Source organism: Diplotaxodon limnothrissa, linkage group LG3 (assembly GCF_057381915.1).
Source record: "Diplotaxodon limnothrissa isolate DT_005_m linkage group LG3, D_limnothrissa_male_GT1.1, whole genome shotgun sequence".
Classification (NCBI taxonomy): Eukaryota; Metazoa; Chordata; class Actinopteri; order Cichliformes; family Cichlidae; genus Diplotaxodon; species Diplotaxodon limnothrissa.
In genome coordinates this window covers 35226121-35297546 of record NC_140598.1, presented here as the reverse complement: position 1 = coordinate 35297546, position 71426 = coordinate 35226121, and the positions used below count along the sequence as shown (strand labels likewise).

The window sequence follows — 71426 nt, the reverse complement described above, 5'->3', positions numbered from 1 at the left end:
AATCATATGGTATTCGCTGCTGCTGTGCACAGATACGAGGTTTGCGTCCATGGACAAGCAGTTTCTCTTCAATGGAGATAACTGATGTCCTATACGAGGTTAGTGGTGCTGCCACAACATCTCACTGTCTCGCCACATATATTGCAAACCACGTCTTGGCTGTTTGTGGAGGTAAAATATGTCCACACATGACTCCATTTACGCTCAGCCATTGTTGTGAGTGCGCACGAGGTGCTGCAACACATTTATACAGTTGTATTTTGCATTTGACTATGAAAGGCGTAAGAGGAAGTAGTTCCTTCCAATTTAGACAATCCGAATGATATGGTTTCTTTCCACTCTGTTCCTGTTAATGATAAACTACAAATTTATCGCAAAGTGCTAAAATATCGATATTTTAATATGAGAATCAATTCTAGAACATAAACGACTTGTATCGGAAGAATCGATAATTCAGCATCGATCCGCACATCACTAGTGATTATTAATAATGCCTTTCTAGGTATTAAAATGATAGATTATTTATACAGTACCTTTAAAAAGGATTTGCAAAGTTGACAAACACAATCAAGGAAGAAGGTAAATTCAAACAGAGAGTTAAAATGTGAGTTTAAACCAAACTAAGTACAGTATCAAGAAAATGTGAATTAAATAAAAAAAACCCCACAAAACTTTGACTGTGCTTGTGAAATGCAGAAACTGCTCTGCGTTTCATTTTCTCTCACTCTCTCTCTATCTAACTTTCCCATATTCTCTAGTGCTACACGCTCTTTTATATTCAGCTATTTTTTAGAAATAAAATGTATTCTTTTCTCTTCTTATAGTGTGTCCTTTGTACTATAAACTGAGGTGCACATCTTCCATGAGAAAGGTGCTTTTCTTTTCTTTAGAGATGTGATTACTTTTAGTCAGGAAAATGTCCACTAACCTCTTGGGATGAATCCCTTTGCACCACTGCTGACCTCTTTATCTGGCAGAGCTGAACAAATTAAAACAGCAATTGTTGACTGATTATTGAAATACTTACACACACTTGCATATTGCAACTTGTCCTGCAGTACTCACCAGCAGCAGTGGTCAGAGCAGTCATTACACAAAGAAGTGTAGACACACTGAATAGCTTCATTTTCATCTGTGTAAAAAAACAGAAATGTTAAAATAAGTGATGGTTCAATAAGAAAAGAGAGACGATAATTTATGGGTCTCCTTCTACAGAAAGGTCTGCTCTCTTTTCACCTTTTCAGTCAGTAGCTTCAGCATGGAGGTGATAACAGCTCTAAGATTATTGGTTATATACTGTTTCATATATTTACATAGTTGCAAAACCGGAAACCACCCTCTTTCTCAACAAGAGATGACACAATACCACTTTTTTATGTCCAATACCAATATCATAAATTTGGATATCTGCCGATACCGATACGTTTCCGATATAGTGTAATTTTAAATAAATAAAACTGTTTTTAATATCTTGGTGCACTTTGTATAAGTTCATACTCAAGTTTTAAAAAACAAAACACTAAAGCTATTCTGTTATACTTGTATGAAAAAAATAACTGTCTCTCTGTCTCTCTTCCTTCTCTCACCCCAACCGGTCGCAGCAGATGGCCCCTCCCCTCCCTGAGTCTGGTTCTGCCGGAGGTTTCTTCCTGTAAAAAGCGAGTTTTTCCTTCCCAATGTTGTTAAAATTGAATTGAATTGAAATTGAATTAACTGTTGTTTAAATATCTTGTTTAAAGTTCAAAGAGAGAGATTAGTGATTTCTGGTGCCACCTTCTGACCAAAATGTTTTGTACTCCAAAAATAAAAATGTAAAGTTGTTGCTCTGTCTCAGTTTTTCCAGATGATAAACAAATTGTAATTTCTTTAATTGGAAGTTCATTGCCCAACTTGTCCTGTATTTATAAAACAGAGGTTTCTTTAGACAAATGTTAACAGAAAACTGTTAACATTTCCTAAATTGAACAAAAGTGCTTTAAAAACAGGATATTCCACATTTAGGTTAAGAAATACATCAGGGGGATTTCAGAGGGTGACTGGTTGTAGTAATAGAAGGCATGTGTTAAAAACCAGTTATGATTAAAAGCTTTGTGTTCATTATCAATGCTTTGTGCAGTAGTTGGCACTGTTTCACAGCAAGAAGAATCCAGCAGCCAGCCAGGCCTTGCATGTTCTTCTTCTTCCTCTGCTCTTTTTGGGTTCCTTGCCTTCGTTCTAGAATACAACAACATAAGTGTTAGTTTCATTCTAAATAAATTTCTGAAACATTAATTAAGTTTTATTAATGTCAGCTTGTTTATGCATGAATGCATTTTAGAAAGGACATGCAGGCATTCTGATATTTCCCTCTGCCTTATTACTGTAGATTTCTTTTTCAAAGTTCAAGTAGAGAGTTTATTAAATACCAGCAACAGCAAAATCCATGAATTTGTCCAAAGGATACTGTCCATATTGTCGCACAAGAAGCAACACAAGTGGCTCCGTTAATCACATTAATCACTCAGAGAATCATGAAGACAGAATCTAAACCATATGAACTTTCTTTGTTGGCATCACAGTAAGTTACATCTAATTGAGGTAGGTACTGTATAATAACACAGATTCATACTGCACACAATGTTACGCCCCAGTCTAGGGGTACAGGAACATAACATAAGGGTTAGAAAGGAAGTGACCCTGCCCTGGTCCCCAAAACCATAAACTAATCTTTGAAGGGAACGGTGGTTTATTTGTCTCTACACTGAAAAGCTTAACTCCAGGGTGAACAAAGGCCAAAATAACAAACAAAACAAGCTAAGTTAGGAAAGGAGGTGCTATCTAAAACCCTGTGAAACAAAAATCAAAAAAAAGACACATGCTACACCTAACTCACTAACTGAAACAAACAGGAGAAAACGGTACAAAAAAATAATAAGGCAGCTCACCCCTTCTGTTTCAGTGTCTATTTACAATGTACTATTTACAAGTGAAGACTAATTTACACACTATATACAACGCTCAGTAAATCTCAGGAACCACACACAAATAACACAAGGTTTGGAAGCCAGGGCCAGCTGCTGTGCTGCTGCTGTCACTCGCTGCCACCAACAACTGTTGGTGAGGGATCTTTTAGGGGAGTCTCTCGCAACAATCCAGCATCAAGGAGCGCTCAGCCACACTGTTAAGCTCCCTGACGAGGCATGATCAGCTCCAGGTGTGTGTGATCCTCCTCCACAGGTGCTCTGTCACACCCACACAAACCCACCTACACACAAACACATGGAAAACAAAGGACAGCAGCAACAAAAATACACATGTCCATACTTATTCAAAAACCCTGGGTCCCTCAGACCCAGGCCCGCGACAAATTAATTTTCCCGTCTGAGCCTATTTTGTCTTTACAACTTTCCATTGCGATAGCTTTTCATCATATACTTTCCACCATATTAGATGAAAGTTAGAGATAGAGTTAATGGTTTCAGAAAAAAAGGAGGCCAGCTTCATGTGGATATTCTGTCCATCTTGATTTTACCATGTGCTCTTCACATTATCATACTCATCAACCATTTTTCACTAGAGAGAATATACAAATCGTTGATGAAAGATGTGTATTATATTATGTTTTAATTTACAGACAAAATTACAATATCAAATTAGCCCTGTAGAAATCACAATCAACGAAGGGCTTAAACAACAACCCTCATAAAATTCTTAAAAAGCTTCAACTTTTGAAAATTCTCTTTAAAACTTAAGTTGAAATAAAATTTCATAGCAGTTATTATTCAATCTTTGATATGTTGTATTTGAGGCCAATGTCAAAAAACAAAAGATCTCTATGTGACATTTCAAAAGCATTTTTGTTAAGACCACTTGTAAATATATATATATATATATATATATATATATATATATATATATATATATATATATATTTCTGCCCCGGGGCTTCCTCCGGGTGTGACATGCTTTGAAAATCTCACCCAGGGGGCATCCTTGTCAGATGCCCGAACTACCTCAACTGGCTCTTTTTGATGTGGAGGAGCAGCGGCTCTACTCTGAGTCCCTACCGAATGGCCGAACTTCTCACCCTATCCCTAAGGGAGATGCCAGCCACCCTTCGGAGGAAGCCCATTTCTGCCGCTTGTATTTGCGATCTCGTTCTTTCGGTCACTACCCACAGCTCGTGACCATAGCTGAGGGTAGGGACGTAGATCGATTGGTAAAATGAGGGCTTCGCTTTTACACTCAGCTTTCTCTTCACCACAACAGACCGGTACTGCGTCCGCATTACTGTGGCCGCTTTTTACTGAAATGGTGCACCTCAAACCAGAGAAGTAGTTACAAAGTTACAATAATGCACTGAAATGGGAAATGGAGCATATTCTCCTTGTTTCCAACACAATATATTTTATTCTTGGATTCCTAAGCAGCTTTGGATGGTTCAGAGTTCAAAATACTTTGATTTTAGCCTCAGTTTGACACTTCAGTTCATCTTCTGTCTTTTCTTGGCTTCTCTCCCTATAAGCCAACTTTCATCTGATTGGTTTCCCTCATAGAAAGAAGATTTGAATTGTAAGGGGACCTTTGTGCTCATGGTCAGAACTGCGTGTCTCAGATGAAAATATTGAAGATATAACCGAATAAATGTGAATGTCTAGAGCATTATGAAGCGTTCGGCTTACAAAGTTTACATGATCACATTATCTGAAACTTTCCCATCTATTATAGTGAACATTCACAACTACAATTTATGTGGTTTAAGTTGGGTAAAGATTCCTTTAATACGTACTCCATGGAGGTCAAAGGGCCTTTTTCATCATTGGTTCAATAATAAATACACATTTAAAGTTGTGGAACAGTCATGGACACTACAGATGCTAGAAGCCCTCTAACAAAGTAAGAAATGTAACAACTAATTTGCACAGATGAACTCAGGGCTTGTTTGAGTTATTGCCATTCATAAATGCATGCAGAAGTCCAGACTGAGAGACTAAAGCCACACTGAAGACTGTTTAAGCACAGGTGCTTTGTTCAGGGATATTGACAATGACAGTCACTGTATTCATATAAACTCTTTCTCAAAGCCTGTTTTCCTGTCATTGAAATGTGTAGCTTCTTCAGCTGCTCTCCTGCTTCCTCCAGATATTTCAGAAGCTCCACTTCCTGATCTTACTTGATCTGAAGTTCTCGCCACTCTGGATTTGTGTGTGTGTGTGTGTGTGTGTGTGTGTGTGTTGTTTTTTTTATCAAAGCTGTTCCTTGTGGTGTTTACACATCTGGATTCTTGAGCATCACCTCTTTTTCAGCATGTTCAGTAATCCTAGTAAAAAAATACAATGTTACCTTGTCATTTTGTGTTCTTTGTGATTACATAAAACAATGTATACAATTCACAGAGGAGAGAATTCACTTTTGTTTCTTTAATGGTTCAGTTTATCCCACTTTTTAAAGTATTTTTCTGAAAATTTGGAATTGACTTATTTTGATTCTTCATAATTGAAAAAAAGAAGTTTAGGGACATGTTTGCGATGGTTTCACAGATATCAGTATAGACAATTTCATGTTTATCTAATGACAAAAAACACTATTTTAAAAAGAGAGACATGTTTACCTTAGTCGCTATCTGTGAATGAAAAATCCCTCTACTTCATGGCACTAAAGGATAACTTGATCTGAACTACTTTGTGATGTTTCCATGAGAACAACAAGACAGTGTCTCCATTCTAAAGACAAAAATACAATATGTGACAACAATCATGATCTGTTCAGGCAACAAAAACCAAACGATTTCTTCAAAATGTCATTTTTACTTTTTTTTCTTAGTAATAGTTTAAGCAGGGGAAACACAAAAGGTTGTTTAATAAAACATACAGCACTTAACAATTACGCACTAAAAAAATTAATATGCATCTAATGGCGACATCAAAGGAGCGTTCAGTAGAACAAAGTATACAAAATACTACACAAAGAAATGCTTGATGGGGGTTGTTGTGTGAAGTGCTTTGTGGGTTGGTTGTTTGCTTCTCTAGGAGGAAGTTACTGATCTCATAAAGCCACAACTGTTTAGCACGTAGTTAAGAGGCAGCGTGTGCAATCTGATGTGCAAAGACAACACGTTAATAAAACTATGAACTCACCTCTGGGTATCAGAGAAGGCAGACAATTATGTGCTGTAAAATCATGGTTCTGTAACCTCTAAAGGATTATTGACACCTCCACAGATGCATTTTGGAAATCTTAGAAAAAAGAAAAGACATTAAAGTCAACCTTGAAAATTAATCATGCGAATTATGCAATTTCCCTCCAAGTAAAAGGCATTTACTGTTCATTTTGTCCTCTTTTCTTCATCTTTTACTGTTTAACTTTCTTCTTGTCGTGTGTAATTCTTTTTTTTGAAATTTGCTTTTAAAACATTGAACTCAGCCTCACGGATCTTCTCATACAAACTCGTTAAAGTTTCTGCACAGGCTTCCGGTCAGGTTCAGTTTTCTTGCTGCAGCCATGAGCTTCGTTGCTTTGCTGTTGTGTTAAAGGGCATTAAATATCAAAGTTTAATCAAAATTTAGGATCACAAATAACTGTTGATTAGATATATCTACAGTTATTAAGACACTTCTTCCACCCAGCTCATCAGCTTTTCAGTTTAATGCTTTCAGGCAAGCAGTACAGGTCGATGAGAGACTGCACTATATCTAAGAAAAACTTTTTCAAAAAAGATTTTTCAATAACTGAAAAATATGATCATGAAAAATATAGAGTTATTTATCATCAAGAGCATTTTTCTCATTTTAAGCCAAAAAATAAGTTAACTTTTTTATGGCCAAAAATGCCATCTGTTTATGGGCCTGTGTGTGTGCGAAAATGTGTTAAACCATAGCAGAGTACTTAGTTAAACTTGTGCTTACTTTTTGAAAGCTCTTTGTTTTTCTTTATCTTTTTTAGACTCTGAATTAAGCCAGCTGGGTTCTATCCCCCTTTCTCTCAATGATATTGTTAAGTTTTTTCATTCTTGCTCTCCCGATTAACAGTTAATTGTACACAATAACATTAACCATCTTATATTTTTCAAACTGTTTAGACATCTCAGAATTGGATGATTACCGTTTACAACATGCTCCCGTGGCAGGACAGAAAAATGTTTGCCTCTCAGACACGGAAACACACAAGTTGTTAACAGAGCTAGGCCTGTGGTGCAGCACTCAACGCTCCCTCTGGCAACCAGCGAGACCGGCGCCCTGTCTTGGCAATGCGACACACCCAAGCCCCGCCACGTTAACTGTATATATCCCCGCAGACACGGTGAGTTTCCTGGTGTAACCCATGTGAAATACAGGGCTGCAAAATCCCTTTTTGTTATCTAAGGCTTTAGCCTGTTATTGTCACAAGTGCTGTAATGCAGTCTTGTGTTCTGACAACCTTGCGTCCAGTGCGCAGGAAGCATTACCTGTCTCTTCCTGTGAGATCTTCCCTCTGATGGTGGTCAAGTGTGTGTCGGAGCGCATGGAAAAAATATCTTGGTATGCAATGCTGCAACCCCGTTAATGAGACCAGATTGTGTTACGTATAAATGCTAAAAAGTTACTGTTTTATTAGGCCCCGAACTCTGACCACAAAGGGAATAATGTCTGTCAAGTTATTTGTGTTGGAAAATCCCGGTGAGTCATATGCTTTTGTTAGGTACCTGTTAAGTTAGATAATGTATTTCACTAGCTGATTCAGCTCAGAAACCTTTGAACGAAAAACAATCGGGAGCTTTGAGAATCTGGTGTGTTGTTTTACTTCTCTTGTTGTTCTTTACAGTGTGTTATAAGTGTTGAATGCTTTGAGCTAAAGATGTTTTACTGTCGATGCTCGATGCGATGCTAGCTGCTAATAGCTGTTAGCCACCCCACCCCCCGAAGCCATATTCTGATCGGGGAGGTATTCAGATAGAAGCACTAGCTCTGTTTATATTAGAATGGTTAGGTCTTGATAGAAATGGGCATATTTCAAGTTTAGTTAACCTTAGGGTTAGGGTTAGGGGGTTAGGATAGGGTAACCCAGACCTCTACATCAGAGAGACCAAACAGCCACTTCACAAGCGCATGGCACAACACAGAAGAGCCACCTCCACGGCACAAGACTCAGCAGTCCATCTGCATCTTAAGGATAAAGGACACTCTTTCGAGGATGCCAATGTTCACATTTTGGACAGAGAGGACAGATGGTTTGAAAGAGGAGTGAAAGAAGCCATCTATGTCCACTGTGAGCGACCATCTTTGAACAGAGGCGGTTGTTTACAACACCAACTCTCTGCCATCTATAATCCAGTTTTGAGATCCCTCCCCAGACGCCTTAACGCCCACTCACATCCTGGGCCATCTGACCCCAGGAAATCACATGATAGGGTGGGGCCAGGTTTCACAATGAGCTCACCCGAAACTCTGGCTGATTGTGACCCACACCTGTTTTCACACCTTGGCTCATGTGATTAGGTAGAGGATCATCAGTGGGTCCTTTGTCCCTCTTTGGGGGGAAACTCCCACTGGGTTTAAATCTAGGACTCTCCACCATTTGACCTTAGAACTGAAGAAGCTTCTCGGATGAGAGGTGAAACGTCTTCAAGCAACTCAAAGAAGTCCAGACGCTTTTCTTTGCAAGCTCCTTAGATTACGATGACCTGGATGACTGAGAACCTTCACAGACAATACATTACAAGGAAAATCACCTTAAGAATTAAATAATCATGTATGCACACACACACACACACACACACACACACACACACACACACACACACACACACACACACACACTAAAAACCTACACTGGAGTATTTATACATACTCCTTGTTTTAAGATTTAATAATTAGGATTAATGTGCAACTTTTTACCGTGTTATGACCTGTTGTGATAAGGCAAAACAAAGGGTTAATCAAAGATGGCCCATCTACAGATAACATTTAGTGATGGGGACCTTGGTACTTGACCCTGCACCTTCTGTTTTTGGCACTTCTGCCCCGGTGCCTGTGCAGCCCCCGGTGAGCTGGCTGTGGTGTCTATAATGGCTGGGACCTGTGGAGAAAGCCCAGAATAAAAGGGGTTAGCCGCTTGAAAGACCTCCAGGAAGGCCTTGGGAAGCAGTTTCTGTTATAGAAAATGCTGGGGTCAATCCAGATCACTAAATAAATACAATACATTTGTAAAAGTCTGTCTTACTTGTTCTTCAAGAAGTAGAGGCAACCCCCCTGGATTTCAGAGACATTGGACTCCATCTCCCAAATGTCCTTTCTCCGTAGGGAAAACATGACATCTATATTTTCTCTCAAGAGTTGCATGTTTTGTTCTCTCTTTTTTTTCATTGCATTAGTCCAGATACTTATTTTGGCCATCCCATGCAACATCAACATACGGTCATACCTGTCCAATTGGATAGGGAAAGAACAAAACTAAAAACCCCTGATGTTAAAAATAAATGTGTAATTTGAAATAACAATTTTTGATGTCGCTGATAATGAGAAGCAGGAACCATTTCATTAAACTGGATGAAACTGCTTAAAAAAACAGGAAATTGCATATTTTGGTTCCTAAGTAATTCATTTGAGGGTTATCAGAGAATGACTGGTTTAGTAGTGACACAAGTCATTTTGAAAAAAGGAAGTCATGATTTAATTGGCTGAATTTTTGAGTAAGAAATAGACATTTTTTATCAATACTTTGATCTAAATTAATTTTTAAGAACAGAATTGCATGGCGTTTATAACTGCACAGTACAGTATTGTGTTGGTGGTGAGCATTGTTGCCTCACAGCAGGAAGAATCCAACATATAACTGGGGCATTTCTGTGTGGATTTGGCATGTTCTTTCTTTATCTATGCTCATTCTGGGTACCATGGCTTCTTTCCACAGTTCAAAGACATCCGTGTTAGGATAAATTTAAATTGGCCATAGGGATGGATGTGAGTGCAAATGTTTGTTTGGCTGTCCGTGTTGAACCTGTTACAAAAGGGGTACCATGATGTACTGTACAACTCAAGGCATCACTGATCTCTTTGACCCGGAGCAATCTAGTGGCGTTGGATGGACTGAAACATAATGTCCTAGACATCTTTCATTGTTTTCCAAAAATAATTTGAATTTGTCTGACTACAAAACAGTAATTTTGCAATTTTGCCTGTCATTTTAAATCAGCTTTGGCCCCATGTTTGTATGTTTTCTGTGCTCAGTTATGGATAAAATCTAGGCTTGTCAGTTTGAAACATCAATGAGTTATTTCATTTTCTTATTTATTTATTTACTCATATTTTATTCCGCATTGAAACTTCTTTGGAACTGGTGTTCTACAATTTCTGTCTAGACAATATGGTGTTTTGTAACTTCCGTTTTGGAAGAAAAATTTATTTCATCATCGCTTTTATGTACACAACAGTTCCCCTTTTTACTTGATAGTTTTATTAATTCATTTATAAGACAAAGACTTAAAATTGCCTGAGAAATTTATTTCTCGTATTTATGATATTATTCTAATTGAAATAACAATAAAACTGAAGTAACAAGTAACAGTTGAATCAACTTCAGATATTATGTCTAGTTCATTTGTCATGAAAGAATAAGGGAGTAGGCCTCATCTGGCCATGCTTATCAGTCAACTGTCCCATTGGAAATGGTGAACTGTGTATAAAAATGGTCCTGATTGTTAAGTAGGTCATGCAAAATTTATGGATAACCCCTTTAGTTAAAGTTGAAAGTCTGCACTTCAGTCACATATTGATTGTTTGATTTACAATGCACTGCGGTGATGTACAGTGGCTAAAAATATGTCTTTTACTTAAACATTAGCAGGGTCCTACATAAAGAAAAAATATGCTTAGTTGTAATATTTGTTAGTTTGGCAAATTTGTAAGAGTCAAAAGTCAAGCCTCCCACACAGCACAGTGACTTATTGTCAATGTAAATAAAGTTTTGTGGCTATTGATAGGGAGCTTGTAATGGAAACCATTACCTTGTTGGCACTGTTAGTAATTAATAGATGGATTGAGAATTTAAAATAGTATAAAGAAAACACACATTAGTTCTTATGAATTCTTTATTAGGTTCACTTGACGTATTGACAATTAAATTGACAGCTTGTAAAAGTGAAGAGTAGTGATGTATCCTGTGTGTCGAGTAATCTCGGGGGAGTTTTTGTGAAGCGCGTATCGAGGCTTGCTTTGATTACGTATGCAGTGACGTTCGAGGCCTCGCGGGCAGTCCGTACCACGTGACTGATTCAGGACCTGGCTCACCGGTTCGCACCAGATTCGAAATAAAATGGACAGCTGATTTCCCATCACACTGTGTTGTGGAATTGGATTATGTACGTGCTACATAGTTACTTGAGCATTTCTTCTTCGATGGAACCAGCAAGGAAGAGATTTTTTCATTTCATCTCTCCTATTAAAGTAGCTATGCACACAGTAATAAATATCACAAATGATAAGTAACATAATATAAATAAACACTACAGATGCTATAATCTGATTTCTGTCTTTTAGTTTATTAAAAAGTGAAGCGCCACACACTAGTTTGTGTCATTATCCAGATGTGCATAAGCATGATTACACAGTAACACAATCATACCAAAACTCTGTCTTGATAGTTTCCACTTTCTATTTTGAATCAGACATACTGAGACAATATTTGGGATAAATAACCATGAAAACAATTTATTTATTCAGTTTAGAGGTTTACACGTCACATCATTATAATCACAGAGCCTGTTTCCTTGGAATTGTCCACTTGATGGCGCAGTAGAGCAAACGAATCATCACAATGCTCAGAACCATTAGTCGATCAGTTGGATGGAAAGCTTCAGTTCATCACGAGGCTTCATCTCACCATCACTAGTGAAGAGACAGGGGGACTGGCCATCCTCCCTGTGTCAGAAAAGAGCCCAAGTTAGAGCTGCTTACAGTTAATCATTTGTCAGTAACCTAAATATGTGTAAAATGAGAATTTGTAAAAGTACTCACCTGTCCTGGTTGCTTCTTGCAGGATTTGGAGCAAAAGAGTGAAAGCTGCTCAATCACCCGCTTAAGAGCTCCTGGAGCAGACCAGTGTGCCAAGTTAGGGAGTGTGGTTAAAGAGGGTTTTAATTTAGATAGAAATGGTTGAAGCTTATGTTATTGGTTTGTTTATAGTACGTGTTGGAAATATGTACATGTTTGTTATGTGCTTTAATGTTATTGTATGTTTGTTTCTGTGGAGGGTTATGTTTTCATTTTGATTAGTTAACCCCTATACTTGGGCTAGTCCGGATGCTCACCTGAATAGGTAGAGTATAAAAGGAATACATTTTGTTTTAAAAATTGTTGTTAGTGTGCCTCCTTTAATAAAGTGCCAGTCCATGGATATATTTTATTCCAGTCTCGTGTCATATTATTGGAAAGAACCTATGACCGCCGGCCAAAACTGACAGAGCTATGTAGAAAAAAAAATTATTTTCCTAAGGAGATCTATTTTCTTCGCCATACAGTTTGCCAAGAAAAGCTTATCAGAACCTATGATTTGCTCTTGATCGTTTTTTATCCCACAGGTACATAAGGCAGTAGTTCAAATCACTGTGCCAAGATGCTTCTGGTAGATAACGTTATTATGATATTTTGTTAGACATGCACTTGAGGTATGATAATCAAACTCTTTGACCTTCAGTATACTGCGGGACCAGAGACCTCCTCCACTCAGCAGAGCAACAACTTTGTTCCAATGTGCAGCAGAGGGCCCACTTGGTTTGCTTCCATATCCTCTGGCCATATCACAGGTGATGCTGTACAAATTACACTACAACCTCAGCTTCCTGCCCAGGTACATGCCGTGGCTGACATCCAGGGAAGTTTTGAACCCTGAAAGACTGCAGTGAAAGATTGCAGCAGAGGAAGTCAAGGTTATGTTTAGATGATGGCTCCAAAAGGTGAAGAACACCATGTAGAGCAGGGAATTAGTTGAACATGATGAACTTTCATTTGCCAATTTATATATAAAAGCAACAATATTTTCAGTCACAATGATGACATCAAGGGGTGGCAATACATTTTTGTATGCGTTTTATTCTCCTTCAACAGAGTTTCTCTTTAACACCGTAACTTTTACAAGAAAGTTTTATAAGGTGTTCTGTCGCTGGACTCTTTGGAAACTTTCTATCGACCATAAGTTAATATGATTTTGATTTTGAATGTTTGTAAAAGGACTTTCTAAACTTTATTCAAAATAGGGGTATAAACAGATTAGGTATTACTGTAATAACTAGAATTATATGATTAATAATTATGAAAAAAATTACACTTGCATACATATAATTACACTTTATAACTGTGAAGGAGTAAAAGTGCCCTGTTTTCTTCTTTCATTGTATTTGTCATTATCTAAAATAATGTAGAATAAATATCAGCTGGAGTCACGTATAAAACTATTTTCCCCAGGAAGTAGTTACCAGGTCAACATGTCCTCTAGTTATCCTCGTGGTTGGACTTGGTTCTATCGTCGCTGCTTTGTCTATATTCCAAGAGCCATGAGTTGGGCTCACGGTGATGTAAGTTCCTTCTAATTGTATTGCCTTCAGTACTTGAGAAAAATATCTTAAAACACATTTGCTCTCTCTGTCTCTTGCAAGTGAAGAGAAACAGCTTGTCCATGGGGGGCCACCTTGCATCTGTGCACAGCAGCAGCGAGTACCTTCTGATTCAGAAGCCTCATGGCTTCAAAACTACTTGGATTGGAGGAACTGATGCATCTGGGGTACTTTTATTCAATCGTTACATTTTTTTTCCTGTTTCACAAGACTTTGGTTAGGCAGAATCTTTTGGCCTGCCTGAAATAATGCTATCAACTCCTGTCTTCTAGGAAAATGTTTGGTTGTGGAATGATGGGAGCCATTTCCGCTATACACACTGGCGCCCGGGAGAGCCCAGTAATGGCTATGGCAAGCAGTATTGTCTGCAGATAAATTATAGTTGTAATTCAGAGTACAATATTTAATATGAATGCTTTATATATATGACTTATAAAAAATAAAAATGCATTTACTGATTTCTGCAATTGAACTTTCTTAGGTTAGAAGCAGCCTTGACGTTATAATTTCCATTATAGATTTAGAAACCAGACTGTTCAAGTGCAAGACTTCATACCTTTAAATGTGCATTTGAGACATGACCCATTGCAAATTCCTGACGCTTACTTCTGCTTTTCTGCATACCTCATACACACAGTTTAAGTTCATTGAAAGGTCGTATGTCTATGTATGTATAGCTGGAAACACAAACACACAGACAGGCGTATAAAACTGTCACATGGTTAACTGAATTATGTGTAACCTCTGTTGTCAATAAAAGAGTGAGGTGGACGCAGAGGAGTTCGAGTTGCTTGGACAGGCGAGTGACAACACTGCTCTCCAACGCTCCCCTAGCAAGTAAAAAGTACACTAGTGTCTGTGTGGTTGCTTTCAGTAACAGCTTCTGTTTACCAGCAGGGTTGACTTAATTTTGTCTGGCCGTGCCCAGGAGTGGACAACAGCCCTTTACGATGGCAGGTTTCATGCCTGCAATAATTAAGCCTTGTTTGTGGAGGAGTTAAAGAAAAGCTTTGATCCCCCTTTTCAGGAAGTATAGGTGGAGTCAAAGTTACTTCATTATAGTTGTAATTCAGGGTAATCAGTCCATGTGCCACTTTATCTCAGAGTTCTGTGATCCTGCTACAAAATTGACCTGGGGAGATACGGCGCCCCGGTCATTTTTTATGGAGAGGTTGGCCGATTACATCCAAGATGAAATGGCACTACGTGAGGCGCCCAAGACTCTGGGTGAGACTGTAGATCTTGTTCTGCAGGTAGACCAACAAATTGTGTCATGGTTTCTTCATGCTACAGCTACAGCTCCACCACATCCTCCATCCTCTGAAAGAGCAGCTGCTAATGCCAAAAATATTTCCATCAAGGAGCCTATGCTTCTGGGGAAGCTATCCAAAGAGGAGAGAAAAAGAAGCTGGTGTGAAGGGCTTTGTGCTTACTTTTGGTTGGTTTGACATCTCTGCACCAAACAATCAGGTGACTGAGAGAAATGTCTGTAGTCATTCACTTTGGTAATTGTGAACATTGATGGAGATGTCCTCCACAGTCACACTTAATACTTGTATTTCCTTAACTTGCATCCAACACGACTATGTTCAGTTTAAATCCAGCTTCCCTTTATGGTTTGTGGAAAATTGTGTTAAACCATTGCTCAACGTATGTCTGCATGAGAGGAGATAATTCTGACGTACTTGTAAGAAGACTTGATGAAAAGGAAACCGACCCTGTAACTTATTGAAAGCAGGTCACTGCTGCATTTAGGGCTAATAAAAACAAGACCATGTAGTGTCCATTGTGAATACACATGCACTGGGATATTCCAACTCTGATTGTGTAACTCAGGAGGCAACGAATTTGCATGGTTCAGTCCTTGCTGACAGTAAAACCTGTTGGAAGCAGCAATTCTGAGAGTCGTTGGTCATTTGCTTGAGTGTTTCCCTAAAGTGCAAAATCAACAACCCCAGCATTTGGTTTATTACACATGGGCCAAAAGTGCAAGTCACTCTTTACTGATGTTACAATATGGCTTTATGGAGCAGACGTGACCTCGTGTTCTCAGGTTTCTGCCATAACTTTTATTATTCGCATAACACCTCTCCCCTCTGGCTTCCACATGAACTGCAACAACTATTCATGCACATCATGACATGCCCTCTTTTTTTCCCTATTGATAAATACCACTTCATTACTATTCATACTACAACTAAGTAGTTATTAAATAATATATAAAATATTAAATAATAGAAAAAATTCCTGACCATAAAAAATAAAGCCTTTACAATGGGTTCATAAAAAAAGCTATTTTTTGCCAACATTACTGTAAACAGAAATTTTATAAATAGAGGACAGGTTGGGCAATAAAGTACCAATTAAATAAATTACCATTTCTTTATTATCTGGAAAAACTGAGACAGCCACAACTTTACTTTTTTTTGTCAGAAGGTGGCACCAGAGATCACTAATCTGTCTCTTTGAACTTTAAACAAGATATTTAAACAACAGTTAACCTAAACTGTGATACAGTTAGTGTGGGAAATAACATCTTTGTTCCTACTAACTACTGGTGAGATAAAGCAACAGAAAGAGACATTTCAAAATTGATCATACATACAGCAAAGTACTCGGTTATGAGCTGTGATGACGAAGAAATAAAAATACACAAACATAAAATGAGAAGTTTGTTCACATTAGATTTAAGAGATGCTGGTTGTACTTTATGGTCCTTTTGGAGGTTTGTGTTGATGATTTATATTCATGGCAAGTCACTTATTACCCCCAGAAACAGAGGAGCCTGATGAAACACACAGCAGCTCCAGGCTGTGTTCACACTCTGGGATGTTTGTTAACGGTGCTGTACAGTGCAGCGGCATCCTCCACAGCAGCTTGGTGTTTTGATCTTTGAAGTAAACAATAAAATGATACTACTATTGTATGCAAAGTATTAAAACAATAAACTTGAGGTGCAGTTATCCTGTGTGAAGAGCTGCTCACCTTCTAGCACTTCTGACATTCATGGTGGAGTATGTAACACTCTCTTCCTGGTATCTGTCACGCTGAGCTGAGCTGGAGTTGGAGTTAGCAAAGTCTGGCCGGTTTGTACTAAATTGTACAGCAGCATATTGAATTTCATCCGTCTGTCAAACACATGGATGAACATTTTTTAGGGCTTTTTGACTTTTTGCATACGGAACTAATAAACTAAAACCGTTAATATCATAACACTTTCTTCCTTCCTCCCCTCTTACAGTTAAATATCTGTTACTACCTCAAGGTGTCTTGATTTTGCTAACAAGTTAATGCAGAAAAGCATGAATGTGGAAGGACGAGATGAATAATATGGGTGAACATTGATACAATGGATGTAATCAGTCTGTGTGATGGGTTGAGCTAATTGGTGACTCTGAAGTCTGAACATTATGTTTTAGGATGTTTTCACTGGAATATCTGAAGTCTCATCACTCACCTGTGCTCCGTTGTCTGGCCTCTCTGCAGCCTCTGATTGGTGTTTCAATGATCTTCTGATAAGACAATAATATACACATTTCAGCAAACAGGATGGATTCATGTTTTAATGATACAAATGTCCAGTGGAATAAATTCCCAAACTATGAACAAGATAAATTATCACAGCTAACAGAAGCAGTCTTCAGCCAACCTAACCTGCAGGAAAGTGATGTTATGAGCATAAGTTGTAATGTAAATATATCAGAAAAGTGCAGAAAAGTCTGGATAAACATTCAAAGGAAGTCAAAATTAGATATAAGGCCATATCTCTATGCAGCTCTCTTTTAAAATTGTTGCCAGTATAAAAGGTTTTGGCTCACAATTATTCTGCAATTTTCAAAACGAGTGAAATCCATGGACTGAGATGGTTAGTCATAAGTTTTAATGCTACACAAACCCTTTGCTGTATGTTTTTCCAGCACTTATTGCTTGCTTGCTTGTTTAGCGATGTTCTTATAATCTGTACTAACTGATCAGCTTCACACCATGTACCATAACTTTTAAACTTGTCAATGACATTGTCAACAAAGTCTCAGAGGACTTTAAGTTTCTGGAGTTGACTAATAAAATGATCTCTTAGTTTTTGGTCTTTTCTGTGCTCTCAGTGTGAACCTGTACATTTACAGAATTAATATCTGTCAGATGAAGTCATTTCAATGTTTTGTTCATTCCCAAAAGGTTGCAACAATTGTGATTACATTTTGCAAAACCCCGACAACGCTGAAGGATTACATCACATGTTTTTGTTAAAGATGCCATGAAATCACACAAACCTGAGAAAAACTAGGTTATGAGACTAACATATCAAAGTTGAATATTTCTGATAGAAAATGTATTTCTGACTATTGTCTTAAGATTGACTTGAACAAAAAACACCTTTAAAATCCAAATCAGTTATTAAAACATCCCACCTAATCCAGAGCAGGAGAAAGAGGAGTATGATGACCAGAGCAGTAACAGAGACTGAGAGGATTACAGGAAGTTCCCATGAGCCTGGAAGTAAGTGAAACAAAAACATTGAACTTGATGGGTTAATCAGTGATTGATCATTAAATAATACAATTTTCTCTAAAAATGTTAGAATATCAGGACTTAATGCTGTGAACTAAAACCAAAACTGGATAATCGAGGATTCCAGGATGTTTTTTTTTTTTTTTTTCAGTTTAATTTTATTTGTGAAAAATTACAACAGTCCCCTCACAGTAGTTTTTATTGTGAGGTGAAAACCAAACAATAATATTATCAGTTTCAACATCAGGTGCATCAGTAACTTACCTGTCACAACAGTGAGATGATGGGAGGTGGAGCTGCGACGTCCTCTTGTGTTCTGGGCTTCACAGTAATAACTCCCACTGTGTTCAGGTCTGAAGTCAGTGATGATGAAGTTCTGTCCAGATGCTTTTGCTGAGTTATCATCCTCCTTGTACCAGGTGTAGTTAGCTGCTGGGTTAGCATCACTGCTACAGGTCAGAGTCACTGAACTGCCCTCCACTATCTCACCAGAGGGACTCACTGACACAGAGGGAAGCTTTAAAGGATCTGGAGATAAAAGATTTCTTTATTAAAGTTGGCGTTTAAACTCATGTAACATTACAGCATGATAAACTGTAGCTGGCTTGGAGCTGTGATATGTTGTTGGTGACACAGTGAATAAAACTCACACACTGATGGAGAGCGGTAATCCTCGTATCCAGAGAAAGCACAGGAGATGTTGTCTCCAGGATTAAAGTAGTCTGTATAAGCAGAAGTTTGCTGTGTCGTGTTTTTCTGTCCGTTCTTGAACCAGACGTAAGAAAGACGACCAGCTGGACTGCAGCTGCTTTGACACTTCAGCTCTGCCTCAGTCTGAGTCTGCTGGACTGATATTATTCTGCTCACCTTCACCTGCAGAGCTGAATATGACAGCACGGCAGTGACATCATGTAGAGAGAGGCTTTATGTGTGGATATGTAAGTCTACCTTTGATATCTGAGATCACAAAAACAAAAACCTGCTAACAGTGTGTTTTCTTCAGTACCTGTGACACTCAGAGTTGTTCCAGGTAAACTACTCTTCCATTCAAAGCTTTGTGTTTTGAATTTAAAGTGATACTCGGCTGAATCCCTCTCTGTCAGGTCTCTGATTCTCAGAGTGGAGCTTCCTCTCTCTGTTTCAATGACCTCAACACGACCTGCATAGTGGGAGTCTGTTCTGAGGTCCTCGGGGTGTGAGCGATGCTGCCACTGATGACTACGTTCAGGACTGAACCAGAATTTGGACACAGCAGGATGTGTATGACTGTAGATGCAAGAAATGTCCACTGATGAACCTTTGAGGGCACAGATGCTTCTGCTGGTGTAAGTCACTCTGTTACAGGTTTGATCACCAACACCTAAAATATATGAAACAGATTTGTTAGAGGAAGATTTGACTGCAGCACCACAGAGCAGGAGACTGTTGGGACTTATTGTTGATTTATTGGCTTTACTGAGATCTAAAATAAACATGAAGATGCAGCAACATCTTTTTTATTAGAAACAGAAATTAATGATGTTTTGTCAGTGTAAGACTGAAGTAAACTCACACACTGGATGAGAGGGAAGCTTCTCGTATCCTTTTACAGCACAGGAAATGCTGTCTGTCTGATCAAAGTAATTTTCAAAAGAAGACTCCTTTCTGTCAATATTCACTTCATTCTGGTACCAGACATAGGAAAGAGGATCAGGTAGATGACAGCTGCTCTGACACGTCACCTTTTTCCAAGTAGGATACAAGGTTGGCCAAGTTTTTATCACTTGTGCCTGGAGAACTAATATTAAATAGAGATGTGTAAAAATTATACACAGCAAAATATAAAATATACACAACATTCATAGCTTGTAGTGTCTCAAAGTTCCACCAAAACATTTTATTTTGAAAACATGTTATACATTTAAATATAAAAATCTGACCTGTGACAGACAGAGTGACTCCAGGTGATCCAGTATATTTCCCTCCTGGTTGGTTTGTCACAAATCTGAACTTGTACTCAGCTGAGTCGCTCTCTCTCAGGTCTGTGATTCTCAGAGTGCAGTCTTTGTTATCACAATGATACTGAACACGACCTGCAAACTCTGCCTCTGTCCTCACATCCACAAATTCATCACCTTTCATTTTAGTAAACCACACAGCTTTTTCAACTACAGTCACGTTCCCATTCACTCTGGATGGGTACGTGTAGGTGCAGCGTATGTCCACTGTTGATCCTTTTAAGGCACAAATCTGTGTAGAGGTGTAAGTCACTGACCAACCATCCTCACCCTGAACTGCTGAAACACATCAGAAACAAAACAATGAATTCTTCTGCTTTTAAAGGTGTGTCCACGCTCTCTGCAGTTAACCTGTGTGTGAGCTGAGGCAGGAGGACACACACTCTGAAGGTGCAGCGAAGGAATTTCACCTGTGAGCCACGAGGAGGCTGAACTGAAGAGAAAAGTTTCTGTGAGAAAAGAGATGTGACAGAAATAAATGAGAAAAGCAGAAACTGATGTGTGGAACTTTACATCTGATGGGAAAGTTTCTTAAAACATTGGTCAACCTGCATCTGAGCAGTTATTTATGATGCACTTGCGGGAAGAATTGTCAAACAGGAAAAGTGCTCTCGAAAAAAAACTGATGCTGAAACTAACTAAAAGCAGGTTACAGCTGAGTCAGTCAGAATAAGACCAAGCAGTCCCAGCGTGACTGCATTCACAGTTGTAAACTCAACACATTTAAAGTACTCATTGTGTAACTGAGGATACAAGCTCGCTATAAGAGAGGTCGAGACAATTTACGGTTCAAAATATTTAAAGAAATGTTTTACAGACTGCGTTCAGGTGGTTTATCAACATCATTAAAATGACACTTGGACCTTTGTGTGATTTTAGTGTAGCTTCATTGTTTAACTCAGTTTGTTTCTTTGTGTTGTGTCTGTGTGTTTTCTTGCTAATGTGACAAAATGGAGGCAGAGAAAACTTTAACAGAAACTATCTTCTCTTCAACTTTTGCATAAACAGAGCTGGAGCTTAAAATATTTAGAAAGTACTAAACTACAAATGTTCTATATTTCTGTGTATTTTCTTATAGTTGATCAAGAGTCTGTTATCTGTAATATATGAAAATGTAAATATAAAATACCTGACAAAGTGAGAAGACAGATGATTGCAGCTTGTGCTCCTTTCAGTCTCATGGTTGGTGTCCTCCTCTCTTTGCTGTGGCTGCAGACAAGTTCAAACACATCAGCAGGTAAATGATATATACAAGAAATGATTTCTGATGTGTATCTGATGGTGCTGTCCACTATAGTTAGTGTGCACAGTTACTGTAAATGCCTAAAATGTGATCGGACTGCAGAATTTCTGCTTTGTAATCTCACTGTGTTCGAGATACAAACTTCTCAGTTTAACCTGCTGCTTCCTTCCTCTTTCTGACAACTAAAAGTGCTGCAATTTCATCATTTTACTTCTGCATATCCATCCAGTGACAAGAATAAACTGCCAAAGACAAACTGAAGTGGTCCGCACAGCCGAGACAAATATACCACCTCACACACACTATTATTACACATATGTGAAAATAATAAAACCCTATAGGGTACACGTGAAGTTTAGGTTCAATACAGTGCTTTAGGTTCGGCACGCATATGTATCGAACAATACAATTTTTAAAAATATTTTTTATCAACTTTTCTTCTAATGATGCTGTTTGTGTTGAGTGCTCAGTGGATCTGCATGCGACTACTCCGCCTAGGCTGCACTGTCAAGTGCAGATCCACTGAGCGCTACCCGAAATTGAACCTCCCCCACCCTCATTGAGATCTGGTGTTTGGAACTATTTCAGTCTTCATGTGAAGTATGACCCTGAAGGTAAGCGCGTCATGGACTAAAGTAAAACAGTATGTTGGATGTGCCACGCAATGCTCAATTGGTGGGAGCTAGTGCGTTAGCGCAGTTAGCTCGTTAACGTGTTGGCCATTTCTCTGTAATAAACTCTCTTTTCCAAAGATGAGTGATTCCTCAATCAGATATACTTTTTAAAAAAATTATTTTGCTGTTTCAGCAACATTAACTTTAAAAACTGTACTTTTCAGTTAACCCTTGTATGGTGTTCGGGTCTGTGAGACCCGTTTTCAGTTTTTTTCAAAAGAAAAATGAAACAATTAATTATTTTTTCAACCTGAAATTCATTGGCTTTGGCTTATTTTCTGTGAAGAACTTAAATCCGAACTAATTTTCAATGACCTCATACTGTACCTCCCCCCATGCATTTACATTACATACAAGGTGTTCGGGTCCACTGTATGTATATATATATATATATATATATATATATATACACTCAACAAAAATATAAACGCAACACCTTTGTTACTGCTCCCATTCCCCATGGGATGGACGTAGAGACCTAAAATTCATTCCAGATACACAATATAACCATCCCTCCCAAACAGTGGTCACAAATCAGTCCAAATGTGTGGTAGTGGGCACATCTGCTATATTGAGATAATCCATCCCACCTCACAGGTGTGACACATCAGGATGCTGATCTGACATCATGAGTAGTGCACAGGTGTACCTCAGACTGCCCACAACAAAAGGCCACCCTGGAATGTGCAGTTTTGTCTCACAGCAAAATGCCACAGATGCCACAAGCAATGAGGGAGCGTGCAACTGGCATGCTGACAGCAGGAATGTCAACCAGATCTGTCGCCCGTGCATTGAATGTTCATTTCTCAACCATAAGCCGTCTCCACAGGCGTTTCAGAGAATATGGCAGCACATCCAACCGGCCTCACAACCGCAGACCTCGTGTAACCACACCAGCCCAGGACCTCCACATCCACCAGGTTCACCTCCAAGATCGTCTGAGACCAGCCACCCAGACAGCTGCTGGAACAATTGGTTTGCACAACCAAACAATTTCTGCACAAACTGTCAGAAACCGTCTCAGGGACGCTCAACTGCATGCCCGTCGTCCTCATCGGGGTCTTGACCTGACTCCAGCTCGTCGCCGTAACAGACTTGTGTGGGCAAATGCTCACATTCGATGGCGTCTGGCACGTTGGAGAGGTGTGCGCTTCACGGATGAATCATGGTTCACATTGTTCAGGGCAGATGGCAGCTGAGAATGTCCCAGTTCTTGCATGGCCAGCATACTCACCGGACATGTCACCCATTGAGCATGTTCGGGATGTGCTTGACCGGCGTATACGACAGCGTGTACCAGTTCCCACGAATATCCAACAACCTCGCACAGCCATTGAAGTGGAGTGGACCAACATTCCACAGGCCACAATTGACAATCTGATAGACTCCATGCGACGATGTGTTGCACTGCATGAGGCAAATGGTGGTCACACCAGATACTGACCGGTTCTGGGTCCCCAGACCCCCAATAGCGCAAAAAACTGCACATTCCAGGGTGGCCTTTTGTTGTGGGCAGTCTGAGGTACACCTGTGCACTACTCATGATGTCAGATCAGCATCCTGATGTGGCACACCTGTGAGGTGGGATGGATTATCTCAATATAGCAGATGTGCCCACTACCACACATTTGGACTGATTTGTGACCACTGTTTGGGAGGGATGGTTATATTGTGTATCTGGAATGAATTTTAGGTCTCTACGTCCATCCCATGGGGAATGGGAGCAGTAACAAAGGTGTTGCGTTTATATTTTTGTTGAGTGTATGACCGGAGAATGACCGAGCTAAGATCCTGTGGGACTTCCAGATACAGACGGACAAAATGGTGGTGGCTAACCAACCGGACATAGTGGTGGTAGACAAACAGAAGAAGACGGCCGTAGTGATCGATGTAGCGGTTCCCAATGACAGCAATATCAGGAAGAAGGAACACGAGAAGCTGGAGAAATACCAAGGGCTCAGAGAAGAGCTCGAGAGGATGTGGAGGGTGAAGGTAACGGTGGTCCCCGTGGTAATCGGAGCACTAGGTGCGGTGACTCCCAAGCTAGGCGAGTGGCTCCAGCAGATCCCGGGAACAACATCGGAGATCTCTGTCCAGAAGAGCGCAGTCCTGGGAACAGCTAAGATACTGTGCAGGACCCCCAAGCTCCCAGGCCTCTGGTAGAGGACCCGAGCTTGAAGGATAAACCACCCGCAGGGGCGTGCTGGGTGTTTATATATATATAACACACCCAGCAGTGTTGGGACTAACGCGTTATTATAAATATATATATATATATATATATATATATATTTATATTTATTTATCAATACAGCCACGTCAGACAACTATTGCCTGTATTGTTTATCTAGGCCAGTGGGACACAAGACCAACAAACTGCATGACAAAACAAGATAAGACAGAGTTTTTTGTCTTTGTGGCTCACAAGGGAAGCCAGCCCAGGCCTTGACCTGTCCTTAGCCAACTTCAACTAATTCCTTCGCTACAGCACTTTTTATTGTCAGCAAGCAATCATTCATGAATATGCCATTACAAATACATATGACCAATATTCCCTCTAATTTTTTATGTGACTGAGCAAACACACAAACTCCCTGTGTGATCTCTTGGACCACTGTGAGCAACAGCAGACATGTGCGCTGTGGTCACGCCAGCATCGAATCCATCCAAGTTACAAGTTAATTTACAGTATTTACATTTATGTTAGACTACTTTTAATTAACTGCTTTGGCCCACTTACAATGAAAAAAAAATAAAATCTTGTTCATGACCTGTGTAGTATGCTAACATTCTTGGAAGTAAAAATAACTTGAACTCCAATTTTGAAAACATTTTTTTTTTTTTATAAAGCTCTGACTTGTATTTTGAGCAGTGTTGGGACTAACGCGTTATTAAGTAACGCGTTACAGTAAATACGTTATTATTGTGGTAACGAGCACGGTAACTAGTTATTATGCCAAAATCAGGAACGTGTTACTCGTTACTGGGATTTAGATCGTTATTCGTTACTTCGTGTGGTGGCTATCTCGGAGCTTCCACAGATTCAGTAACATTAGCAAGTGGTGGAAGCCAGCAGGTGGATGAGAGAAAGGGGAGGCAAGAGGAGAGACCCGAAGCGGCCGCTGGTCCGTGAGTGTCAGGTGAACTGAACTTCAGGTAAGAAGTTATAACCTGCAGTCCATCTGGGTCAGATATGAACCAAGTTTAGGTGGAGTTTATTTTCGTTATGCTGACTTTTTCGTACTGCGTGCTAGCTAGCATGACGGAGTTTCCATACAGCTGGGTGGGTGCTATGTTACTGATGTTGAACTTTATTTTGTTCCTAAGGTTAATTATTAGAGTTTCCAACCATCCCCTAAAAAATGGAATCGTCTCGTATTCACAGAAAACATGCGTTTTGTATTGAGGTGAAAAGGAACAGTTTGTCCCTGACTTCAGCTACAATGAAAAAGACACAAAGCTGGAGTTATTCTGCGCCTTTAAGCTGTCAGCTGCCTCTTCTTCTCTCATTCTCTCCCCTGCCTCTCCTGTTTCTACTTCAATCATGAAAACTGATCAGTGATCAGCTGATCGGCTCTCTTGTTTGTTTATCGCCCACTTCGCGCCAGAAAGAGGAAACCAGCGGATGTCGCGCTAAACAACAGCAGCACGTTTAAGCTTGATCAGCTGTTGTTAGAATTTATTTAATATTACTTTCTACTATCAGCTGATGTTTGCTGGAGCCACAGCTGTAAACCTGCTGGTCATGATATGGTTTGGATATGTGGTGAGAGGGAAACATGAAGATGAAACCAGGAGATGTCCTTACTGAATCATCAGAGCTGAACAGGTGATGGAGAAACAGGGTTTTTTTTGGTTTTTTTTTTTTTTTTTTTTTTTTGCCTGTCCCGTTTGGCTCTTTTGCCATCAGAATTGTTGTCTAAAGACAAAGAAAGATGCCCAACGGATTTACTTTACCAAATGGACCATCCCAGCCTTGCCGTAATGGTCCATTTGATTCACCTTTTATTGTTTATTTTATTTTCACTTGCTGAATACGGGACAGACTTGACTGGAGGAAAGAAGGGGAGAAAGAAAGAGGGAAAGAGAAACAGCTGAGAAGAGGGACGGGGGAGAAGGGCAAAAACCAAAAACCAACAGAATGGGCAGAAAAGAAAAAAAATGCATATATCAATCACCTGGATCGCCTGCTGAGAAAGAAAAAAGAAAACAAGCAGAAGAGAACAAGAGTAATAGAATAAACAACATCACAATGATATATGGGAATATGACAGTAAATACTAAATATTAAACATTATTGTGCAGCACATAAGATCAACAGAACACAGTGTGCTTTGAGGTAGGAGCCAAAAAGGGTGTAGTTTGTGGGTGTGATCACCCGTGTGTACACCTGTGAGCATGGACGCGCTTGTTTTTTTAAAAGGTTCCTTCATGTAATGATCTGCTAGAGGGTGTGGGGGGGCCACAGCCCCGTCCTCCAGGGCATGAAGCAGGTATGGAGGAGATCAAAACTCCAGACATCCAGAGGCCCCCAGAACACAAGAGACCAAGGAAGACCAACAGAGGGGCAGCCGCGCCACTGTCCCAGAAAGAGCTGAGGAGAGTCCCAGATGAGGGCTCACTCAGCAGCCGCGGAGCAGAAGCCAGGGGGAGTTGCAGTGACGCGCCCGTGAGCTCCGCCGGCAGCCAGCCGCGCCTGAGTGACCGAGCCCCAGGCCGAGAGGCCGGGGGCACCCCACCTCCGAAGTGGCCCGAGCGAGCCCCAGGCTCCAGGCCCCGATAAGCGGCCGCCAAGGAGTGAGCCGGTGTGGAGAAACAGGTTTACCTTTTAGGTGACATGAATGAGTTGAAGGGAAGTTATGACTGTTTCTGAGAGACAAATAACACCAGGATCCTTTTCTATGTAGGTGACAGCTGGTAACTGTGCAGGGGCGGGTCTAGCAAAGTGTTGCCAGGGGTCCATGTCGGGCATTAACAGGGAGAGGTGGGCGCAAGGAAATACTTTTCTTTCTTATTCTCATTTAAAATGTCTAGCTTTTAATAAATAATTATCTGAGTCTTACAACAAACGATTGATAGATTGATACATATATACCATCCAAACAGTGTACATCACTGTCACAACAGTGTTTATTTTCATTCAAAGGCTTTATGATTTTTCCTATATTGGTGGGCCGTTCTCTAGTCAAAAGGCCGATATTTTGTCCCAGTGACGTAGGCTAGAATCATGGCGGCGGTAAATGGCGGTCCAGGTGTGGGATTTCTCTCGTGGAAATATGCACATTATTTTTTTCCTTTCTATTGGTAGGTGGCACAGTGCACTTGTGGCAAGTAAGCAAGCTAGAAGACTGGCAGTCTGGCTGAGTATCCAGTTACAGAAGCAACACACTAACAAGAGCAGTCTGAGTAAAACCAAAGTTACTTTCCCTATTACCTAGTTACTTTGAAAGTAACGAGTAACATGAAGTAACTGAGTTACTTTTCATGGAAGTAACTAGTAACGTAACCAAGTTACTAATTTCAAGTAACTTACCCAACACTGATTATGAGTCTGTGGTCTGGGAAAGAGTCCTGTAACTCCCTGTCTGCAAAATACAGTAAATAAACTGCAAACAACAATTTATTTTGCAGCTGTTTAACTAAAAATGCAGCCAAGGCGTTTTTTAAACAAACATTTTAAACTATTTACAGAACAATCAGCTGTTCTGCATCAAATTTGATTCCACACAAATTATTTGTGCCACTCCAAAAAATAATTTCTGTCCACTCTGAGATAAAGGAGAACAACAGCCTGATACCTGCAGGCCTGACAACAGGAGATGTATCACTGCTGTAACATTCAGCAGTCGCCTTATTGTTCTGACACACAACAAAACTATTGACTACACTACACACTAACTACACAAGATTTGCGCTAAACGTTGCAAATGTCTCACATCTCAAAACACCGCCGTCACTCCTAAAACTTCCTCCTGTATCTTAACAACTAAATGCCATGTTTTGATTGGTCGACATGGTACATTTTTCCAGCAATGGGAAACGGTAGGGGGTGTATTGGTTTTGTCTTTACTCACAGGCGGAGAGTGCGTTTGAGCGTTTTCCTTAAAAAAAAAAAAAAACACAGTTTTCAGCGTTTCTTCCCACAGTAAATATGAACAACAGTAGTATCCAGGAAAACCAAACATTGCATATTTTTTTTATCACAACTCTGGTTTTTCGTGGCCTGTCAACACAATTTAAAAACTGGTGTAAAGTCCACAAGTTTTCCATCAATTGTTCTGTCTGTCCTGCTCACATCTCCAGTGGTTGTACACGTTGTCATTAACGTGGCTTCACTCCACATCAGCCCCTTTGCTAGCTAAAACACCAGTGTCACATATTTACTTTCATTTCAATTCAGGTTAGAATCTGTGCGCAACGCACATTTTTTCTGCGCAGAGACCATGCCAACAGTGCGCTATTGCGCACGCGCGCAGCTTAGAGGGAACATTGCGTGACATTCTTAAGCAACATCAGTGTCTATATTCTGTGTGTGTGTGTGTATATTTCCAGCTATACCATACATAGACATACAACCTTTCCATCCATCCATTTGCTTCCGCTTATCCTTTTCAGGGATGCGGGGGGCGCTGGAGCCTATCCCAGCTGTCATAGGGCGAGAGGCGGGGTACACCCTGGAAAGGTCGCCAGTCTGTCGCAGGGTCACATACGACCTTTCAATTAACTTAAACTGTGTGTATGAGGTATGAAGAAAAGCAGAAGTAAGCGTCTTGCTAAAATATAAAAACATGAACTTGCAGTAGGACATTTAAAGGTGTGAAGTCTTACACTTTAAGATAACGAACAAGACAGTCTGGTTTCTACAGCTAATGGAAACTATAACGTCAAGGCTGCTTCCGCTCATCTCATGGTGCACAAGTGCACACAGACTCTTATCAGACCTAATAAGGATAGGATACGTTATCGGCATACAAATGATTATATATTTCTAAGCATAAATGACAATACAAAAAATATCAATTCCGACATTGCCCACAGTACAAGATACTGAAAAACAAAGACTCACTGAAAGAAAAGAAAAAAAAAGAATAAATGGCTAAAAATAATGGCTGGCTATTTTACAAAGGATATGAATCTTCAAGAAACATCAACCTGCCGTTGCTGTACACGACTTGTTTGCATGGGTGCTTGGTTCAGCTGGTGATTCACCATTTAGCCAATTGGGCCACTTAACAGTTTGACTAAGTTTCTGTTTCTTACAGATATCCAAAACAACACTAAAGAAAAAGAAAAACAGATTCAACAAATGCATGACAAAGGAGAATCATCATGGTTTAATCGCTGTGAAAATGAGAAACTGTAATGGAGACCAGGGGTTCCATTACCTGGTTGGTATTGTTAATAATAAATTGTTGGATTGGGAATTTAAAATAGGGTAATAAAGGAAACACATTAGATCTTTTGGAGTCTTTTATTAGGTTATTTGATATACAATTAAATTGACAGCTTGTAACAGAAAAGAGACAGTGGGACTGGCCATCCTACCTGTGTCGGAGAAGAGCCAAAGTTAGAGCTGTTTGCAGTTAATCATTTATCAATAACCTAAACATATGTGAAATGAGAACTTGTAAAGGTACTCACCTGTCCTAGTTGCTTCTTGCAGGATGTGGAGCAAAAGAGTGAAAGCGGCTCAATCACCTGTTTAAGAGCTCTTGGAGCAGACCAGTGGGCCAGGTTAGGGAGTATGGATAAAGAGGGTTTTAATTTAGATAGAAATGGGTGAAGCTTATGTTATTGGTTTGTTTATAGTATGTGTTGGAAATATGTATATGTTTGTGATGTGCTTTAATGTTATTGTATGTTTGTTTGTGTGGAGGGTTATGTGTTCATTTTGATTAGTTAACCCCCATACTTGGGCTATTCCAGATGCTCACCTGAAAAGGTAGAGTATAAAAGGAAGCCATTTTGTTTAGTTGTAGTTAGTGTTTGTGCTGTTATCATGCTCCTTCTTTAATAAAGTGCCAATCCATGGATGTCTTTTACTCCAGTCTCGCGTCATATTATTGGACAGAACCTATGACCGCCGGCCAAAACTGACAAGTGGTGTCAGGAGTGCTGCCTCTAATGAATGAGGTAAATATGATGACGAGAAGTGGAAAGAAGAATGACAGTAATGAAGTGGCAGAGGATGGTGAAGGTGCTACAGCTGATCCAGTGGCTAAAGCAGGAGCTAAACCTGGCGATAGACTGGATGAACTGACAGCTCTGGTGAAATCATTGATGCAGTCTCAAGCAACAAGAGACCAGAGAATGGACAGAGAATCAGCCCGACAAGAACAAAGATGGAAAAGTATGCAACACCAGTTTCAGCAAATGCAAGTTCAAGTAAAAGAAATGACAGAACAGCAGCAGGAACAAGAGGACAACCAAATCGAGGAGGGAGGTGAACCTGATGAGGGGCCTAGTCTGACTGGTCAGCAGATGTGGTCTCTGCCAAGACAGGAACCATTTCACCAGAGAGATCCCAAGTTGTTGCCACTCACTCCAGATGATGATATTGAGCATTTTCTCACTACTTTTGAGAGAATGGCTCAAGTTTGCCGTTGGCCGAGAGAAGAATGGGCTGTTCGACTCGTACCTCTGCTCACTGGTAAAGCACGTAGTGCTTATGTGCATATGGACATTGCTGATTCGGAAGTCTATGATAAAGTAAAAGATGCCATTCTTGCTAAATACGAAATAACTGCTGACACATACAGAAGAAGGTTTCGAGCCCTGGATATGCACCCAGGTGAAACTCCAAGAGAACTTTATGTGCGATTAAAAGATATGTTTTACAAATGGGCGAAACCTGAAAAATCTACAGTGAAAGACATTTCGGAACTGATGATCTTGGAGCAGTTTCTGAGGATGGTCCACCCAGATCTGGAGGTGTGGATCAGGGAACGTGCCCCCAAATCTGCAGAGGAGGCTTCACAGCTAGCGGAAATCTTCATCTCTGCCAGAACAGGATCGAGAGGAACCACCTTTGGCCGGGACAGCTTCATGACTGGACAAAGTAAGTCTGATGGGGGTGTAAGGAGTGGTGGTATAGGCCAGAGTAGAAGTTATCCTGGAAGCAGACATTTTGTTTCTGGTAAAAGTAACAACACTAAAAAGTCACATTCAGGTTCAAAATCAGATGTTAGATGTTATCACTGTAACCAGATAGGCCACACTCAGTATACCTGCCCAGCAACAACACAAAGTAGGCCATCCCTTTTGTGCTCAGCCCCCAGACCCACATTGCCAGGTCCTGATCATGAAGCAGTAAGAACAACACCTGTACTTGTTAATGGTCAGCGTGAAGAAGCACTCTTAGATACAGGGAGCTTTCAGTCAGTGGTTTTGGCTAGTTTAGTACCAAGAGAGCTATGGAGCGACACAAGGACTAAAATAAGCTGTGTACATGGTGATGAGAAGGATTATCCCATGGCTGAGGTGTATTTGACTGTAGGTGGCCAGACATTTCTTCTGCCAGTGGCTTTAGCACCCAGACTACCATATGCAGTGATATTGGGCTTAGATATACCTACACTGCTAGATTTGGTGTCTAATGAAGTTCTGGGACATTTGCATACAGTTCATGTAGATCAGGACCACAACGTACAGAAGCAAGACATTATTCTGCAGGCACAGCCAGAAAGTGCAATCCCCAGTTTGATCACCACAAGAGCTCAGAGTGCAAATGACCCGTTAAAAGAGCTACCTTTCTATGATGAAGAATTAGAAGTAAGCCCAGCAAAACCAGCTAAATCTCGAGCGCAAAGACGAAGAGAAAAATTTAGGGGTTCATCCAGGTTAGAGGGTGTAGACCAGAGCCCCAACCTCCCTCTGGAACTTGATATCCCACCAGATATCTCTTCACTTCAACGGGCAGATCCATCATTAAAATCCTGGTTTGATAAGGTGTCGGAGGTTGATGGACAGGTGCGAGGGACAGTAGATGTGTTGGCAGATGCAACCTATGTGTTGAGAAATGGTGTCCTTTATGAGTGTAAAGGCAAGACTGAAGCCATAGCATTACCACAGGCACTAAGAAACAAAGTCATGGAACTTGGTCATTCAGTACCTTGGGCAGGCCATCTTGGTTTTCAGAAATCTCTACATAGGATTGCAAGCCGTTTTGTCTGGCCTGGCATGTACACTCAACTACAGCAGTTTTGTAAGTCGTGTCAGATATGTCAGCTCACCCTAAATAAAGGAGTGGCCCGTGCCCATCTTCAGCCATTGCCTGTCATAGATACACCTTTCGAAAGAATAGGAATGGATGTAGTGGGGCCCCTTGAAAGAAGCTCATCAGGTAATCGTTACACCTTGGTCATTTGTGATTATGCCACTCGTTATCCTGAGGCTTTCCCCCTAAGATCAGTGAAAGCGAGACAGGTTGCCAATTGTCTCCTGCAGTTGTTTTCTAGAGTAGGTATAGCTAAAGAGGTCCTGACAGACTGTGGCACAAATTTCCAGTCTAAATTCCTACAGCAGGTATATAGATTACTTGGTATAAAAGGTATTAAAACCACCCCTTACCACCCCCAGTCAGATGGACTAGTAGAGCGTTTTAACCAGACACTAAAGAACATGCTGCGCAAATTTGTAACAGAGACTGGCTCAGACTGGGATCAGTGGCTGCCTTACTTGTTGTTTGCCTATCGCGAAGTGCCACAGGCCTCTACAGGATTTTCACCATTTGAACTGCTTTATGGCCGTCAAGTGAGAGGTCCACTCGACCTGCTGAAAGAACAATGGGAGAATCCAGAGCCTGATGGAGATAATGTAATAGCTTATGTGCTGAAAATGAGAGAGAGAGACTAGAACAAATGACAATACTGGCACAGCAAAACATGAAAGTGGCTCAAAACAAGCAGAAAACCTGGTATGATAAGAAGGCCAGGGAAAGGACATTTCAACCAGGACAGCATGTGTTGCTGTTGCTTCCTACGACAGACAGCAAACTGCTAGCCAGGTGGCAAGGCCCCTACAAAATTACAAAACGTCTTGGCAATGTTAACTATGAGCTGTACATGCCTGACAGGAGGAAGAAACATCAGGTCTTCCATATTAACCTGTTAAAAGAATTCACGCAGCAGCAGCAACCCATCACGCAGCAGCAGCAATTGCCAATGCAGTCCACGCAGCAGGTAAAACAGCATTGTCTTGTTCGGGTAGTCAAGGACGAAGAGGAGGGAGAACAGTTTTTTCCCACAGGCAAATCAGGGCCAAGTTTAGTGTCACTGGCCCATCTTAAGCCCTCCCAGCAGGGAGATTTAAGGGCTCTTCTGGATCCAAATTTGTTCCAGGAAAAACCTGGTTTTACAAAACTGGTACAACACAAAGTCCACTTGAGGGATAATGCTCCACCCCGTAGAAAATTCTATAGGATTCCTGAACGCCTGGTTTCACAGCTGAAGAAAGAAATTGACCTAATGTTGTCACTTGGGATAATTGAAACATCAGTGAGTGAATGGTGCAGCCCAATTGTTCTGGTCCCGAAAAAGGATGGAACATTGAGGTTTTGCATTGACTTGAGATATCTCAACTCTGTCTCAAAGTTTGACCCCTATCCAATGCCTCGTATTGATGAGCTCTTGGAAAGGGTGGGGAGAAGTAAGTTCATTACCACTCTTGACCTAAGCAAGGGCTACTGGCAGGTGGCCCTAGCTCCAGAGGCAAAGGAACTGACGGCTTTCAAAACCCCGTTTGGGCTGTTTCAGTTCAGGGTGATGCCATTTGGTCTCCAAGGGGCACCAGCAACGTTTCAGCGGCTGATGGACCAGGTCTTGAGGGATGTGTCAGACTTTGCTGCAGCATACCTAGATGATGTTGTGATACTTAGTCAGACCTGGGAGCAGCATGTGGCTCACCTGCGACGCGTTTTAAAGCTAATCAAATCTGCTGGTCTTACTATCAATCCTCACAAGTGTAAGATTGCACAGACGCAGGTGGAGTACCTTGGATATGTGGTTGGACATGGACAGGTGAAGCCTCAGGTGGGGAAAATGGAGGCAATCCATGCATATCCAGTTCCTACAACCAAGAAGAAGGTGCGGGCATTTATAGGCTTAGTGGGCTGGTACAGTAAATTCATCCCCCATTTTGCAGAGAGGGCAGCACCTCTCACGGATTTGACAAAAGCGTCGGCGCCGAATAAGGTCAAGTGGACAAAAGACTGTGACAGTGCTTTCATTGACCTTAAGTCAGCCATCACAGGTGATTCTGTTCTACACAGCCCGGATTTCACTCAGCCTTTCACACTGCAGACAGATGCTTCTGGAGTAGGCTTAGGAGCCGTGCTGCTGCAGGAGGTGGAGGGAGTGAGGCGCCCAGTTGTTTTCCTCAGCAGAAAGCTTCAGGACAGAGTCTAGATACTCCACCGTGGAAAAGGAGTGTCTTGCTATGAAGTGGGCAGTGGAGTCACTGAGGTACTATCTTCTAGGCAGACATTTCACCCTGGAGACAGACCACCGTGCCCTTCAGTGGCTGCACAAGATGAAGGAGAACAACATGCGTGTTGCGAGATGGTATTTGTCATTGCAACCCTATGATTTCACAGTGCGGTATCGTCCAGGCAAATCTGTGTTGCAGACTGTCTTTCACGTATGTATGAAGATTGAAGTACAGTAGTCTAAGGAGAAGGGGGGAGGAAATGTAATGGAGACCAGGGGTTCCATTACCTGGTTGGTATTGTTAATAATAAATTGTTGGACTGGGAATTTAAAATAGGGTAATAAAGGAAACACATTAGATCTTTTGGAGTCTTTTATTAGGTTATTTGATATACAATTAAATTGACAGCTTGTAACAGAAAAGAGACAGTGGGACTGGCCATCCTACCTGTGTCAGAGAAGAGCCAAAGTTAGAGCTGTTTGCAGTTAATCATTTATCAATAACCTAAACATATGTGAAATGAGAACTTGTAAAGGTACTCACCTGTCCTAGTTGCTTCTTGCAGGATGTGGAGCAAAAGAGTGAAAGCGGCTCAATCACCTGTTTAAGAGCTCTTGGAGCAGACCAGTGGGCCAGGTTAGGGAGTATGGATAAAGAGGGTTTTAATTTAGATAGAAATGGGTGAAGCTTATGTTATTGGTTTGTTTATAGTATGTGTTGGAAATATGTATATGTTTGTGATGTGCTTTAATGTTATTGTATGTTTGTTTGTGTGGAGGGTTATGTGTTCATTTTGATTAGTTAACCCCCATACTTGGGCTATTCCAGATGCTCACCTGAAAAGGTAGAGTATAAAAGGAAGCCATTTTGTTTAGTTGTAGTTAGTGTTTGTGCTGTTATCATGCTCCTTCTTTAATAAAGTGCCAATCCATGGATGTCTTTTACTCCAGTCTCGCGTCATATTATTGGACAGAACCTATGACCGCCGGCCAAAACTGACAGAAACAAACATGAATATTGCTGGTGCCCCTTTTTGCACACAGCTTAAATACATCATAATAAAGCTTTGAATCAACACTGTTCTAAGATATTTATAACATTCAACATATTTCACAATGTGAGCTTTAACTGAAGTCTAAGAGAAATGATTTTGTGTATAACTACAATATATTTTATTGTAGTGTCTTTGCTTAACAATATCTTCAGCTTTTTTCTTCTTATTGGCAGCTCCCTCTATTATGGTTGAGTATGCCTGCAATTGACTTTTCATTGTGGATTCAGTGTCAATGAAAGTTATCTAAAAGAAGGTTGTTGATAGGTTTGTAGCTTGAACCTATTCGCTGGAACGTTGAAGACAATATAATTACACAGCAAGCAAGACACGAAGTAGGCAAAGTTCTTCATGTTTGTCGTGCACGGGAGAGAACCGGACAAATGCCGTTCCATCGCTTGACCCCAGTTGCTCTCGTCCGCTCCCCCGTAACACTGCTCTTTTATTGAGGTTACATGAATATGCATAGGTTCATTAACATATGACGTCTACATATAAACAAAGAGTACCTTGCCTGTGCGTGTGTGTGTTTGGGGTCAGAGTGTGACCCCTTAAACGACTTCCCTTAACCTGCTGGTCTGGAAAATCCAACAGTTCATCTATATGTAAAAAAGCACTTAGACTAAAACTGACATAGCTACGTTAATCCTACCGTAAAACAATAAAACAAGGTACGACCTCTTCCCATGCTCCCAGGAATGCACACCAAGCCTTTGTAGCCTGCTAAAGATCACACATCCTATCACTACACAATTGATTATACACCTCTAAGCATATATGGTTAAATATTTCTAAGCATAAATTACAATCAATACAAAACCTAACAGTTTTTCAACCACAGAAAATGACCTTCACAAATGAAATTAATCACGAGCTTGTCAACCTTCGCCTGCACTGTAAAAAAAAAAACGTGCTGTTTTTACAGGAAAACCCTGGCAGCTGGGGTTACCAGGGACTTCCTGTAAAAACGCTTTACAGATGCAACTTGTAAATTGATTTACAGTGAATGAATCTCAGATTAAAACTGTTAAATCTACAGGAAAAAGTTAATTTCACACATAGATGTGATATATAAATACACTATTTCCTGTATCTTTTACAAGTAATAAATGCTTTTTGTGGATCCATAAACTGCAAAATTAACAGGGAAATATCGTACAAAGAACTAATTTAAAATGGTAGAACTACGGTGAAACTGTGCATATTAAATGGAGCTGCTCTGTAAATTATACATAAAATCTATGCTGAATATTATATGTTTTAATGTAAAATTTTAACCATAACCCAGCAAATTTCTTACTGCTACGCTTACACCCAAACATGCAAAAATACACATGAGAAAACACAAGAGAGGAAAATATCACTTTTGGGAAATTTATTTTGCAGCCACATTAGCAAAATGACAGCAAATGGATCCATTTTTCCAACTAACACAATATGCAAGGCACACAGCAACTACACAATTCAATCAAAATATAGGCTATAAAAGCTGTGGAACATTCCTGCAAAGCAAGAACCATGTTCATGAAACAAGCATTTGTTAGACCCTCCACCAGAAAAAGTTAAATAACCTGTTAAGACTTTAAAACAAAAAACACATATTGTGCCAAAAATGATCATAATCACCGTGCAACGCAACACGCACCCTGCTGTCACCACAACCATGGCCCTGGTCAGAAAACATCAGCAAAACCACGTGGTGAAACAAACCTACACATGTGGTCTAGAAACACTGCAGTAGCAGCATGTTGTTTTTTTTCTTTTCTTATGTAAATAAAGAACATTCCTACAAAGAAAGAACATCTTCATGAATTGGCTTCATGCATTCGACCAGTAAAAGGTTCCAGTACACATTGTGGAACAAAATTAACAAAGTAAAACTAACAGTCCACAGAGAGTCAAGATTTAGGCTTAGCGCCACTCGTGGTCGGCGAGATCCTGAATCAGGGTGAGGACTCGAGGGTTCACACTGAGACGACGCTTTGAGTTTTTGTTCTCTACTTTGGTTCCTTTTTCTGGGTTTATGGAGAAGAAACACCTGTAGAATAACAATCATATAAAAGTTTATTAAGCATTTTTATAATTGATCAGTTAAAATACACATACAAAGTAAGTAAAAATTAAGTATATACATATATATACAGTCATGGCCATGACCACGTTCAAGACAAAGTATAACCAAAATGCTGTGGGGAAGTGAACAATGCATGGTCAAAAGTATTGGCACCCTTCACGAGTGTCTTCTGCAGTGATATGTCACACTTTAGCATTGTTAAAATCCAAAGCAAAGGTTATAGGTAGTCAGACGTCAGTTGACGCTTGGTCTAGCCCTGAGTCTCGGCCAGGCTTGGACCCGGATTCAGACTGTTAATGTATTTAAAAAAACCAAACAAACAAAAACAACAACAACAAAAAACAGAAAAAACAACTGAAACCGGCTCCAAAGCCGACCGAGACTCAGAGCCAGACCTGGACTCGAACCACATCAAAGCCAGACTCCAGATCCCAGAGTCTCAGTTATAAGAAATAACAAAGCCATATTTGTTCACCTCTGAAGAAACTCTAAAGTGGAAGCCAGCTCAGATGGATAATGGATGTTGAAATTGTAGTAGCTCCCGAACATGAGGCACAGTGCAGAAATGAAGGAGGATATGTTTGTGCTGACGAGGTGCCGATCAACACTCAGCATGTATCTTCTTGAGGAATAGCAGGACTGTCCTGTGAAGAAATTATTTAACAGGTTATATCAATAAACACGGCAGTCACATGACATTCTATAAAAAATGCACTTAAAAAAAAAAAAGAGAGAGAGATATGAAACAGACTTACCACACATGATAATAGTGGGTGTCAGAGGCACTTGCTCCAGTTGTACCTCATCTGCCAGACATGTATCTTCAACACAGAGAAGCATGGACTCCTCCTTCTCTTCAAAGTAGCTGAGTAGCTGTTTAAGGTAAAAGAGACACATGTTTCTGAGATAAGAATGACTATCCTTCTCTGGCATATCACTGGCTGAACTAGCAGATGCCATGGTTTCATGTGTGTTTTCTGAATATTCTGTACTGTCATTTGGGGGCTGAGGACGAGATTCCTTGTACATGTCATCAATACCATCTGGGGAACAAGCTTTATGCTTCCTACACATGTGAGAAGTAAATGATGACTTTTTTGTAAACATATGCTTACAACCACTTACTGGACATGACACAGACCTGCCCCCTGCAATATGATCATTTAAGTGAGACACTAGCTCTTTCACTGTTTGAAAATGGCGGGCACATAATGAAACTGCACATTTTAAATCTGCAACAAGAGCTTTAGGAGTAGCTTGAAGTGCAGGTGCATTGTGCACACGATAAAAATGCCCCTTGAAAGCAGAGTACGTGGTGAATGTTTGGCTGCAATTGGCGCCAACACATTTAAAAATACAACAAGGCTCATTCTTATGCACTCTGCAATGTAGTACATAGCCTCTTAATGTGACCAATACCTTTTTACAAAAGACGCAGATGATCATTTTTAGTATTTCTAAAGTTTGCCTGTGCTTTTCAGCTGAACTAGCATGCTAGCGCTAGGTTATGAGCCTTGGTCTAAATATCAACTGGTGCTTTTATCTCGAAAAAACGTCGCCAAGATATTGAACTTACCGTGCAGACTTTCTGACGAACAAACACAGATCCTCAAAAAACACTTGAAATCGTATGTTTGTAATTTGTCCTAACAACGTAGTTGCTGAAAGTTCGATGTTTTCTTCTCCCGTCTTCTCTCTCGTGCTGGCTCGTTAGCTATAGTCGTGAACTAGGCGCTCTTCTCCTCCCGCCCTCACGTCATTATCCAATCAGAGACGAGCTTCAGATGCACATTCAAAATTAGGCGCGCTCAGTGCAACTGTGAGTGGCCTGAAGTAGCTTACAGCTCTGTGGAGATGAGGCACCATAGAGATCCTATGGGAGGCACTGTAAGTTTGTTTAGCCTTTAATAATGAGACATTGCTGACCTAACCCAAAAAAGTATTCTAGTCTAAGTATCACATTGCAATTAAAAGAAACATAAAGAATACAAGCATTATGACAGAAGCATTACTTAGTCGTTAAATAATAATTTCTTATTGGTTACCCTACAATAGGCTGCAAATGATTTAAGAAAAAAACATGATGTAAACAATTTTAATTGTATATTTTTATATAGCCTATAAATGGAGAGGCAACCTCTCAGGTTCACAATGACATCTTCTGTGAAAACATTTTTATTAGTCCAATCCATGACTTTGCATCATTTCATGAATCATGTTAAAAGTAGGCCCAGTACATCCATGCAGTTGTAAAGTGACTTACATATACGTCATGTGTTTTTAAGAAAAACTGACTAAAACTGTGATTTTTACAGTATTTGCATGTCAAATTAACATGATTGTTTGGTTATGAGTATTACGGTGTTTCACTGTTTTTATTCACAGTATTTGTAGTTTTAACCAATAAATTTGATTATAATCACACATTCATGTTGTAAATATAACAGGAACATTCTGTTTAAAGGTTTACAATAATTCACTGTGATCGAAACAGGAAAGTTGTGTTTTGGGGTTTACTATACATTTCTGTAGGGGTTTTACATGGTTTTTATGTCAATTTCACTGCCCTTTTTTACAGTGTGTAGTACTTGTATGTTTGCACCCACTGTGATCACATCACTGATTTTTGTTTTCTTCCTACTCAGATTTTATGTTTTTTGTCTGAATTTAGATTAATTGTGCTAATAGAGTATGTCAAAATGAAAAAACAATCCCTTTAAATTCAGACACGTGATGTATTGCTGTAACTCAAAAGCTGGGTCCAAGACCCAGAGCCCTGACACCGTGAAGGTGAGTAAATGGACTCTTGTCCTGAATCACTGCTTGTGAGTGTGTCGGCTCCTTGTCACAGTGTACTACATAAAGGTAGACTCTAGCTAAATTGTTTGGTGCTGGTAAAGATCATTATGAGGTCAAGCTCATCATTATTTTTATCCTTGCATATGCATCCAATGACCGCTCTAATGTAAGTCACATATAGCATGCTGTGTCAGGTCTTGGGATTGTGCTTGTAAATCTATCCAGCTGCTGATAACTGGCAGAGTTTATAATCTTGGCATTTATTTTCACATCAAATCTAGCGATGTCTGAATTCATGAAGCAGTTATTTTTGCTTTATGGTGTGTTCTACTTTTGTAATAATGTGTTGCAATGACAAGCATCAACCTCTGAAAGAGAAGTACATGAAACGTCTATTCTGAAAAAATAAAGAGTTTATTTCAATTTGAAAAACTTGTTGCATAATGATGACCTCTGTAGCATTCACAGGGAACTGATCTTCAATATACAGAGCTGTTGTAGCTGCAGGTTTTTCTCTTTTGTTAACAAAAAACAAGCCGCAAGTGCTGTAAAATATTTTCTTCTAGATCAGCATCTTTTTGTTGTGAGAGCAGTTTTTACTGCATCTTTAACTTTTACAAACAAACGAATCTAAAAATACACCTTGGATAAGAACTTCTGTACTACACATAATCTGAACAGGTAACAGAAGGCCAAGAATAAGCTGTAAGTATAGTCTAACGTTCTGCTGCTGACAAATAAACTTTACATAACTGGAGCTAAAAGTAAAAATATAATTCTGTATGCATCAGCATCACTCTCCACTGTGCTGTTTTTTACTTTCTGTTTCCATCAGCTGAGTCCTGTTTATGGTTTGACTGCATCTGTACAAAGTAACAGAGTTTCTGATTAGATCTTCTCAAAAATTAGATGGTGAACTTTTGCTTGAAGGTTGGCCTGATGTTTCCATCCAGCAAACTCAAAACAGATTGTCATGGATACAATCAGATTTCTTTATAAAATGTGGTCAAATGTTTTTACAGAAATTAACTTTTCTACTAAAAATCCATTTGTAATAAACTACTAAAATATTTACAATAGCATGGATAATGATAGTATATTAAACAAAGTAAGAGATTAGACAAGATGTTTCAACAACATCCATTCAATTCTGACACTGTCTCTATCTCACTCTCACCTCCATTGTCTCCATAATTGTGTGGATGCTTTAAGCATCCACACTATTGAGTTCCTCTTGGGACTTCCGCACACTTTTTGGCACTTAACTACTTCCACAATTTTCAGCCGATTTTCACCGTTCAAATTTTAAAATATTCTGCTATTTCTGCTAATTCCTGCTATGTCTTTTGGTATTTTTCACTATTATACTTTTTAAAATATTAAGCTTAATTTGTCCCATTGAAATGAATGGGAAACTTCTGCAATTCTGCTAAAATTTGCTTGTTTCTGAAACTTAACTACTTCCTCATATTTTCACGTAGAACAACCATTCAAACTTTAAAATGTTCTCAAATTATTGGGCTATTCAGGTATGATTCAGCTTTTTCAAATCTTTTACCGTTTTACCTTTATGCCTCTTAAAGTTTTCAGTTGCAAAATTGTGATTTTTCACAAAATACATGCGTTGTTATGGTTGCTATGCACTTGGCTTCCAGTGTGCCACTGAAGGTTTTGCAGTCTTCTCTTCATGTCCGAACAACTTCTTGCTACTTGCTCAATCTTCACTCAACTTCCACAAATTATACATCAAAACGTAGGTATTTTTGCTGGGTTTCCGAAAATGTCACTATCATTGTTGTGGGATTTATAGAATTTTGGCAAATCTCCTCAGACCAACACAAAGTCGCAAAACTCTCCATTGAAAGTCAATGGAGAGCTTGTTCAAAATCACCGCTTGATTTCTGTAATGAGAGGCATATTCGAATCGTCATATCTCCTTAACGAAGCAAAGTTAAGACATAAGGCTTGTCCCAGTATATCTTCAGACACTCCTGACACTCACAATTCAAGAATTATTTTCTCACCTATTACCGTTCTGAAATGAGTTAGACTTGTTTGAGGGTAGGAAATTCGTCCTTCGCTCAGATTTCTTCAGATTTCAAACTCTGGAAATGAACCACTTTTTTCTCTCGTCATATCTTTTTAATGGATTTCCACAGAGACCTGAAAATTTCCATGATTGTTCACCAAAGCCTGCTGTCTCTTACGGTGAAAGAATGATATTGATACTCCAAATAGATTTAGAGTTAGAAAGCGTTGTTTGAGGGCAAGTCAAGGCAGTTTTTGCTTTGCTCTACTCAGTTATGGTGCATTAGAAGTCAATTATCTTTAATAATTCATATTTTAATGATAAATTGTCAACACTTTAAGAGTCCCCCATCTCTTCTGAACAAAACGGTGTAAGAATGACCGTTCTAGCCCCTACGGTTAGGAAATTATGGTCATTTGTTTGAGGGGAGTTGTCATTATGAGAAATAGACTGCAAAAATCCTGTGTCTCTCTGTGCTGCGGGAAAAAGTGCACAGGCTCTCTGATTGGTGGATTCAAATTCAGCAGCTCCAAGGCTGCTTGACTGAGCTAGAAACTTACTTCTCTGTGTGTGTGTGTGTGTGTGTGTGTGTGTGTGTGTGAGAGAGAGAGAGAGAGAGAGAGAGAGAGAGAGAGCCTTTTTATGGGATGATCTCATTGTAAGATTCAAATTCAATATATTTAGACTGGTTGACTGAATTGGATCTTGTGTGTATATTTTTTTTTTGCCAATTTTTTTCATTTAACAAGTATATTTGAGGGACCCTTAGCATGTTCAGCATTTTTTCAGCTGTCCATTTTGCTTTTCCAATTTTTCTGTTTAAGTTATTACTATTGTGCTAAATCATACTATTTCTGCTATTTTATAAGATTTGTGCTAAATATAGTATTTCTGTCAAATTATAGTATTTGTGCTAAAACAGTATTGATTTAAAATTACAATATTCATAGTTCATCACAGTGTCTCTGGTAAATCACAGTATTTCTGCTCTGTTGTACTATTTTTCTAAATCATAGTGTTTCTGTAATGCTTAAGTATTTTTGGCTAAATATATTCTTTCTGTTATCTTATACTATTTCTCCTAAATTCTTGTATTTTTGAGAAGTTATCATGTTTCTGGTAAGTTACAATATTTCTGCTAAGTTCTGCTATGCTATTGTATTTCTGCCAAGTATTATGTTTCCTCTAAGATATTGCAGTTCTGCTAAGTTATTCCATTTTAGCTAAGTTCCTTTGCTTCTGCAAAGTTTTTACAATTTCTGCAACTTTTCAGCTTTTTCAGCTAGTTTTTGCATACAGCTTCAGCTTTAAGCATCCACACTGCATTTTCGCAGGAAATGCAAATCTTTCTAGTTTCATTTGATTCAGCTGTAGAGCTCCAAGGTGTCTTCTTGCTAATAACAAATAATCACATTTTGAATGTAAAACTATTAAATTAGAAAGTCAAAGACCACTTCTGCAACAGAGCAATGTTTTATTTTACCTCATCCACAAAATCACAAGAAGCAGAGGAATCAGCATCAGGACCACCAAAGTTAATCTGATAATATTCTGTATTATTATTGATTCCCCTAAAAAAAGAGACAGAAATTTGATGTGATTGAGAGAGAGCATACACTTTGTTTTTGAAAACCTGGAGAGGAATCTTATTTTCTTTGTAACTGTTTTTTTAGTAATGCATCAATGAAAATTGTTGCAATAAACAGACTTGTGAATGTAGAAAGAGCACCTATCACAACAGTGAGATGATGGGAGGTGGAGCTGCGACGTCCTCTTGTGTTCTGGGCTTCACAGTAATAACTCCCACTGTGTTCAGGTCTGAAGTCAGTGATGATGAAGTTCTGTCCAGATGCTTTTGCTGAGTCATCATCCTCCTTGTACCAGGTGTAGTTAGCTGCTGGGTTAGCATCACTGCTACAGGTCAGAGTCACTGAACTGCCCTCCACTAACTCACCAGAGGGACTGACTGACACAGAGGGAATCTTTGGAGCATCTGGAGGAAACCGAGAAAAATTATTGTGAAATTTTTACAGCAACATTTTAATATTCAGTGTGAGAAAATTTCCACCAAGAATAAAAACATGACAGGAAACTGTTAATTACTGATATAATGATCAAATGATGTGATATGATCATAATTCATATGAAAATAAGAATTCTTATAATACTATGATATTAACTATTATCATAATTTGTGCTATGTGTGCTGTATATATTATATTAGAAATACGTTCAATATTATTTGTGCAGATTATATCGGTAAGGAAGCTCAAATATTGATCGATAACTTAAGGTGAAAGGGGCATTAAAGAAGTGTGAACTTCTTCCAACTCATTTTTGATATTTAGCTGAATCAGAAAAGGTGAAGCGATATTGAAATGTAGTTGCGTTATTTGTATAGCCTTTTCTATTCTTTGCTCAGTGAACTTCTGTGTATTGTTTATATGATGGAAATAAATTGAACACAACTCCCAGCTGATCACTGATCTGCTGCTGTTTACTTACACTGGACATCTATGAATAAAGACACAGAGAGCTGATCCTCAGTCTTGCAGTCGTAGATGCCTCTGTCCTCAGAGCTGATGGAGGCGAAATTATAAATACCTTCTGGTGTTAGAGGCAAGATTTGGTTGCCTTTGTACAAAGTGTTCTTAGCTGCTGGATTAGCATGTGTGCGACAGGTCAGAGTGACTGAACTGCCCTCCACTATCTCACCAGAGGGACTCACTGACACAGAGGGAAGCTTTAAAGGATCTGCAGATAAAAGATTTCTTTATTAAAGTTGGCGTTTAAACTCATGTAACATTACAGCATGATAAACTGTAGCTGGCTTGGAGCTGTGATATGTTGTTGGTGACACAGTGAATAAAACTCACACACTGATGGAGAGCGGTAATCCTCGTATCCAGAGAAAGCACAGGAGATGATGTCTCCAGGATTAAAGTAGTCTGTATAAGCAGAAGTTTGCTGTGTCGTCTTTTTCTGTCCGTTCTTGAACCAGACGTAAGAAAGACGACCAGCTGGACTGCAGCTGCTTTGACACTTGAGCTCTGCCTCAGTCTGAGTCTGCTGGACTGATATTATTCTGCTCACCTTCACCTGCAGAGCTGAATATGACAGCACGGCAGTGACATCATGTAGAGAGAGGCTTTATGTGTGGATATGTAAGTCTACCTTTGATATCTGAGATCACAAAAACAAAAACCTGCTAACAGTGTGTGTTCTTCAGTACCTGTGACACTCAGAGTTGTTCCAGGTAAACTACTCTTCCATTCAAAGCTTTGTGTTTTGAATTTAAAGTGATACTCGGCTGAATCCCTCTCTGTCAGGTCTCTGATTCTCAGAGTGGAGCTTCCTCTCTCTGTTTCAATGACCTCAACACGACCTGCATAGTGGGAGTCTGTTCTGAGGTCCTCGGGGTGTGAGCGATGCTGCCACTGATGACTACGTTCAGGACTGAACCAGAATTTGGACACAGCAGGATGTGTATGACTGTAGATGCAAGAAATGTCCACTGATGAACCTTTGAGGGCACAGATGCTTCTGCTGGTGTAAGTCACTCTGTTACAGGTTTGATCACCAACACCTAAAATATATGAAACAGATTTGTTAGAGGAAGATTTGACTGCAGCACCACAGAGCAGGAGGCTGTTGGGACTTATTGTTGATTTATTGGCTTCACTGAGATTTAAAATAAACATGAAGATGCAGCACAGCAAAGAAGGACTCATCCAGGCTGGAAAAACTAATCAGGAAGGCTAGCTCTGTGGTCGGCATGAAGCTGGACACTCTGGTGACAGTGGCAGAGAAAAGGACACTAAAAAAGCTGCTGGACATTATGGACAATGCTGGGCATCCTCTGCACACGGCCATAAACAATCAGAAGAGTCTGTTCAGTGACAGGTTGCTTCTCCCCAAGACAAGAACTAACAGACTTAAAAACTCCTTTGTCCCACACGCCATCAAACTGTTTAACTCCTCTCTGGAGGGGAGAGGGAGGGGAGACAGAAGGACAAAGGAGGGGGGAACAACTAAGCTGTAGTGCCTCTTCACCTCACTGTGCAATACCTTGTGCAATACTTTTGTTAATAGTCAATGGTGCAATAGACTCAATACTTGAAATGTGCAATTCACTTGTATTTTATTTTTTATTCCTATTTATTCTATTTATCCCCTTCGTATATTTTATTTATATTTGTCTCTGTATTTATATATGTGTGTGTGTGTGTGTGTGTGTGTGTGTGTGTGTGTGTGTGTGTGTGTGTGTGTGTGTATATAATATTCTGTAACTGTAACTTCTGTCGGTGCTGTGCTTTTTGGAAACCGAATTTCCCAGAGGAACCCACCCGAGGGATTAATAAAGTTCTATCTTATCTTATCTTATCTTATCTTACATCTTTTTTATTAGAAACAGAAATTAATGATGTTTTGTCAGTGTAAGACTGAAGTAAACTCACACACTGAAGGAGAGGGAAGCTTCTCGTATCCTTTTACAGCACAGGAAATGCTGTCTGTATCATCAAAGTATTTTTCAATAGAAGACTCCTTTCTGTCAATATTCACTTCATTCTGGTACCAGGCATAGGAAAGAGGATCAGGTAGACGACAACTGCTCTGACATGTCACCTTTTTCCAAGTAGGATACAAGGTTGGCCAAGTTTTTATCACTTGTGCCTGGAGAACTAAAAATTATACACAGCAAAATATAAAATATACACAACATTCATAGCTTGTAGTTTCCCAAAGTTTAAGCAAAACATTTTATTTTGAAAACATGTTATACATTTAAATATAAAAATCTGACCTGTGACAGACAGAGTGACTCCAGGTGATCCAGTATATTTCCCTCCTGGTTGGTTTGTCACAAATCTGAACTTGTACTCAGCTGAGTCGCTCTCTCTCAGGTCTGTGATTCTCAGAGTGCAGTCTTTGTTATCACAGTGATACTGAACACGACCTGCAAACTCTGCCTCTGTCCTCACATCCACAAATTCATCACCTTTCATTTTAGTAAACCACACAGCTTTTTCAACTACAGTCACGTACCCATTCAGTCTGGATGGGTACGTGTAGGTGCAGCGTATGTCCACTGTTGATCCTTTTAAGGCACAAATCTGTGTAGAGGTGTAAGTCACTGACCAACCATCCTCACCCTGAACTGCTGAAACACATCAGAAACAAAACAATGAATTCTTCTGCTTTTAAAGGTGTGTCCATGCTCTCTGCAGTTAACCTGTGTGTGAGCTGAGGCAGGAGGTCACACACTCTGAAGGTGCAGCGAAGGAATTTCACCTGTGAGCCACGAGGAGGCTGAACTGAAGAGAAAAGTTTCTGTGAGAAAAGAGATGTGACAGAAATAAATGAGAAAAGCAGAAACTGATGTGTGGAACTTTCCAGCTGATGGGAAAGTTTCTTACATCATGTCAGGTAGCAACTGTGTGCAGGCAGGAAAAGACCCAGATGCAGACTCGGAAGTGGAGCGTAACTCAAAAAATGGCTTTATTTACAGACTGGGGAAATAAACAATACAAACCTAAACTGGGAAAAGCTAGTTAGCTGACCACTCAGGAAACACATGGAAAATTCCACAAAACCAGGGATGACATGATACGGAACTGAGTGAGACATAAATACACAGAAAGCTAACAAGGAACAGCACAGGGGACACAGCTGACACTAATAATATTGATGAGACGGGGAAAGACCAAACACAATATGATGTACACTGACGAGAGACTGTTAAAGTAAAACAGGAAGTACACAACAGACACACCGACCCAGAATAGACACTGAACAGAAGTAAACCAACACAGAACATGGGGGTACAGGGTCCAAAAGCTAAGCAGTAGAAATCTCAAACCAAGGAGAACAGAAGAGCTGAAACCTGAAACACAACCATCCTAAGAAATTAAAAGCACAACACTCAGTACACTGGTTTACTGACCACGGACCATGACACAATAGTGCTCAGCCTATGTCTGCATCTGAACAGTTATTTATGATGTACTTGAAGAAAGACTTGTCAAACAGAAAAAAATACACTTGAAAAAGAAATTGACTGTTAAAGAAGTTTAACAGAAACTATTTTCTCTTCAAGTCTTGCATAAACAGAGCTGGAGTTTAAAATGTTTAGAAAACCATCAACTACAAATGTTCTATATTTCTGTGTATTTTCTTATAGTTGATCAAGAGTCAGTTATCTGTAAAATATGAAAATGTAAATATAAAATACCTGACAAAGTGAGAAGACAGATGATTGCAGCATGTGCTCCTTTCAGTCTCATGGTTGGTGTCCTCCTCTCTTTGCTGTGGCTGCAGACAAGTTCAAACACATCAGCAGGTAAATGATATATACAAGAAATGATGTCCATCATATTGATCTGATGTGTATCTGATGGTGCTGTCCACTATAGTTAGTGTGCACAGTTACTGTAAATGCCTAAAATGTGATCGGAGTGCAGAAAACCTGCTTTGCAATCTCACTGTGTTTGAGACACAAACTTCTTAGTTTAACCTGCTGTTTCCTTCCTCTTTCTGACAACTAAAAGTGCTGCAATTTCATCATTTTATTTCTGCATGTGCAACCAATGACTGTATTAAAGTAAGTTGCTGCTACAGCAAAGCTAATTCAGTGTTGTTTTATGTTGTGGGACCAGAAATTTACTTTGTAAAGGTTATAAATCCTCAAGAAACATCGACCAACTGCTGTAACCGACTCGTTTCGAGGGGTGCTTGGTTCGCCAATCAGCCAGTTAGACCACTTAACAATTTGACTAAACTTCTGTTCTTTACAGATATCCAAACCATAATGATAAAGAAAAACATGAAACAGATTCATTAAAATGCAATAAAAGAGAATCATCATGGTTTAATCACTGTGGAAACAAACATGGGAATCACCGGTGGCCCTTTTTGCACACAGCCTAAAATTTAATTAAAGTGAAATTAAACTTTGTATCAACAACTGTTCCCAGATATTTACTGAATAGATTCCACAATCTGACCTTTAATAGAAGTTTGACTCAAAAATGAGTCAACACCTATTGTACAAAAAGGTACATGCACAAAATCTGCCATAAAACCCTGACATAGCATTTAACCCTTTAAATGGGGATGGGACATTTGTGGTGATGTGTAAAATTATCAGAGGACCTTTTTAACTTTCAAAAACACCTCAAATGTTTTAACATAAAGAGCAAACCAGTGACAGACTCCAGGGGAACCACAGACTCTAGACTGAAGGTGGACTGAAGTATGAGGTAGCTGAACTGAAGAGGATAAACATAAGAGAAGCCTTTCTGAGAGAGAAGTCACTGAAAAAATAGTACCTCTGTTTAACACATTCATCATTCTTCATTTACTGTGAGATAAGATCACAGCATGCTTGGTGAGAAAAATGCAGAGAAATGCAGAACTGACATGTGAAACACTGAACTGTGATGAAGGTATTTTGATAACAGAACGTTGCTGTAATCATGTTTTTTCAACTTGTTAAATGTCTGTATTCGACATTACATTTTTACCTGGACCATTAACACATAAGTCATACATAACACGAAGCAGAACCAAAGTTATATAAATGGCACTCTTATATTGGCTTGAAGGGATATAGAATAAAACACGAGTGTTTAAAGCCATTACATGTAAAAGTTTGATTAACTTTATTGTTTCCTGTAGAATTAAGCTGATAAATGATTTCATGTTTCATGGTTGGTGTCCTCCTGTCTTTGCTGTGGCTGCAGACAAGTTCAACCACAATAGCAGGCAAATAAAATACAAGAAATAATGTCCATCACATCAATAAATGCACGGATCTCACCTCAAATGTAGCTCGTGGTACTGTATACTCCACTGTACTTGTTTTATGATTAAAAATCTGGTAAAATTAGTAAAATTGTAGAAAAAACATCTTTAATTCAGATCATTACTGAAAATTAAATGTGAGAAAAATATGATTAGAAATTCCCTCATTTTACTTTTAAGGTAAAGGGTCTTTACCTTACAATATAAAGCCCATTAAGGTAACTGTTTTTATGACTTAACAGGCCCTAGCAGGGCCTCCTGAAACTGCCCTTGTACCACCTCCTCCTCTCTTGCTCCACCCCTCTGTCTCTCTCTCAGTCTTCCCTCTCCCCAGGACACAGCTGCTGTTCACTGGCCTCGTTTACCACCTGGGCCCAGTCAGCAATCACCTCCGTGAGGTCATATAAGCTGGGGATGAACTGGATGTGTGAGGGTGGTTTTCTCTGGTGTCCCCAAGTTGTGTGTGAAGGTGGCGAAAGAGGTCCTATTATGTGATTGTCCTGTCTGTGGTGTGGAGTTGTAGGATCAGTAGGAAGAGTAGCATGTGAGTGGTGTGGGCTTGTGGGCCTCAACAGCAGCAGCAGTGAAGCTTGCTGCTGCTAGTGACAGAGCGGACTTGTGGGTCCCCAGAAGTGCCTCTTTGTAGTGTGGAGTTTGTTGTTTGGTTGTTGCGACATTTTTCTTTTTCTAGTGTTATTGGAAAAATGTTGGTGGTGTTGCCGGCTCTTTCAGTAAAGATTATTTGTAATGAAGCTGTAATATATTGTGTATTGTGTATTTTGTTGTACAGTTATTTTATTTCAACTTTAATTTATATATTTTATCTTATTCTTCCCAGTTAAATTTACCCTTCATTCTAATTTGTGTTGTACAGTTATTTCATTTTTAACCTTAATTTATATTTTATTCCTTCCTAGTTAAATTTACCCTTTTTAATTTTTCATATTTATTTCCTATCTTATTCATAGCCTTTCCTTTTTTGTTTTCTTTAGGTCACGAGCAGTTGTCCAAGCATTTCACTACATATCGTACTGTGTATGACTGTGTACGTGACAAATAAAATTTGAATTTGAATTTGAATTTTGAATTTGATATACTGAACAGTCTGTATGGTTTCCTTTCATTCAGTTCCTGACCCATTTGTTACCAGTCCCCACACACCCACCTAGACCTCTACGTGGGGTCGTAACAATACAAAGAAACAAACTCAGTCAAACAATAAAGCTACACTAAAATCACAGAGAGTTGAGGCGGAGGAAAGTTTACGTGGAGTGACACAACCCTAGTAAAGTGCACATACACCTCATTACCCAAGCCACTCCACAAGGAGCTAAAGAAGTATTTGGAGGACCTGCTGAAGAAGAGGATGAATTCAGAAATCATGGTCCCCATACTCATCAACCACAGTCTGTGTGCGACTGCAGTGCACTGCTTCTCAGTGTTGGACGTATCATTATGGTTTTCTGGAGGAGAGTAGCAGATCACTAACATCCTTTATTACACCTTTGACTCCAGCAGAGTTCCAGTGCAGTATGGAGGAGTGCCGATGAAATATCTCAGCCATATGTGGATGTCCACAGCAAATAATTTGAGTACCATCTGTGTGATATTATGTATAACTATCAAGCACGTGGTGTGGAGCTTACTCCAAACACGTGCGAGGTGTTTAAAGAAGTTCTGGACATTTAATTAACAAAGCCTGCAGAGATACAATGAGGAGTAGCTAACATATTTTAATAAAAACCAAGCTTGAGTGAAAGAGAGGCCATCACTGCACTGACAGCAGTCTCTCTCTGTCCTTCCCTGCACAGCCCTGAGTTTAAATACAGTCAAGAGAACAGAAGGTATTACACAGCTATTGTTTACACCTATGATTTCCTCCACGGAAAGAGTTTTGTGACTTGTACAGCTCTGTATACAGATACGTCTTTTTTTTCCTGTGTCCATATAATATTTTATGGGAATGATGCCATATGATGCCATAGCCCTGACACTACACACTGCCCTGTCACACCTGGAGAAGAGAGACACGTACAGTGGGGCAAAAAAGTATTTAGTCAGCCACCGATTGTGCAAGTTCCCCCACTTAAAATGATGACAGAGGTCAGTAATTTGCACCAGAGGTACACTTCAACTGTGAGAGACAGAATGTGAAAAAAAAAATCCATGAATTCACATGGTAGGATTTGTAAAGAATTTATTCGTAAATCAGGGTGGAAAATAAGTATTTGGTCAATAACAAAAATACAACTCAATACTTTGTAACATAACCTTTGTTGGCAATAACAGAGGTCAAACGTTTACTATAGGTCTTTACCAGGTTTGCACACACAGTAGCTGGTATTTTGGCCCATTCCTCCATGCAGATCTTCTCGAGAGCAGTGATGTTTTGGGGCTGTCGCCGAGCAACACGGACTTTCAACTCCCGCCACAGATTTTCTATGGGGTTGAGGTCTGGAGACTGGCTAGGCCACTCCAGGACTTTCAAATGCTTCTTATGGAGCCACTCCTTTGTTGCCCGGGCGGTGTGTTTTGGATCATTGTCATGTTGGAAGACCCAGCCTCGTTTCATCTTCAAAGTTCTCACTGATGGAAGGAGGTTTTGGCTCAAAATCTCACGATACATGGCCCCATTCATTCTGTCCTTAACACGGATCAGTCGTCCTGTCCCCTTGGCAGAAAAACAGCCCCATAGCATGATGTTTCCACCCCCATGCTTCACAGTAGGTATGGTGTTCTTGGGATGCAACTCAGTATTCTTCTTCCTCCAAACACGACGAGTTGAGTTTATACCAAAAAGTTCTACTTTGGTTTCATCTGACCACATCACATTCTCCCAATCCTCTGCTGTATCATCCATGTGCTCTCTGGCAAACTTCAGACGGGCCTGGACATGCACTGGCTTCAGCAGCGGAACACATCTGGCACTGCGGGATTTGATTCCCTGCCGTTGTAGTGTGTTACTGATGGTGACCTTTGTTACTTTGGTCCCAGCTCTCTGCAGGTCATTCACCAGGTCCCCCCGTGTGGTTCTGGGATCTTTGCTCACCGTTCTCATGATCATTTTGACCCCACGGGATGAGATCTTGCGTGGAGCCCCAGATCGAGGGAGATTATCAGTGGTCTTGTATGTCTTCCATTTTCTGATGATTGCTCCCACAGTTGATTTTTTCACACCAAGCTGCTTGCCTATTGTAGATTCACTCTTCCCAGTCTGGTGCAGGTCTACAATACTTTTCCTGGTGTCCTTCGAAAGCTCTTTGGTCTTGGCCATGGCGGAGTTTGGAGTCTGACTGTTTGAGGCTGTGGACAGGTGTCTTTTATACAGATGATGAGTTCAAACAGGTGCCATTCATACAGGTAACGAGTGGGGGACAGAAAAGCGTCTTACAGAAGACGTTACAGGTCTGTGAGAGCCAGAGATTTTCCTTGTTTGAGGTGACCAAATACTTATTTTCCACCCTGATTTACGAATAAATTCTTTACAAATCCTACCATGTGAATTCATGGATTTTTTTTTCACATTCTGTCTCTCACAGTTGAAGTGTACCTCTGGTGCAAATTACTGACCTCTGTCATCATTTTAAGTGGGGGAACTTGCACAATCGGTGGCTGACTAAATACTTTTTTGCCCCACTGTATGTGAGAATGCTGTTTGTAGATTACAGCTCAGCATTCAATACCATCGTTCCCTCGAAGCTGGACAGGAAACTGCAGGATCTAGGACTGAGCAGCTCCCTCTGCAGCTGGATCCTTAGCTTCCTGTCTGACAGACGCCAAGTGGTCAGACTGGGCAGCATCACCTCATCCCCCGTCACACTGAACACTGGTGCTCCACAGGGGTGTGTACTGAGCCCTCTCCTGTACTCACTCTACACCTACGACTGCACGGCCACTAACAACTCCAACATCATTGTGAAGTTTGCGGACGACACTACAGTGGTGGGTCTTATCACCAACAGTGATGAGACAGCTTACAGGGAGGAGGTCAGCGCCCTGACCCACTGGTGTCAAGACAACCATCTCACCCTCAACGTCGCAAAGACAAAGGAGTTGATAGTGGACTTCCGGAGGTGCAGAGAAGTACACACCCCCATCACCATCAACGGCGCTGCTGTGGAGAGAGTGAGCAGCTTCCGGTTCCTTGGTGTACATCTGGCTGAGGATCTTACGTGGTCAGTACACACAAACAAAACAGTGAAGAAGGCGCAGCAGCGCCTCTTCTTTCTCAGGAGACTGAAAAGATTCGGCATGAGCCCCCGCATCCTCAGGACCTTCTATCACTGTGCCACTGAGAGCATCCTCACTGGATGCATCACCACCTGGTATGGCAACAGCACCGCCTACAACTGCAAAGCTCTCCAGCGAGTAGTGCGGTGCTCTGAACGGATAATTGGAGGTGAGCTTCCCTCCCTCCAAGACATCTACAGGAAGCGGTGCCTGAGGAAAGCGGGGAGGATCATCAAGGACTCCAGTCACCCCAGCCATAAACTGTTCAGACTGCTTCCATCAGGAAGGAGGTTCTGCAGCATCCGGTCCCGTACCAGCAGACTGAGAGACATCTTTTTCCATCAGGCCATCAGACTGCTGAACACGTCATAGACACCTCAGCTTCACTACTGGAACTTTAACATTATGCACTCCATACTGTACAGTAACGCCACTGTTTTGCACGTCTCACTCTGTATATTTTATTTTATATATTTTATTTATTGTTTACTCTATTTAATTTGTAAAATATGTGTACACACACACACACACACACACACACACACACACACACACACACACACACACACACACACACACACACGTAGAAAAATATTTAGTATACACATCCAGAAATGCATATACTATTATATATTGTACATATATTTATTAGTTTCAGATGTAGCCATTCTTGTATTTTGCTTGTTTACATTATTGTATTTTGCACAACTCTGTTGCTTGTGAAGCTCGCACACAAGAATTTCACTCACATGTGCTGTACCAATGTACCTGCACATGTGATGTGACAATAAAAGTGATTTGATTTGATTTGATTTGAATGGGAAAACCACAACCTTTAAAAGACATTTTAAAATATAAACTAAGCATTATGAGTGTTCAGATTGATTTGTCTGCTTTAATGAGTTAGTTTTTTTTTCTGTAATGCTACATACATTACAATACAAACAGTCTTCATTTCCACTTCCTCTAAAAGAATGATTAAAGAGCTTTTTAGAGCTGCCATGTGGTTTTATACCAGATGTAAAAATGTTAAAAATAGTCATTATAACTTAGGGGTTTCTGAATAAAAAAACAAACAAAAAAACCCCAAACAAAACCAAAACAAAACTACAGTTATATAACATAATTGCTTTAGGTGAAGCACCTAGTGTTTTTAAGAAAGCCAAAGATCATCATGGCTGTTTATGCAGTATGTAAACATTTTGAAACTGACGTTAATCAACAGAGATAATAAATGCAACTATTTCCCCAGTGATATTCAGTATGCGTTAGATGCAGTATGATCACAAGTGCTTCATATTAAATTATCAGGGATTTTAAAACATATTAAAACAAAATTCACAAACATTTATGTACCCATTGTCAGCACAGTTCAAAATGATGTGGTAAAGATAAAACCAAAACTCTTGTAACATGTCGCAACTTCAGTTTTGAAGGGTGGTTTTAAAAGCTCAAACTTCTTCAAAATGTTACCAAAGCTGCTGGCTAACTGATGAAATCAAGATAGTTTATCTTCAAGTCACAGACGAGTTCCTTTCCTATCTTCCATTTTTTCATATTAAAGAAAAAAATAACTTCAGTTACATCTTTTGGGTTTTTTAAGGCACAAAGCCCACTGGAACAAAGACAACCAACTGCACGGCAAGACACAAGACAGACAAAACACAAGACAGAGCTCTTTGTCCTTTGACTCATGAGGGAAGCTGGCCAAGGCCAAGAACTGCTCCCCTCACTTGAACCCAGCCAACCTCGACTGACTTCCTCATCACTGCCTCTTTTATTGACAACAAACAATCATACATGAATATACAATTACAAATACACGTGACAGTCTTAGGCAGGCATATCTGATCAAAATCAGCGTCTGTATTCTGTGTGTGTGTTTTCAGCCATACCATACATAGACATACTTCCTTATCAACCTTTCCAGTTGCAACAAACAGGGTGCAACTTTTCAATGAACTTAACATGTATATGAGGTATGCTGAAAAGCAGAAGTGAGCGTATCGCTAAACTATAAAACCAGGAACTTGAAAAAAGTCATATCTCAAGTGAACCTTTAAAGGTGTGAAGTCGTGCACCTTAGAAGAGCAGAACCTTGTGTTTTCTAAATGTGCAATGTAGCTCATATCTGCACAAGGCTGCATTTTAATTGGTGAAAAAACATTTTATTAGCACACATTGACAACCGTTTTAGGACTTTATAGCAATGATTATATATATATATATATATATATATATATATATATATATATATATATATATATATATATATATATATATATATTAGCACAAATGACAGTCTTACAAACATCAACCTTGACAACATCCTAATGGTTTTATCTAAATTCAGTGTTGCGTTATACAGTGGCAAAAATATAAAAAAAATTAAAAATTAAAAATTTAATTGAGTAAAATTTAATTTGTCTTAACAATTTTTGAGATGCACTCCTTATAACACCTTAAAGCTGTGATGGCTGAGTAGTTACGGCATTGTACTTGGAATCCAAAGGGGATTCCCTGTGCAGGTTCAAATCCTGCTCACAGCAGTAGTGGCTTTCTCTGAACAGATTAAGTATTAGTGAGTTTCCCAAAGGAACCCACTTGAGGGATTCATGAAGCTTTATCTGATTTTTTTTAATCTAATCTCTATGTTATATCGAAATGTTAATTCTGAATTACATTTCTCAGCCTATTTTAGCTCCCTGTCTCATAGACATGGAGGAAGCACAAAAACTATTGAAAGAATTGTGCACACAAACATACTGAATGAGGAAATGCATTTGCACTGTGAAATAAATGAGAAGTTGCACAAATTTCCACAAGACTTCTAGGTAGATTTCTTTTTTTTTCAACTAATGACTAAGAATAGAATTTGAGTAAAAGAAGAATTGTATTATGCATTGTTATATTATCTTAAACCTCTGAGACTGTCCTAAAGAAAGAAAGTTGTTTTTTTAAGGGATCCTTTCTGCCCTTTTCAAAAATACAACATTAGGGTAGGGTTGTCATTGGTTTTATACAATGACTGTAGAAAACCTGGATGGTGCGACAGCTCCCCAAAGATGAAGCCAAAACGTCTCTGTCGCCCCCTGATGTCTGGCTGCAGTATAGGTCATAAACCCCACCTCCTCCGTGCCAGGAGGATTGCCAGGATATATACATCGGGGAAACCAAACAACCTCTGGCGAAGCGGATGGCACAACACAGAAGAGCTACCTCGTCAGGCCAGGACTCTGCAGTCTATTTACACCTACAGGCCAGTGGCGCTGGTTTGAGCGTGGAGTCAAGGAGGTCATTTAAAGGGAAAGACCATCTCTGAATCGAGGAGGCGGCCTAAGGTCTGTGAAGGTTCTCAGTCATCCAGGTCATCGTAAGGAGCTTGGAAAGAAAAGCGTCTGGACTTCTTTAAGTTGCTTGAAGACGTTTCACCTCTCATCCGGGAAGCTTCTTCAGTTCTAAGGGTCAAATGGTGGGGAGTCCCAGATATAAACCCAGTGGGAGTTTCCCCCCAAAGAGGGACGAAGGACCCCCTGATGATCCTCTACCTAATCACATGAGCCAAGGTGTGAAAGCGGGTGTGGGTCCCAATCAGCCATGGTTTTGGGTGAGCTCATTGTGAAACCTGGCCCCACCTTATCATGCGAATTCCTGAGGTCAGAAGGCCCAGGATGTGAGTGGGCGTTAAGGCGTCTGGGAAGGGATCTCAAAACTGGATTATAGATGGCAGAGAGTTGGTGTCGTAAACCACCGCCTCTGTTCAAAGATGGTCTCTCACAGTGGACATAGATGGCTTCTTTCACTCCTCTTTAACCTTCCTCTCGTGTTAGCTTTCTGTTATCATCTCTTATGTTAGCGGGTCGGTTTTGACCCGTGAATTAAATCAGCTATAAAATATACTAAAAACAATAAGTTATCATCCAATTTGTTTCTCATCTCTTGGTTACCTTGTTAGGCTTCCTTATCCATGAAAATGTTGGTTTTAATACCTTTGGCGTGGGCCTCTGGGTCTTTTTTTGTCACTATACCCCTCGATTTCAATTAAAAAAAACTGTAAAATTAACCTCAAGAGAATCATATTAATAAATAAAAGTTTTCTGTGTTACCTGAGTATTACTGAGGGGTATAGGACACATCTCTTAAATAAATCTGTTTTATTGATTTTTTTCATTTTAAGATTAATAACTAAAATGACATCTATGGTGTTACGGGTCAATTCCGACCCATAGACATTTACATCAAGAAAAGACAAAAAAAGTTTGTTTTTTTAGCAGTAGACCTTTAATATAAACTGAAAAAAAGAAAAAGTCCTCTCCTCCTTTGTTTTGGTTATAGCCGTGGGTAATTGTGGGCTTTTTATCACTTCCCAATGATACAGCTTCACCTCAGTTTCCTTTGTGAAGTTCTTGTCCGAGGTCATATCTGGTAAAAAATAAAATAAAATATCACAGCTGATATTGTGATCCTGCAGTCCAGTGGTCATATGGAGGACCACACATTTTCATTGTTTCTTCTCAGGGGTGCCACTCGCAGCTTTGACTGTGAAAATCTGTACATTCCAGGCATAGTTGGTTTTTGCATCACAGGCTTCCCAGATTTTTCTGCCGTTTTTCCCTTGCTTACTGGGTATATATTGCCAGAAGGGGCATTTTCCTCAAAAAGTGGACAAGACGTTCATCCACTGTCACTGGCCCTGGGATGAACATCAGTGGTAGAAGCTGCACCCATCTCTCCCAGACATCCCTGATGGGAGCAAGCTTGTCAGACCTCGGTCTGGTCTCTCTGTTGTCAAATCTGAGGACTCTTGAATCAAAATGATATCAAATGTGTGAAGTGACATCGTTGCCCAGAAAATGTTTCTGCCTGTCGATGCATCCCATAGACAATCAGTGGCCTCATTGCAGCATCTGTACACTCCAGCAAGAAGAACACCAACGAAAGCATCCAGGTATTCCTCATCATGTCGCCATGGACTTTTTTTTCCTTCAAGGTTTATCATAGTAATGATGATTCTTTCTAGTGACAATGGCATAAATATCTCAAAACATCTCTTGATGTCACTGACTTTGGTCAGAGCAAACCTTGTGATTCCAGGGGTCATTTTGATGACATTTGCAGCAGCTGCCCTGCCATGTACATCATGAGGTACTGAGCTCCAAAAGATCTTACCATTTTTGGACTTGAATCTTTCAGCAGGGGTAGCTTCAGCACCAGCGACCTCCACCTCTGATCAGATGTGTCTGTGTCTTCTGGATGATAGTCCACATTGCCTTCTTCCGTAGAAACCTGCCCATCTGAATCGCTATGCTGCTCTGTGTCCTCTCCTTCATTTTCACCAAAAATATGATCCTGAACTTAGCTCACTGTGAATCATCTTCTCATTTTTTGTATGCTGCAAATTGTAAATGTGCACTCTGGAAGTCAAATGGCCACTCAAATAGTGAATTCACCTCACATGCCCGTGTTTATTTTGTTTTGTTTTTGTGCGGGTATACTGCAAAAAACATGCAAAATAAGAATCCCCTAAAGCTCATATGATTAGGAGAGGCGCTTGCTGTAAGCGTTTTAGCTGACAGTGCACTTATGATTTCAGTTTTGGCTTTAATTATTGCTTTATACTCATAATATTATACCTGGGTCGAAACCGACCCTAACAACACAAAGGTCATAATTTCAACTAGGGCATTTTATAATTTAGTGAAAATATTTTTTTTTGTTTTATTTTGTAGAAATAGAGGTTCCTGACAAAGTCAAAAAGCCTTGATACAATAAACAAATGTATGTGATTTTTTTATGCATTTGAAATTTAAAATGGGTCGGTGCCGACCCTAACACGAGAGGAGGGTTAAAACCATCTGTCATCTCTGTCCAAAATGTGAACGTTGGCATCCTCGGCCTAAGGGTACATCTGTCATCATCTTACAATGCTGTGATTGCAGCCATTCCCCAACTCTCTGTGAATTGTACTCAAGGCCATTGATCAGTGGTCTTTGATCAGTGGGTTTTGGTCAGTGGTTGTTGATCAATGGTCATGAGAATTTGTTTAATTATGATTAAGGAACTCACCTCCCTGCCCATTGTTCCTTCAGTGGGCTGGTTTCAGTCATTATGCAAATGTACTGTTTATAAGATTGGGGAAACCTGCAGTTAGTTGAGACTGAAGAAGTCACTTGGATGAGTGACAAAACGTTTACAAAACGCTACGTCCAGATGAACAGAATCAACTTTTGGAAATGTGTTAAATAAGTTCTCAGAAAAAAAAGCACAAATAGATGATGTTCAAGCTGAAAATATATTAGATTTGATGTAAATGACATGGATATTCACAAAATGTGTATGACATATCCTGCTAAACTTCCCCCACTGCAATTTTCACAGAAATTCACAAATGAAAAATGACACAATTAGCTTTTCAAGCATGTTTATTTGTAATACTCATCCAGATCTTTAGAAGTTTGTCATTTTGTCATTTGTCATTTTGTCATTTTTGTCCATTTTGATCAAACCATTTTTTACATAAAGTATTGTATTTGTATTCCATTATGCAAAATGGAATACAAAGGACTATGTCGGCTGCAGTTTTTATGAACAACTTAAGATTACACAAAAGGTAACAATTTATAGAGAGTATTAACAATTGAGCTCAATTGAGCTCAAATGCATTGTTCTCCACTGATTGTCTGTCAAAGGTTTCTACAACATGTTTGGTAAATTCAGTTGATTGGAGATTATTTGGAAAGGCATACACACTTGTCTATACAAGATCCCATCATTGGCAGTGCAGAGGACACATCAAGTCCAAGGACATAACTGTAGACCGGAGTGTATCAAGGCACAGGTCTGGGGACGGGTACAGAAAATTTCAGCGCATTTAAAGTTTCACAGTGCACAGTGGTCTCCATCATTCATAAGTGGAAAACATTTTGAACCACCTGGACTCTTGTCATGGCTACCAGACAGACTTATGCACAGACAGAGTTCTTTGACAATAAAAGAACACAGCTTATTAACAACGGGGAAGAGCTCAATGCTATATACAGTGGGGCAAAAAAGTATTTAGTCAGCCACCGATTGTGCAAGTTCCCCCACTTAAAATGATGACAGAGGTCAGTAATTTGCACCAGAGGTACACTTCAACTGTGAGAGACAGAATGTGAAAAAAAAATCCATGAATCCACATGGTAGGATTTGTAAAGAATTTATTCCTAAATTAGGGTGGAAAATAAGTATTTGGTCACCTCAAACAAGGAAAATCTCTGGCTCTCACAGACCTGTAACGTCTTCTGTAAGAAGCTTTTCTGTCCCCCACTCGTTACCTGTATGAATGGCACCTGTTTGAACTCATCATCTGTATAAAAGACACCTGTCCACAGCCTCAAACAGTCAGACTCCAAACTCCGCCATGGCCACGACCAAAGAGCTTTCGAAGGACACCAGGAAAAGTATTGTAGACCTGCACCAGACTGGGAAGAGTGAATCTACAATAGGCAAGCAGCTTGGTGTGAAAAAATCAACTGTGGGAGCAATCATCAGAAAATGGAAGACATACAAGACCACTGATAATCTCCCTCGATCTGGGGCTCCACGCAAGATCTCATCCCGTGGGGTCAAAATGATCATGAGAACGGTGAGCAAAGATCCCAGAACCACACGGGGGGACCTGGTGAATGACCTGCAGAGAGCTGGGACCAAAGTAACAAAGGTCACCATCAGTAACACACTACAACGGCAGGGAATCAAATCCCGCAGTGCCAGACGTGTTCCGCTGCTGAAGCCAGTGCATTTCCAGGCCCGTCTGAAGTTTGCCAGAGAGCACATGGATGATACAGCAGAGGATTGGGAGAATGTCATGTGGTCAGATGAAACCAAAGTAGAACTTTTTGGTATAAACTCAACTTGTCGTGTTTGGAGGAAGAAGAATACTGAGTTGCATCCCAAGAACACCATACCTACTGTGAAGCATGGGGGTGGAAACATCATGCTATAGGGCTGTTTTTCTGCCAAGGGGACAGGACGACTGATCTGTGTTAAGGACAGAATGAATGGGGCCATGTATCGTGAGATTTTGAGCCAAAACCTCCTTCCATCAGTGAGAACTTTGAAGATGAAACGAGGCTGGGTCTTCCAACATGACAATGATCCAAAACACACCGCCCGGGCAACAAAGGAGTGGCTCCGTAAGAAGCATTTGAAAGTCCTGGAGTGGCCTAGCCAGTCTCCAGACCTCAACCCCATAGAAAATCTGTGGCGGGAGTTGAAAGTCCGTGTTGCTCGGCGACAGCCCCAAAACATCACTGCTCTCGAGAAGATCTGCATGGAGGAATGGGCCAAAATACCAGCTACTGTGTGTGCAAACCTGGTAAAGACCTATAGTAAACGTTTGACCTCTGTTATTGCCAACAAAGGTTATGTTACAAAGTATTGAGTTGTATTTTTGTTATTGACCAAATACTTATTTTCCACCCTGATTTACGAATAAATTCTTTACAAATTCTACCATGTGGATTCATGGATTTTCTTTTCACATTCTGTCTCTCACAGTTGAAGTGTACCTCTGGTGCAAATTACTGACCTCTGTCATCATTTTAAGTGGGGGAACTTGCACAATCGGTGGCTGACTAAATACTTTTTTGCCCCACTGTACATGTATAGTGATTTGGGAGGTGGGTCCAGGGCTCCAGGGAGAGGGGTAATCCACACACTTCAGCCGCATTTGGTACATAACTCTACTCACGCTGCCGCACACATTAAGGGTCCGTAATCCGGTCCATGAGGGGGATATCTACACACAGAATACAATAGTTAGGCGAATATACAGAGGGAGATCTCAGATGAAGCTCAGAGCTCGAACTCAGGAGATTCAACGTTCCAGTGGTGAACTGCTCTGTGCCACTGCCTTGAATAACAGCTGGGGAAAGATCAGCAGCAGGTGGTGACACTCACACAGGTGTGTGGGCCAAGAGCGAGAACCTGTAACGAGCTCCGCCCAGACAGAGAGGAGTGAAGGAGAGGCATAGAGGAAGAGAAAAACAAAAACAAAAATGGTAGCCAGTGTGAGACAGCCAGAAATACATGGGGACCATGACACTCTTCCCAGAGCTTGTCACCCAGCAAATTAGAGCAATTGCTGTAGACTAAGAACCCAAAGGTGACTATGACAGACATCCAACATTGATCTGTTGAGCACAATCCAGAAGAACAACCATTTCTGCAGCACTCAACCAACGTGTGTAAATGGTGTGTGACTGACCATATGGAAGCCAGTCCTCAGTAAAAGGCAGCTCTACATATTTGTTGTAATAAATACACTCTACAAATAACATGTTGACTAGATTTGCTTTGGGTGTGAAACTTGATAATTAAATCAATTTTTAACGTTGTAGGTTGTGGTGCATCAATTTTTGCATGCATATTCATTGTGTAATATTAATAAACTTGATAATAAACCTCAAAGTAAATCTTTGTAAACATGTGTTCCTTTTTCATGTTTCATATTTAAACTTGATCATGGTGACAGGCACTTGATAAGTCTAAAAACTCAAGAGAAAGAGCAACGCAGAACACCTCTGCTGAAAAGTTGATTATTACTGTTCCTTATTTTACATAAAATCATTCACTTTTGCTTATTAAAAATAATAATTAATATTTATAATTTTTTTTTTTCTTATAGGTCATGTTTTATACTCTCACTATACAGTGTGTATTGTTTTGTTAAATACTAAATATTTCTTCTTTGGATTGAAATATTCATGGGGTACATTTGGAGTGTGTTTAAAAATATAATCTAATTTTAGTAGTAGCACTAAATGATGTAGCACTAAATGATGTGTTTGTATACCATCAAGCCAAATTCCAAGCAGTCCTGCTCCTCTTTGGCACATCAACAAAGTGTAGCAGTTGGCAATTAGTCTGGTGACATATTAACTTTAGGAAGACACAACACCACTAGTAAGATGAGATTTCTCTCTTAACATTAAGATATTATTCTTACAAGTTCACCTTTTCTTGCCCTTCCTCTTCTGCCTGTTCTTTTTAGGAATGGATTACCTGCTGACATTCATAAATCTTCTTTATATATATATATAAATATATATACAGGGAGTGCAGAATTATTAGGCAAGTTGTATTTTTGAGGAATAATTTTATTATTGAACAACAACCATGTTCTCAATGAACCCAAAAAACTCATTAATATCAAAGCTGAATGTTTTTGGAAGTAGTTTTTAGTTTGTTTTTAGTTTTAGCTATTTTAGGGGGATATCTGTGTGTGCAGGTGACTATTACTGTGCATAATTATTAGGCAACTTAACAAAAAACAAATATATACCCATTTCAATTATTTATTTCTACCAGTGAAACCAATATAACATCTCCACATTCACAAATATACATTTCTGACATTGAAAAACAAAACAAAAACAAATCAGCGACCAATATAGCCACCTTTCTTTGCAAGGACACTCAAAAGCCTGCCATCCATGGATTCTGTCAGTGTTTTGATCTGTTCACCATCAACATTGCGTGCAGCAGCAACCACAGCCTCCCAGACACTGTTCAGAGAGGTGTACTGTTTTCCCTCCTTGTAAATCTCACATTTGATGATGGACCACAGGTTCTCAACGGGGTTCAGATCAGGTGAACAAGGAGGCCATGTCATTAGTTTTTCTTCTTTTATTCTCTTTCTTGCCAGCCACGCTGTGGAGTACTTGGACGCGTGTGATGGAGCATTGTCCTGCATGAAAATCATGTTTTTCTTGAAGGATGCAGACTTTTTCCTGTACCACTGCTTGAAGAAGGTGTCTTCCAGAAACTGGCAGTAGGACTGGGAGTTGAGCTTGACTCCATCCTCAACCCGAAAAGGCCCCACAAGCTCATCTTTGATGATACCAGCCCAAACCAGTACTCCACCTCCACCTTGCTGGCGTCTGAGTCGGACTGGAGCTCTCTGCCCTTTACCAATCCAGCCACGGGTCCATCCATCTGGCCCATCAAGACTCACTCTTATTTCATCAGTCCATAAAACCTTAGAAAAACCAGTCTTGAGATATTTCTTGGCCCAGTCTTGACGTTTCAGCTTGTGTGTCTTGTTCAGTGGTGGTCGTCTTTCAGCCTTTCTTACTTTGGCCATGTTTCTGAGTATTGCACACCTTGTGCTTTTGGGCACTCCAGTGATGTTGCAGCTCTGAGATATGGCCAAACTGGTGGCAAGTGGCATCTTGGCAGCTGCACGCTTGACTTTTCTCAGTTCATGGCCAGTTATTTGGCGCCTTGGTTTTTCCACACGCTTCTTGCGACCCTGTTGACTATTTTGAATGAAACACTTGATTGTTCGATGATCACGCTTCAGAAGCTTTGCAATTTTGAGACTGCTGCATCCCTCTGCAAGATATCTCACTATTTTTGACTTTTCTGAGCCTGTCAAGTCCTTCTTTTGACCCATTTTGCCAAAGGAAAGGACGTTGCCTAATAATTATGCACACCTGATATAGGGTGTTGATGTCATTAGACCACACCCTTTCTCATTACAGAGATGCACATCACCTAATATGCTTAATTGGTAGTAGGCTTTCGAGCCTATACAGCTTGGAGTAAGACAACATGCATGAAGAGGATGATGTGGACAAAATACTCATTTGCCTAATAATTCTGCACTCCCTGTATGTGTGTGGTGTGTGTGTGTGTGTGTATATACAAAAGATCTGCTGTCTTCTGTATGCCTATATCTTATACACACACACACACACACACACACACACACACACACACACACACACACACACACACACACACACACACACACACACAAACCTTATTTTTTTACTTCTTATATTATATAATTAGGAATATATATCTGTTAGAAGGGTTTCTCGGAAAGGAAGACCTGTTGCTCTCTCAATCACCACAAGAAACACAGGAAGAGGAAGTTCCTATGAACAAAAGACTTTCTTTCACTCTGACACTCACACAGTCAGCAACAAGACAACATGGAGGTCAGAACTCAAGGCATCAGACTGTGTGAGTACTGAGTTTCTCTGTCTACAATAAGTTATTTAGTCAGTCATTCCGAAAACATGTGCATGGGAGTAATGAGAAAAATATGTATATATTTAAAACAAATTAAAAGAAAATATTAAAAATATAACATCTATGCAAATCATTATGTTTCTTCATTTTTGCAGTGATGAATATGCTGTTGCTGCTGGTGACAACAGTTGACTTTGGAGATTTTCAAAGACATGGTACGTAGTTAAATGCTTGCGGAGATGTATTCACAGCAAAAATATAGTACAGCCTTATTTCTAAGGAAAAAATAATAAATTCTCATACTAACATATTATACGCATAGCCTTTCAAATGATTAAACCAAAGGAAAACATTAACTCATTGTAAATTTGACATCAACAATCCATTTCAAAATAGATGTTCCCGACTGTGTAGCATCCCCTTTCTTATTAACAATAGTCTAATAATGTCTTAATGTCTGGGAACTGAGGAGATCCGTTACTGGACTTTTGACAGAAGAATATTTCTTATTCTTATCTGATATGTATCTGTATATTTTCCATTTCATGATGTACCAAATGTTTTCAGATGATGAAAGATCTTAATTGAAGGCAGGTCTATTCACAACCTAAAATCTTCTATTTTGAAGCCATGCTGTTGCAAAAGATGCAGGATGCAGTTTTATTATTATCTTACCCAAATATGCAACACCTTCCCTGTAAAAGACATTTTTTGGATGGGAGCATATAGTCATGTAAAAGCAGTATATACATTTCAGCACTGATGGTGCCTTTTCAGATGTGCAAGGTGGCAGTTTGTAGGCACTAATGCAGCCCCATACCATCAAAGGTGCAGGCTTTTAAACTGAATGCTGATAGCAAGCTGGCTGGTTCCTCTTTTCTTTAGCTTAAAGGATGTGCCATCCAGGTTTTCCAAAAATGATTTCTAATTTAAATTTGTCAGACCACAGACTGGTTTTATACTCTGAGGTGATTTTAAATCAGCCTTTGTTGAAAAAAGATGGATATGTTTGTCAATCATGTTCACATATGTCTTATTCTTTGAACGGTGATTTTAGGAACAGGTCATGCTTAAAGATGACAGGGATCCAGTATTCATTTTTCACCTTGTACTTTGGACACAGAAATTTCTCCACATTCTTTGACTCTTTTGATTATATTATGTACAGTAGATGGTAACATATTCAAAGTCTTCATAATTTTACACTGAGTAACATTATTAATTTGTTCCACAATTTGTGTAGGAACATTTTTTTTTCATAGATTGGTGAACGCCTACCCATCTGTACTTCTGAGAAACGTTGTCTCTCCAAAATTTTCTTTTCTAAATACCCAAACATGTCACTGACCTTTTGCCAGTTAACCTAACAAACTTTTCCCAAATTTTCCTCCAGCTATATTTTCTCAAATTCAAAAATGTTTGTCATGGTAATTTTTTTCATCATCTTCAATTTATCCTTTGATTTCTGTCTTAGATTCAGCTTTTCCTCAGGTTGTTCCAAATAGACAGCAATTCTTTGAACTAGAGTCAATTTCAATTAGCTGTGAAGGACTGAATGGACTGACTGGATGGAGAGTGATGAAAAAGACAAAGGGACATGTTAGACCATGTGCGTCTACCTGGGAAACATCTACTGGACCTTGCAATATTAGTAATGCATATCCATCAAGTGACAGTGGAGAATACTGGTGTGAAATAGCAGGAATACAAACAACCAACACAGTCAACATCACTGTAACTGGTATGTAAAGAGGGAATTACACCTTCTCATTTAAACTTCGCAGACTTTGTAAGTCAATATGTTTTGAAATTGCACATTTAGCCAAGCACGTAATATGATATTTTTTCCTGATAGAAAAAACAAACAAAAACGTCCTCATTATAAACACAGCATAACGACACAAATTTCTGTGCACTCTGATTCGGGTACATGTGATATGTTTTACACAACAATTTAATCAAAATGATAAATAATCTACTGTCTGTAGTAGGTGAAACTTTTATATGTTAACAAATCATGTGCCATTTAGGTGGTCCTGTGATCCTGGACAGCCCTGTGAATCCTGTAACGGAGGGAGATAACATGGCCTTACACTGTAGAAAAAAGGACAAAAAATCTAACTTCACTGCTGATTTCTATAAAAGTGGCATCTCCATTGGTCATAGTCCAACAGGAAGCATGATGAACCCCACTGTTTCCAAATCTGATGAAGGAGTCTACAAATGTAGCATCTCTGATACTGGAGAATCAGCAGAGAGCTGGCTAATTGTTAGAAGCCTGGAAACTCGTGCTCAAACTGAAGACAGTTATTTTCACCTATACCTTGGTGTCGGTGTTTCTATGATGGTTCTACTGCTGCTACTGGCAGGCCTCCTTTATTGGCTGAAATATCAACAAAAAATCCTAGGTCACACTGAAGAAATGCCACTGACGCAAAGTAAGCTTAAGTAGTTTTGACTAAATATTCATACCAGTAATAACCAGTTAGTCTGGTATATATATATATATATATATATATATATATATATATATATATATATATATAAAACTGTTAACCTCCAGTCTTCCTCGTCCCCACACACAGGTAAGGACAAATACTAAGTATATGTAGGTATGAACTGTTCTCATCTGTTTGTTTTTGTATTTTGTAATATTTGAAATCTGACCTTGTCCTGTAATGACCAGTAAATGCAATAGTTAGCCTTATAAAAACTCATCAAAATAATTAATATTGTGACAAGCACATTTTCCATAACAATTTTCTGTCTATGTTTTTCGGCTCTATGTTTTAATGTCTGCAGAGGCCAGTGAGGTGGAGTCAACCCAGGCGACATATGCTGTCATCACAAAACCAAGAATGATGAAAGGTAATTTACCCATCATTGACAAACACAAAAGATCTAACACCCTTAACTGCTTAAAAAGCTATAGTAAGAAAAAGCTTTGACAACTTGCTAGTGCCAAAACTTTGAAGAATAATAAACCTGAGCTAAACATCTTCTATTATTATTGAAGAGGGCTAAGGTTAGGAGTTCAGTTAAGGACTACTCAAAGAGTTAACTAGCTTAGAAAAAAAAGAAACCACTGACTTTTGCATTTTGATATTTATGGAACCTTGAAAGTTACTCTTTAAACAGTGCATTGGTGTGATGCTGATCACACATTGAGCTTTCTCGACATCTTAGATAAAAACCACATGAGAAACCCACAGACAGAAACAAATATGTGAGTCGCCGCAGTGACGTTTCTAAAGGTGGTTTGCAGGTCACAAATAAATATAAAAAGACTAAATGTGCACACTTGATTTATTTGTAATAAGAGAAGTGTTGACATATGAGTAGTGAATTTTAAAAGTAACCAAGGTGGGCCAGCCACATTGGTTACTATTTTGTACATACTATAATTTTAAATCTATTTTAAATCTAGCAGCTTATTTTTTCCCACAACTTGTTCTTCTAGATGCACCAAAATATGTTAGAGCAGAACAGTTTTTAAATTATTATTTTCTTCAAATATATGCTAAATAAAAATTAAGTATTGTCTCAAGTATCAAGTGAATTACATTAATGATGAAGTGTAATGAAAGTGTAGTGTAAAATGCAGACAGACAATCAGTGTTTAAAAAAATAATTTTGAGACATGTATTCATTTATATCATAATCTGTCAAAAATTAGCTTGGCCAGTAAAGAATAAAACAAACAAACAAACAAAAAGTGTTTTCTGTGTGTGAATTTGATTGGAAAATAATTATTATTTTTTCTTTTCTTTCTTTTTTCAGCATGACAGTGGTCTCAAACACACAAACACACTGTCATTGCAGTAAACACAAGCTGGATTTGAAAAGACAATATAAATTTAAACAAATACACAAAACAACAACAACTAAAAAACAACTGTCACAACGAGCTGGCCTCTATGACCACATCACTGTGACCACTGATAAAGTAGTGTTGGATCATCAGCCAGGAACAGCTTTGAAATCTCTTTGAATTTGAAAAAGTGGATTTCAAACTTATTAGAATTGTACTTTTCCCCCCTTACATACAGTTTCTATATAGGCTTCCATATTTCAATGAGTCACTCGACCTGCTTTGGTTTGCTTCACAAAGCTGCATGAGTTCGTTAATTTTTTTTTTTTTAGAGATTTTCAGTTGTAATTAGGTTAAACGAAAACATACATATAATCAACAAATGAACAATGTTTGTGCTTGATTATAAGAAAAAGGTGACCTTCTATTTGCAATTTTAATATACTGCTGCAGCATACTTAATTTAGAATTTAAATTTAAATTGTCTCCATAATAGAATCAAGAGCAGCCAGCTGGTCAGTGTGTTCTCCGGAGCGACCAGCCCATTTATAGGAGAAGAGGAAGTGGATTGCTTTGATTCTACAGTCTACAGACACAAATGAGGAAAATACTTGTATGACATCTGCATTCCGCTATGAAAATTGTTGTGTTCTCCCTTATAGCTGTGCTCCTCCCAGTTTTGTGGTAGAAAATTTGCAGTTTAGTTTCCTTATTTTTGATCTGCATATTTTGTCCGGCCTGCCACACAGCCTAATAACAACAGAATCAGTAACATTTTCCTCTAAAAATTATAGCATATTATTACAGCATAATAATAGTTAGTAAAAGTTAGTTAGTTAGTAGTTGGCAAATTAAGTAAACTAGTGGACATAGAAGGAATGGCAAACAAAGCTCTACAAATCAATGGAACTAGAACAATTAGACAGTAACGTGTTATGGTATCCTATAACACAATATTAAAATATCATTTTAAAATATTACATTAATACACAGTTGTTGTTCCAATGAGAAAATAACTAATTAAAAATAAAATCAACTGGATACATTTTATTCTACACAATGTGCTCTTAAATTAAGAAATATGGCTTTCAGAAATGTCACACTTAAAATGTCTTGTAATCTACTCTCTGTAGTAGGTAAAATGAAATCAGTTAAGATTTTGTACAATATGCACTTTTTGTTTTGTGTCTAT

At 39.5% G+C, this 71426-nt stretch overlaps 5 protein-coding genes and 1 non-coding gene across 8 annotated transcripts in view; 3 read left to right on the top strand and 3 right to left on the bottom strand.

The window, feature by feature from the left end:
* The window catches only part of LOC146635542 (ladderlectin-like), a 1838-nt gene extending 578 nt beyond the window's left edge, over positions 1-1260 (bottom strand). Inside the window, exons 1-4 of the mRNA XM_085350171.1 lie at positions 1237-1260; positions 1066-1132; positions 929-979; positions 1-89 (exon numbers count right to left, since the gene is read on the bottom strand). The exon at positions 1-89 is cut by the window's left edge and continues 63 nt beyond it. Coding sequence (XP_085206297.1) covers positions 1-89; positions 929-979; positions 1066-1132; positions 1237-1260 — 231 coding nt within the window. The remainder of the gene's footprint in view (positions 90-928; positions 980-1065; positions 1133-1236) is intronic.
* A 12175-nt stretch (positions 1261-13435) lies between these two features.
* Positions 13436-13971, top strand: LOC146635541 (ladderlectin-like). Its single transcript, XM_085350170.1, has 3 exons — positions 13436-13520; positions 13607-13731; positions 13837-13971. The coding sequence occupies exons 1-3, from the start codon at positions 13436-13438 to the stop codon at positions 13969-13971; spliced, it is 345 nt and encodes a 114-aa protein (XP_085206296.1).
* A 2410-nt stretch (positions 13972-16381) lies between these two features.
* LOC146635539 (sialoadhesin-like) lies at positions 16382-51552 on the bottom strand. Its single transcript, XM_085350169.1, has 12 exons — positions 51480-51552; positions 47171-47527; positions 46824-47048; positions 45599-45952; positions 45243-45473; positions 44872-45120; positions 44103-44359; positions 40061-40064; positions 18295-18601; positions 17022-17076; positions 16550-16692; positions 16382-16454 (listed from the first exon to the last, which is right to left on the bottom strand). Exons 1-12 carry the CDS (start codon positions 51550-51552, stop codon positions 16382-16384), a joined length of 2328 nt encoding a protein of 775 aa, XP_085206295.1.
* Positions 36993-39329, bottom strand: LOC146635540 (uncharacterized). 3 transcript variants are annotated; one of them, XM_085350589.1, is made up of 4 exons: positions 39115-39329; positions 38294-38411; positions 38014-38182; positions 36993-37502 (listed from the first exon to the last, which is right to left on the bottom strand). In XM_085350589.1, the coding sequence occupies exons 2-4, from the start codon at positions 38376-38378 to the stop codon at positions 37376-37378; spliced, it is 381 nt and encodes a 126-aa protein (XP_085206715.1). In that variant the 5' UTR covers positions 38379-38411; positions 39115-39329; the 3' UTR covers positions 36993-37375. The 3 variants fall into 3 exon arrangements, with proteins under 3 accessions (XP_085206715.1, XP_085206716.1, XP_085206714.1); XM_085350590.1 differs by having other exon boundaries at positions 38294-38403; XM_085350588.1 differs by lacking the exon at positions 39115-39329 and having other exon boundaries at positions 38294-39007.
* Positions 51553-56866: 5314 nt separating the features above from the next.
* trnap-ugg (transfer RNA proline (anticodon UGG)) lies at positions 56867-56948 on the top strand. Its single transcript has one exon. It is a non-coding gene; the product is annotated as a tRNA-Pro (tRNA).
* Positions 56949-66383: 9435 nt separating this feature from the next.
* LOC146635537 (uncharacterized) lies at positions 66384-69371 on the top strand. The gene is made up of 5 exons (XM_085350168.1): positions 66384-66414; positions 66579-66638; positions 67898-68164; positions 68448-68861; positions 69226-69371. Exons 1-5 carry the CDS (start codon positions 66384-66386, stop codon positions 69369-69371), a joined length of 918 nt encoding a protein of 305 aa, XP_085206294.1.
* Positions 69372-71426: the final 2055 nt, after the last annotated feature.

Excerpts from the sequence above, each read along its gene's own strand:
- LOC146635541 (XM_085350170.1), top strand. The coding sequence starts at position 13,436 with ATGTCCTCTAGTTATCCTCGTGGTTGGACTTGGTTCTATCGTCGCTGC. Across the intron at positions 13,521-13,606 it reads AGCCATGAGTTGGGCTCACG|TGAAGAGAAACAGCTTGTCC; the intron begins GTGATGTAAGTT and ends GTCTCTTGCAAG. Across the intron at positions 13,732-13,836 it reads GAGGAACTGATGCATCTGGG|GAAAATGTTTGGTTGTGGAA; the intron begins GTACTTTTATTC and ends CCTGTCTTCTAG.
- LOC146635540 (XM_085350588.1), bottom strand. The coding sequence starts at position 38,984 with ATGATCATCTGCGTCTTTTGTAAAAAGGTATTGGTCACATTAAGAGGC. Across the intron at positions 38,183-38,293 it reads ACCCACTATTATCATGTGTG|GACAGTCCTGCTATTCCTCA; the intron begins GTAAGTCTGTTT and ends ATTTCTTCACAG. Across the intron at positions 37,503-38,013 it reads ACTTTAGAGTTTCTTCAGAG|GTGTTTCTTCTCCATAAACC; the intron begins GTGAACAAATAT and ends GTTATTCTACAG.
- LOC146635539 (XM_085350169.1), bottom strand. The coding sequence starts at position 51,552 with ATGATTTCTGAATTCATCCTCTTCTTCAGCAGGTCCTCCAAATACTTC. Across the intron at positions 45,121-45,242 it reads TTACCGCTCTCCATCAGTGT|ATCCTTTAAAGCTTCCCTCT; the intron begins GTGAGTTTTATT and ends TTTTATCTGCAG. Across the intron at positions 44,360-44,871 it reads TTTATTCATAGATGTCCAGT|ATGCTCCAAAGATTCCCTCT; the intron begins GTAAGTAAACAG and ends GGTTTCCTCCAG.
- LOC146635537 (XM_085350168.1), top strand. The coding sequence starts at position 66,384 with ATGGAGGTCAGAACTCAAGGCATCAGACTGT. Across the intron at positions 68,165-68,447 it reads AGTCAACATCACTGTAACTG|ATTTAGGTGGTCCTGTGATC; the intron begins GTATGTAAAGAG and ends AAATCATGTGCC. Across the intron at positions 68,862-69,225 it reads AGAAATGCCACTGACGCAAA|AGGCCAGTGAGGTGGAGTCA; the intron begins GTAAGCTTAAGT and ends TAATGTCTGCAG.